The sequence below is a fragment of the Euphorbia lathyris genome, chromosome 2, assembly GCF_963576675.1.
Source record: "Euphorbia lathyris chromosome 2, ddEupLath1.1, whole genome shotgun sequence".
Taxonomy (NCBI): domain Eukaryota; kingdom Viridiplantae; phylum Streptophyta; class Magnoliopsida; order Malpighiales; family Euphorbiaceae; genus Euphorbia; species Euphorbia lathyris.
The window spans coordinates 18,225,388-18,297,476 of NC_088911.1; the positions used below are offsets into that span (position 1 = coordinate 18,225,388).

The window sequence follows — 72,089 nt, forward strand, 5'->3', positions numbered from 1 at the left end:
TGGGGGACTCCAAATTTCCAAGTTGATTTTTCAATTTACACTCCTTTCTACATCCTCTCAAAACAATCTCTAAAATTTTATATGTGGTTCCTTAAATATTAGGGACCGTTTCTTTTACCTACTAATATGGAGCAAAGGTTCAAACACAACAATGGAATTCCTGCTCCTAATAATCAAGAACACAAACACAAGGAAAAGGAAGAGGAAAAGCGAAGAGTCAAGAAGAAAATGGAAGAATTTTTGGTTCAACTGAACCTTTTCGATAAACTAAAGTACATAAGACTTTAAGTCTTCTTCCAACATCACACGTTTAAGTCACTTGAATGTCTTAGGGTATTTCAGACATTTTACCAGTAATAAAGGATTCTAGAAGAGGTACACATGCACTAGCTGCACCACACCATAGAAGAGTGAAGCTTCTCTCATCACCACCATTGATCATAGTACTACTTGATCAAGGGTCCTCCTTATGCCACTTAGGGCTGTAAATGAGCCGAGCCGCTCATGAGCAGCTCGGCGTTCGGCTCGATAAAAGCTCGGCTCGGCTCGATTTGTAAACGAGCCGTTCGTGAACACGATTCTCAAGCTCGGTTTATAAACGAGCCGAGCTTGAACAGGCCAAAGCTCGGCTCGAAAGCTCGCGAGCAAGCTCGATTAGAGGCTCGTGAACAAGCTCGATAAAAGCTCGTGAATAATATAAATTATATTTAAATACAATGAAAATGATAATTTAAATATAATAAAAATTATAACTTAAGGCCCATATAGAATTAATTAGAAACATCAGCCTTGGCCCATAATAATTAGAAAGATATGCCCATAATAATTAGAAAGATAGGGTTCAATTTTCATTCCATCTCTACTCTATGCTGCCGCCTCCCCTTCTTTTCCTCTTATCTAAAGACTAAACCCCAGCCAGCCACCTCTTCCTCTTCTCTTTCTTCTTCGCGAATCACAGTTCGTATCACAATCGCTTTTCGTCGGACTGTCTTCTTAATACTCAGTCCACCATTCTCTATATCTCGTTCTCCGTCTCTAATTTCACAGTCACACTCCGTGTGTTGTCATTCTCTTACCGACTAACTTCGCGATCTCTATTTCCGTCGGACTGTACCCTCCGATTCAGTGCTCTTCTCTCATCTCAGTTCTCCATTTATCGGTGATAAACAAGCTCGGCTCGTGAGCAAGCTCGTGAGCAAGTAAGTGAGCTCATTAAACGAGCTCGGCTCGTGAGCAGCTCGTGAACAATCGAGCTGCTAAACGAGCCGAGCTCGAACAGAAATTTGAGCTCGAACCGAGCTCGAAGCTCGGCTCGAGCTCGATAAGAAACTGCCGAGCCGAGCTCGAGCAGGCCAAAGCTCGGCTCGGCTCGGCTCGTTTACAGCCTTAATGCCACTTGGCTTCTGTCCTTTTATTTGTTTTTCTTGTTGAGCACACCTACAAACAATATATGAATGTAAATGCTCATAATTTTAGTTATTATACCCTAATATAAGGTTATATTACATTTATTTATTGATTGGAGAGTTAATTGAATATTATGGATATAGTTTGGAAGTCAATTTCATGTTTTAATTGTAAAATTAAAAAATTAGGATAAGTTTTAAAAGAAGTTAAAATTTAGAGGGATCAAAATGGAGATTTTCCCTCATTGGGAAAAAAAATCCCACAAAACTAGACATGGGTATTAGTGATTTGGAGGAGCAAATTTCGAGCTCCACATCACATGAACCCATATTCATCTCCATCATCTCCTTTATTGTTCTTCATTTACCCAATTTCACCTAGCTTTGATCAAACCTTGATATCTAGAGATTGAACCGTCGGATCGAGCTTATTTTTTTTACAGTAGCTTCTAGACATCCTAATACACATTGTGGTCGGTGTGATTTTGATTTGGAGATTCCTACGTAGGGTTCGACCTAGGCAGATTATGGTGGTGGATTTGTTTTTCTCTCAATTAGGGCTAAAGTAAGTAACTATCAACTACCCTTTTGAGTTTTTATGTATATATATATGTATATATAACTCTATATTTTCTAGAAAATTGAATTTTTGTGGTAATTTTTGACATGCATTTGATAAATTGGAGTTTCTATGAATTAGTTTTTAACATGAGCTTAAAGCTAAGTTCAAAGTAATGATATATGTATTTGCATGTTAATTTTAACCTATAATATATATTAATGTATACATGATTTGGGTTTTGTTTTGATGAACTTGGTATATTTGATTAATATTTGTGTAAGATTTGATAATTTGAAAAATAGATTTAAAGAAAAGTGTATTGGAAAAAATTATTGAACTTGATTTATGAATAAAGGTATATGTATATATTAAGTGATTTCTATAATTTATTTCTCAAAGTAAATTTTAGTTTTAATTAAAGATTGTTAAACTAGTTATTTTGATGAACCTATGATTTATTGAAATAAAGTTTATATATGATGATTTATGTGTATTTTTAAGAAATTGAAGTTATTGATAAATATATTTTTAAATTATGTATTGGTGATTTTAGTACCATAATGATTTATGATTGAATATTTTAGAAATTGATTGAGTACTTGAGAAATTTTATGATGTTGATTTATGAGTTATATATATATTTATATATATATATATATATATATATATATATATATATATATTTCTGATTTTAGTTATATTAAAGGAGTATTGGATTTTAAATGATTTTGTATTTTGAGCAATTTTTAGAGAATATTTGAATAATTGTGGTTCTTTTGTAGAGGCCAAATGGTTTATGGTTTATGGTTATGAAATTTGATTGTGAAAAGAGATTTGAGCATGTTATAATTTTATGATATAATATTTTTAGTATCCATCAAGAGTAATCCGGATAGGTGGTTTTTATTAAAGTCCGTATTTAGTGAGAAATACGGCCTGTGTACACAGTTGAAAGACCTATCGGGTATGGTAAAGAAGTGTTGAGTAAGACCATGCGGGATAGGCAAATTATGAGATATCTCGATTTATTATATTGTGGGGGATTGATATATATGGGGATTATCTCTCGGATGGATACGATCTATAAAGTATTTAATGATATACGATTTATGAGGTATTTATTCATATATGGTTTATGAAGTATTTATGGATACGAGTTGCAAAGTATTTATTGAGATAGGTTTATGAAGTATTTATTGATTTACAGTTGATTTGAGTAAATGGTTAATTGCAAACCTATTTATTTTGTATAGTTGAGGTTTTAAACATATAAATATATATAGTTATTTTGGACATGAGTTTTATATCAAGTGTTTTAATACAGTGATTTACGTTTTGACTATGTGTGGTATTTTGAGAAATGATAGCAAGATTATGATATTTTAAAGTGCATATTTGGTTAAAAGTACTATTTTGAGTATTTTATTATAGTTTAATCCATAAAGTGTTCATTTGTAAGAATGTGCATTTTGAAAATTAAACTATATATATAGCTATTTTGAGTATAAGTACTTTATGTAGTTGATAATTACTTACTGAGATTTTTGTCTCACGTTTTAAATGTTTTAATGTTTTAGGTGAGAAAGAGCAAGGTATATGAGAAGTTATTGGTTGATAGACAAGGTTGAAGTGTCAAGTCATTGACTTTGTCCTTAGTTAGGACATTTGCCTTTCATTTAGAGATTTGATTGTATTGGGTAATAATTTGGGATTTGAATGTAGTAGAAATATGAGTTTATTTATAATATATCTAAGAGGAATTCTTGAAAAGTATGATATATATGATATTTGGATAATTTGGAGACTACTAAGTGTTGATTGTGGTCATTCTATTTCACGCCCGATGCCGATTGGGGTCATCTAGGGTCGGGTGTGACAGACATGATGTGCGGGTTGGAGCTTCAATAGTCCATATGACGTGTTGCAAGAGTGACTGCGTGAAGCATTTGAAAGTGGTGTTGGATTTGTTGAGTTGTATGCTAATGCCAAGAAGTGTGATGTTGCTATGGAGAGATTAGTATTTCTTAGGTATATGGTGGCAGAGATGGTATCCGAGTTGATGAAGAGAAAGTGAGAGTTGTTCGGAAGGGCCGACTCCGAGGAATGTGGGTGATATTAGGAGCTTTCATGGATTGGCTACCTTCTATAGGCAATTCATACGAAACTCTAGTGCCATTGTGACACCTCTGACCGAAATTTTGAAGAAGGGTAAAGGCTTCAAATGGGGAGATGAACAAGAGGGTAGTTTTGCATTGATAAAAGAAAAGCTAAGCATGCTTCCTGTGTTTGCTTTTCCGAATTTTGATAAGTTATTTGAAGTGGAGTGTGATGCAAGTGGAGTAGGAGTTGGAGGTGTGTTGATGCAAGAAAAGAGGCTCATTGCATATTTCAACGAGAAATTGTGTGAGTCGAGACAAAAATAGGCCACCTATGATAAAGAGTTCTATGCGATAGTCCGAGATTTGAGGACGTGGGAGCACTACCTCGTGGGCAATGAGTTTATGCTCTATACCGACCATCAAGCTCTCAAATATTTGGGAAGCCAAAAACAGATCCAAAGTTCTATGCATGCTAAATGGTTCGCTTTCATGGACAAGTACCCTTATAAACTTCTCCACAACGCGGGGCAACAAAATAAGTTGGCAGACGGTTTAAGTCGACGAGTAGCATTCCTCAAAGCAGTGGATCTTAAGCTAGATCGCTTTGAGCATATCAAAGGGGATTATCAGGAGGATCCGAATTTTGGGGTTATTTAGTAGAAGTGCAAAGATTAGTCCAGGCATGGTGAATATCAGTTGTGTGATGGGTATCTCATGAAGGGAAATCAGTGTGTCTATCGTGCATGTCTATCTGAGAGTGAGTAATCATGGAGGAACCTTGGGGTGTCATTTTGGGAGAGATAAGACTTTTGGAGCCGTGAATTTCCGCTACTATTAGCCGAGGCTAAGGAGAGATGTAGCTTACATTGTGTAGCGATATAGGGATTGCCACTAATGCAGGTTTGCTTATGCCTCTACCGGTTCCGGAATCAACATGGGAAAACCTCTCCATGGATTTTATGTTGGGGCTACCTAAAACTCAGCGAGGTATGGATTCTTTGTTGATCGGCTTTCCAAAATGGCACACTTCATCTCGTGCTGTAAGACAAATGATACCACGACGGTTGCCAAGTTGTTCTTCCAAGAGGTCGTGAGGTTGCATGGTGTTCCTAAAAGCATAGTATCAGATAAATATATGAAGTTCATTTGCCACTTTTGGGGTACTCTATGGGCTATTCTCAGTACTACTTTGAAGTTTAGCACCACTTCCCATTTGTAAACTAATGGAAAAACAGAAGTGGTCAACCGAACCTTAGGTAATCTCTTGAGGAGTAAGTATAGGGACAAGCCGAAGATGTGGGATTATATGTTAGTATAAATGGAGTTTGCATATAACGCAGCCGTAAGTTCAACCACGAGGAAGATGCCTTTTGAAGTTGTGTACACTAAGAGCCTGAACACCTAGCCAATGACTATAACCAAATGCACCAAGAGGTGAGGCAAAATATTGAAGACCGAAATAGCAAGTTAAAGGCTAATGTGTATGAACATCGGAGAGATCTCCAATTTGAAGTTGGAGATGAAGTCATAGTACATCCAAGTAAAGAGAGGCTTGCAAGTTCCCCGAGTAGTAAGCTCAAATCGAGGAAGTACATCCTATACAAGATAACTAAGAAGGTGAATGCCAACACATATCATATAGCCCCCCCCCCCCCCCCCCCCCCCCAATTGGCTCGGAAAGATGTCAACTTCTTTCAATGTGTGGGATTTAAGTCCATGGAAGTCGGATGGTCCTCTTGCAACCACTAAAAGTGAGTTGGAGTCCAACTCTATTAAAGAAGGGGAGAATGATGCTAACATCTCTAATATAAGACACAGAGTGAGAGCAAAGAAGGACATTGGGGTGAAAAAACCCCTCACTCGGCATGTGACACTGCCCACACGCCGAGTGAGGCTGCAACTAGAAGTGGGAAATATTGATTGTTATCCCACACGACATGTCAAGGGACCACACGTCGTGTGAGGATCCAAGGAAGCTCAAGCTTGGAGCGGAATGAAGGCCACACACTGTGTGTCATGAGTTTTCAGCAATTTGAACCAAGAGACACTACCGTCAGTTTTTCTGTTCCTTTCCGTAACTTACTATTTTTCCGCTTATGTAATTACTGTCTTGCCATTTAGGGATAATAACCTAAATGTCATTTTCCCTTTTATCCCCTCTTTACCCCTATCATTTGTCTTGTGCATTGTAACCCTAGTTGGAGTATCTAGGTCTTTTGCTTGAATTAGGAGAGGTATATAAACCTCCTTATTTGTATTGAAACACAACTTTTATGAATCAATAAAAAATCAGCCTCCATTGGAGTTTGAGTTACTATTCTATTAGGATTAACTCCTTCAAACTAGATTTGAGAAGAAACTCTTTGTTGGTTTAAAATCAAAACCATCTAGTTTGACTTTAATCTGTATCATGTATCCAAGTAAAATATTAAAGATTTAATGTACCAAAAATTGAAAGATCAGGGACCTCATAATGTTTCTTACCTACATTTTATTAAGTTGACATTATACTTTTTTTAAAGCGAGGACTAGCCTAAACGGATGAAGGACATCTTAACTAAATTGGCACCCCTTTTACACCGAACCAGCTAGACCCGAATATTATTAAAAGAGAAGGAAAAAAAAGACAAGAAGAGAGGAAACAAAGCAAAGCAAAGTAGTTAAATCTATTCTGATCCATATTACAAGATTCGTCTTGAATAAAAGCATTGCAAAAAGTGGGCGTCGAATTCCACTAAACAATAGAATTGGCAGCAGCTCCGAACCTACTGAAAGCGTCCCCAGCACGGTTTCCTTCATGTAAGATTTAAAAAACAGTGATGTGCACGACCGAGATGTGTTGAAGGCAAACCAAACCAGTCCTGTCTCATTAAATAGGAACCTTAGTTGAACGGTGGTTGATAAGATTAACCACATAAATCGGATCAAAAGATAGGACCATCCCTTTTCCCAAGCAAGCTCAATAGCAAAACATGAAAACACATAGGTTTATTTTTTGACTTTACCCTAATATTATTATGAGAAATTAAAGCTTTCTGTGTATGCTATAATTCCAACTCGAGATCTAGTTTAAGAGACTTGAAGTGCTTAACCATTGAAGTTAACCTTAATTGGTATCACTACAACAAATATCATTTATTGCCACGGGTAAAATTGTGGCTAAAGTGAAAAAGTTCCGTAACAAAATGATTTAGCTATGATAAAATATTTCGTAGCTAGAAGTGGCGTAGCTAAAGGTTTAGCTACGTAATTTAGGTTACCCGTAACTAATAACATAGACATATAGCTACAAAATAAAAAAATGTAACTATAATAATATTATTTATTGCAATGAAAATATTTAACTTATAGCTAAATATTAATGTAATTAGCTACGAGAAGTTAAGTTTAGGATAAATTTTACTTTAGCTACTTGTAATAATATTTGTAGCTGAAAATTCAACTTTTCTGCCACAAGTATTTAACTTGTAGCACAATGTTAATATAAACAGCCATAAAAATACTAAAGACATAGCTAAAAACTTAATATTAAGACAAATAGTTAGGTAAGAAAAATTCTACCATAAATTTGTATCTGTTGATTTTCTAATTCTATATATTATATGTATATATTGCTAACAAATCTTCAAAAATTGAAATGATCATATTCAAAGTAAATAAGAAATTCCAAAAACTCATTCTCATCAACCAAAGAAACTTCAAAACATCCAACAAGCTAAGGATTGAAAGGTCTAAATTCATGATATAAGAACAAAGACCCTTTTATAATATTTCAATAACAAAAACAACAACAACAACAAAAACTATACATATTTAAGGTTAAAATTCATGTTGATTGTTTGCACATTGAGATTTCTCGATCCATTTCTAATTTTTCGTGTGACAAACTAGTCCATCTCTACATGTTGGTGCTTTCCTCAAGGCCAATAACACCCCTTCAACCTATCTTTCTTTCCACCCTGCAATATAAAAAAGTTCAAATTAAAGCTAGAAAGCATGGTTCAATCTTGACTTCCTTTAAAATCTTACCATGTTCAAATAATGCATATTGGACAACAAGAGTGTGTGTTTGAAGCATCTCGTAGGTTATATATCCCATTCACGTATCACTGGAATTGTATAACAAGATAAATATGAGTCTTAAATAAAATGGTAACTAACATTAAGCAAAGATTGTCAAATATTCCATTCACCTATTATCACTGGAATTGTATACGAGTATGAGCACACATTGTAAACAATAAAATAACAGTTCTAGGACCATAACAAAACAAAGGGGCGAAACTATATAAACAATGATGAAGGATAATACTGACAAAGCCAATTATTTCTGATGTATTTTTTTTTCCATGAATGTATAAGTCTCCCATTTTTACTCATAATACAACAAATAATATATAAATTGAACATTCCTCTGTTTTATCACCTGAAATCACCTTAGCAAAATGTTGTCTCATTCCATGCATTGTAAGCCACATGCTTTTGACAATTGCTCTGCTTCCTTGTTGGCTATACACGGATTGAGAAGAGTGGCTCTACTAAGGTGCTCCTTTTGAAACTATTTGTGGATAAAAAGTAACACACGCAAGTGAACAACAGATGCATTTGATCGGCTAAAGCAGACTATCATATGGAATTCACATGGTGAAATGCAGTAACTATTATTCTAGCGTGTGATGCAAACAGAAAAGCAGTAACTAAATATAGAACATAAATGAATTAACTAAGAGAAGCTAGATTTATATATACATATTATGAATGAAAATGAACCTTTGTGTCCAAAACTTGAGAGCAAATATTAGCCATCATATGGTTGAAAGACAAGAGATCAAATAACTGTTATACTGACATTTTGGCCATCATAGAAGTTGCTAATTTATCCCTTTCCTCATTCAACTTCAATTTCTGAAAGTAGGAACCTCCATTCCTCACTGTTGCTCCCATCTGCTTCAGCCTATTTTATTTTTCAGATGGGCCTGGGTGCATCTCTTGACCATTACTATACATATTTCTTGCAAGAGAGAAGCTTCCAATTATAACTTCTCTTTTCTTCTCCATAACTTGCTTACTTCTATTCTATTCACCTTCTTCTGATAGGCAATTAGAGCCTTGACAAATTCCTGATAGGCTCTTAGGCATCCTGCATAATCAAATTCATCACTATCAGGATGTCTCATTCTCTCCGGATGGAATTGTAAACCCATTATAAACCTCCCATCTTGAGGATTATAAGCATCAGGATCATAAAACCCTTCAATCAATCCATCAACCGCAAACGCCATAGGAGCTAATCTCTCAGCCAATCTTTTCACACCATGATGATGATAACAATTAACACAAATCTCCATTTTTTCTTCTTCCAGAGATTCCTTAAACCAAGGATTCAAAAGATTACTCTCAACCACATGTCTATGCCCATCATAATTCTCATAATCAATATGCTTAACTCTTTCAGAATCATCACAATCCTTATATAATTCCTTTTCTATATCCTGATCAAGGCTACCTCCGCAGACAACATTCAAAACCTGTGATCCTCTGCATATCCCTAAATAAGGTATATTCCTTTCTAGGCAAAGTTTCACCAGCCTTAATTCGATTGGACCTTTCTCTCTATTGGTGCTTGTATGGCTTGCGTTAACCCTCCTGATTTCTTCTAATTCATGTTGTGAGAGATTGGTTGATTCACCTTCGTATAATGATGGATCAATATCTTGACTCCCCAAGTTGAATATGAACATTAGAAACAAGCACATTTCATAACAATTAGCCATTTGTAAACACAATATTCTTATTCCCCTAGAAAACAAACAAGTCATCTCAGCCATAATCATATATTTTATCCCATTTTCCATTACCATTAATGTGCCAAAGGTCATTGTACACAGATTCAAGTTTCACTTTGAAGATCAAAAATAAAGTCCACTTCAGTAATTGTATTGTATAATAGTCCACTAAAAGGGAAAAGTCGAGGTAATTCAGTTAAACTAAGCAGTGATTCCAGAAATCGAATTACATAAACAAAAGAAAAAACAGACTTAAGAATTAAGAAAAGGAAGAAACCTTGAACACGGCCTCAGCTATAAGCTTCTCGGTCTCGATATCATCCATTTGACCATCTCGAACCGCCATACAATCCCTCGACTTCTCAATCGAATGAAAGTGAGAACTGTTTGAAACAACCATAACATCAAAATAGGTCGATAAGCCATGAACCCTCTTTTGAATAAATTTTTGATGTAGATATACCTGAATCCTCTTGTGAATAATGTTTTTGATGTGGATCCGATCACCATCCACGTTCCCCTTACATTCTCAACCTTCAAGTTTTCGACCTTCTCTTTACACATCAAACAACAGAAAAGAATTAGTTAGGGTTTTCCAATTTAAAATAACCACAAACCCATCCCTCCACATTAGAAGATTAGATCAAAAATTAAATATGAAACAATAGCAAATAAAAAATAAAATAGAGATAAACATGAGATCCCAAAAGATTAGTGGTTGTAAAGAGAAAGAAGGAACAACACGACTGTTAGCACTAAGAAGCGATAAACATGAAGAGTTAGAGGGAAGAGTGAGTCGGTTAGGCGGGCAACTTAAAATTTTACACGGAAGCTTTCCCCCTCTTTATTATTTTCATCATTTTAATATTTGATATTTTATTTTAAAAAATAATAACTAACTTATGTTTTACTACCATTTAAATTCATACACCATTAATTATCAAATGATAATCACTTCCTTGCTAAATTAATTGTTTTAATTATAATTTTTGATACTTAAATAATGTCCATGTTTTAATTAATTGTTTTAATTATAATTTTTGATACTTAAATTAATTAATGTTTTAATTATTGAATACTTTCGTTATTATATAAATTTTACTTAGTTGATACATTTTCCTTTTCATCATCAAAATATATTAAATTTTACTTATTTGATAAATTTTCCTTTTCGTTTTAATTATTAAAATACTTACGTTACGATACGTTACATTAAATTATGTTAAGTTACGTTATATTAAATTACATTACATTAAATCACATTACGGTACATTACGTTAAGTTATGATACGTTATGTTAAGTTACATTAGTACATTACGTTAAGTTACATTAGTACATTACGTTAAGTTACATTAGTACGTTACGTTACGTGTGGCCTAGCCAAAGCCCCGTGTGGCACCGAGGTTTTCCCGAGACTCGACCAGCCAACACCATCCAAAGGGATCTATCCCATTTAAACATCAGGCATCCCGTCAATTCATATATCCGTAATCCGTCCCAGAGGGGTTTACCGGGGTTAAACCTCGATCCATATAACCCACACTATAGGCCCACCCAAGTGTCCGTTAGGATTCCACCCGAACAGAGACATTCGCCTCCCTTCCCGAAGGCCGGATGCCCGACTCTCTTAGTCCCTAGTGGACTAGGGTGGATCGCTTAAACTAGTCTCGACAACTGGTCCAGGAGTTAGTGGAGATCCGACGCCTGAGACCTTGTCCCCCCTATAGTGTTTCTTACGCCGAGTCTAAGCCCACATCTAGTGGACATTCATATGTTCCATTCACCACTCGCCTATATTTTCCCCCAGTCGACATAGTCGATGGGCCCGATCTTCCTATCGCTGCCGCAACTTGTCATCGATGGCTTGGCCTTCCACAATTCAACCGCAAATCTTCCCCAATGCCTTTCCCACGCTAACACCAACGCCTTGACCCATGCCACGGGCTGAGATTTGCCTACGGCCAATTGACTTTGCCTACATCCAAATCTACATTATGTTACGTTAAGTTACGTAATGTTACGATACGTTACGTTAAGTTATGTTACGTTACATTACGTGATGTGATGTTACATTACGTTACTGTTGGTCCCTTATAACGTGACAAGTTAGTTCCAAGGGAGGGGGATAGGAACTATTTAAAATTTTGTCCGTTAAGGCTGACTTCTTTTCTTATGAAAAGATTTACACAGCGTCACTAAGTAGATTCGAGATACAAGCTTAGTCAACTTGTGACTAAGTCTGCTTCTTTACTTGAGTCAGGAAATAGCACTTAGAGTCTATTCCTGAACTCAGCTTCTTAGTAGACTTAACTCAGCGTGAGTTCTTTACTTAGTCAGTTTTATAGCAAGCAATATATATTAAAGGAGTTTAAGGGTTAGAAAGATATTACTCAGCAGACTTATCCTGGTTCGGCCTCTCCGCCTACGTCCAGTCCCCGGAACTCATTCCGAGCTTTTTGAATTCTCTACTGAGCTCTTTAAAGGTAGAGCACGAAACCTTTTACAGATAAAAGCTGAGTATAACAAGAGTACCTTTCTCTATACCTCTACTCACTCCTATATCTACCGCTGAGTACTATAACCGAGTACTCAGCCTCTCCTTTCTATTCTTCTAGAAATGATAAAGTGTTTGTCCTAAACAACAATTACTAAGACACTTTAGATGATTGAAAATCACTCTAGACTTTTACACAATAATATGGAAATTGGTGTAAGTTATTTGCTTTGCTTTTCTCACAGAAACTTCAAGTATGAATTTGGTCAGCGTTTCGACTAATTGAAGATCTGCATCGATTGAAGCAAATGGATGGCCTTTATATAGTGACACTTGAGGCACCTGGTCATTTCGAATTTCGAAATAACCGTTGGAGGGAAACGGCTTCCTGTCGTTATCACTCTAGGCGTGCTCAGCGTCGTTGGCCAATAGGATTCACGCATCTTCTGTCTTCATCAGTCTTCGGGAGAATGTTTCGACATTTAAGGAAAAGTCCACGAGACAGCTTCCTGCGCCTTCTGAACTTTTCCCAAAGTAGAAATACTTTGTCTGGAAGTTGAACATTGTCTGCCGCTGTCCAGACTGCATTGCCGTCCAACTCAGCAGCTTCCACTTGAAGCTTTTGCCTTGAAGGCTTCTCGATCCTTCTCTTGCTGAGTCGTCGTTTTACTTGATACGGCTTCGTTTTGAACTCTTGAGCCGAATGGTCTTGAAATGTTGATTTAGGCTTGACTTCCACTTTATGGGCCTTTGGGCTTTTTAATCTCAATGTCTTATAAACAATTAAACTCAACATTGAACAAACACATTAATGTAATAAATCAAAGCATTTAAATTTAATGTGTTAGAATATTTTTATCATCACTTAAATAATTTTATCAGATCAAAATCATGTGGAAAGGTGTTTCAACAGTTACGTCATATCACGTCATGACACGACACTTTACGTCACGTCACGTCACATCATGTCATGTCATGTCACGTCACATCACGTTACGTTACGTTATGTCACGTCACGTTACGTTACGTTATGTTACGTTATGTTACGTCACGTCACGTCACGTCACGTCACGTTACATTACATTACATTACGTTATGCTACGCTACAGTACATTAAGTTAAGTTACCTTAGTACATTATGTTAAGTTACATTACGATACATTTCGTTTAATTATGATACGTTACGCTAAGTTCTGTTACATTACGTTACTTGAAGTTACGGTATGTTATGTTACGTTACATTACGTTACGTTACGTTACGTTACGTTACGTTACGTCACGCTACGTTACGTTACGTCACGTTACGTTACGTTACGTTACGTTACGTCACGTTACGTTACGTTACGTTACGTTACGTTACGTTACGTTACGTTACGTTACGTTACATTACGTTACGTTACGTGTGGCCTGACCAAAGCCCCGTGTGGCACCAAGGTTTCCCCGAGACTCGGCTAGCTAACACCATCCGAAGGGGTCTATCTCCTTTAAACATCAGGCATCCCGTCAATTCATATATCCGTAATCCATCCCGGAGGGGTTTACCGCCTCGATATATATATATAACCCGCACTATGGGCCAACCCAAAGTGTTCGTTGGGATTCCTCCCGAACGGAGACATTCGCCTCCCTTCCCGAAGGCTGGATGCCCAACTCTCATAGTCTCTAGTGGACTAGGGTGGATCGCTTAAAACAGTCCCGACAACTGGCCCAGGAGTTGGCGGAGATCTGACGGTTGAGACCTTGTCCCCCCTATAGTGTTTTTTACGCTGAGTCCAAGCCCACAGCCAGTGGACATTCATATGTTCCATTCACCACTCGCCTATATATTCCCCCAGTCGACATAGTCGACGTGCCTGATCTTCATGTCGCTGCCGCAACTTCTCATCGATGGCTTGGCCTTCCATAATTCAGCCGCAAATCTTCCCCAATGCCTTTCCCACGCTAACACCCACGCCTTGGCCCATGCCACGGGCTGAGATTTGCCTACGGCCCAATTGACTTTGCCTACATCCAAATCTATGTTATGTTACGTTAAGTTAAGTTACATTACATTACGTTACGATACGATACAATATGATACGTTGCGTTACCTTACGTTGCGTTACATTACGTTACGTTACGTTATGTTAATTTAAGTTACATTAGTACATTACATTAAGTTACATTACGGTACATTTTGTTTAATTTTAATATGTTACGCTAAGTTCTGTTACATTATGTTACTTGAAGTTATGGTATGTTAAGTTATGTTACGTAACGTCATATTACGTTACGTTATGTTACATTACGTTACGTAATTGAATTTTTTTTTTTAGTAACGGTGTCTGATTTGAAGAGAATTATATTGACTCTATGTAGTACTATTTCAATGTTTAAAGGTAGATGAGATGGTTAAAGATGCTTACTTTTATTTGAGAGGTCTTATGTTCAACTCCCTCCAACCTCATTTTCTTTTAAAAAGTTTTTATTTATTTTACTTTTATTTTTCAATAATTATAAAAACATGTTACCATTATTAATTAATTTAAATGGACTCTTTATTTTTATTTTGATTACACTATTGAATTCATTTTAATATGTCTTTACCATTAAAAAAGGTAAACATATTTAATATTCATTTTTATTATGTCTTTACCATTAAAAAAAGTAAACATGTTTAATTTTCTATTAGTTCAATACTAATTTCTAAAAAATGATAACATTTTTACAGTTTTAACGCGTTGGAGGCTGGACTTTGAAAATTTACCGTCAACCGCACGGTTAAAATTAGTCCCCCAAATTATTATGTTAAAAATTATTGAATTTTACGTGATATAATTTTTTTAATGTTATAAAAATTTATTATTAAATATTTAAGCTCTGGTTCCGCCACTATATATATATATATATATAGAGTAGTGGGTGTGGGATTAAAATGATTTAATTTTATTGTTCCATTCTTTTATACACGGTGTTGGGCTTAATTAGTTTAATTTTAGTGTTTTGATATAAAAATTACAAATGATAATAATATTTTGGCTTTCATTGAATTGATAATTTTTATTTGTATTATATCAGTTAGATTTATTTTTATTTTAGAAAATATCATAAAGTAAAAGGTAACCACCATTTTTTAACCTTTTTCAAAATAATTAATTTTTGATAACTTTTCAAATAACAAAATTCAAAATAAGATTTGACATAACCATAAATTTTCATGGCATGTGGCTTTTTCCTCTAATTTTAATAAGGTTAATTTTACTTTTTTTTTTTACTTGGCTTTTATTAAAAGTTGCGTAAAAAATAGAGTAATTCAATGTTTGGTATTGTTCGGTTTATACTCAAACCAAACCAAATTTTGAAATTGTTGAGAAATCTGAACCGAACCAAATTACATATTTGTTCGGGTTTTTTCGGTTCTGTTTTTTTAATTTTTATTTTTTGTTTGCTCAGTCCTATATGCAATAATAGAAATAATTAATAATTAATTTAAGGCTAAACACACAATTAAGCTCCTCAAGTTTTAGGATTTTAAAGATTGATTTCCTAATTATTAGTTTTTTCAAATTGGGTCTTTAAACTATAATTTCATACACATTGAACTTCTCAATGTGTGTGAAAATTAAAAATTAGAGGCTTAATTTGAAAAATCTTAAAAGTTCAAGAGGTTAATCATGTGTTTTGATATACTTTTTTTTTCTAATGATGTATTTTGACTTAACATATTTTTTTTTACTTTTAAGAAAATCATTCATTACTTTCTCCGGGTTTTATTTATTTATAATATTGTAATAAATAAGTATATTTTGTAGCTAAATAATTCAATTTGTTATATTATTTTTTATCATAGTAAAGCGGTTGTAGCTAATACATTACATACGGCTATAAAATACACTTATTGAAGTAAAAACTAGTAAATAGCTATGAAAGTGTTATAACTGTAGCTATTTGTATATATTAGCTATAAAGATTAATTCATAACTAACTTTCGTAGCTGCTAATTATTAATATTGCTATAGCTGAACAAAATTTGTAGCTAAATATTAATTAGCTACAACATTGTTATCATAGTTGAATGTTTGTAGCTGATGCATTACGTATTGTTACAAAAATATATTTACCAAAGCAAAAATTTGTTAATAGCTACAAAATTGATATATCTGTAGCTATTAGTATACATTAGCTACAAAATTATTTTTAATAGCTAACTTTTATAGCTATAGATAACATTTGTTGTTGTGTATTTCATAATCATAGTTTAATATCAAATTATAATATTTTTAATATAAATTTATTAATTAAGCAAGCTTGATTGGATTTAGAAATTAGTTTTCTTAACCTGATTTATTCCGACTTGACTCGATGCAAATATTGTACAAGAGCTGAATTAAAGGCCCGTTTGTTTTACTTACTGTTTGTTGTTCCTGCTTGTTGTTGCTAGTTGCTGTTTGCCGTTGGAAAAAGTTGCTTTTCCAAAAAGCAGAGATTCTCTGCTTTTGTGAAATGCTGCTTTTCAGGTGTAAAAAGCAAAAAGGAAGTAACCAAACACCTAATGCTGCTTTCCAAGTGTAAAATGTTGGATTAAAATCCAACATTATGAGCTTTAAATGTATAATTGTAATTATGGGCTATCATATGTATGAGCCCGATTAAGTGATCTAAATTAGTTTATGGGCCTGTGCCATATATAATGGGTATGGGCTTAAATATGTGTAGATACCCAATTGTAATTTACTAATACTATGATGGGCAGATTAGTAATTGCGACAATTAGGTTTTCAGTATAAATATAGGGTTGTGGTCCCTAGGGCATTAGCATTCTAAATCTACAAACTCCCCCATCAAGTGTAGATGTGCTAGTTGCTTTTAGCCCTAGAAGACCAATCAACCTAAGGTGTCTCTGATTCTCTTCAATCTCTGCGCTATGGATTCAGGTACGCTTCCGCTTTAGATCTTAATGGGTTAACATGAGTTTATGATCTTGTGGTTTGTGGATCTAATTCCAATAAGTATTTCCAACAAGTGGTATCAGAGCTACTCATGGTAGATTCATTGAGATTTTATTTTACTTCGATGAAAGGTTTTTCTTTTGGTTTTCGCCAATCTTATAACGATTTAGGAATCAATATTAATTGATTCAGAGACATTCAATTGAATATCAATATTCTTTTAAATTTGGTTTTCTTATGTTTTAGTTTATCAATGTTTTCAGTACATCGTTTTTTTTCCTTTGTTTCTAAACATGAAAAAATCTTATGGTCTTGCTTTTGGATCAAGTTTTTTTTTACTTGTATGTTATGGATTGAGAATCGCTTATGATATCTATTTTTATTTTTGAGGTTTTAAACATTGATTCAAAGATTTTAATTTGATGAACTCTTCAAACTTTTCAGTTGATTTGTTTTATTACAAATCAAAAATTTTAGATATTAATGTCTTTTATATTGTTTTTAATTCATAAAAACTTCATAATTTTAGACTTTTGAAGTTTTTGTGTTTTAATATTTCGGTTACAAAAAATATTTGTACCAACTTTGGTATTTTGATCAAATTAAAGTTTTGGTTACAATTGTTTTTGTAACAACTTTGGTATTTCGGTTACATTAATAGTTATAAATTTTTGTAACAATTTTGGTATTTATTTCCTCATATTAATGTGTTGGTTACAAATTTTAATAATAACTTCAGTTTTCCTTACATTAATGTTTCGGTTATAACATTGCTTTGTAATAACTTTTGTATTTATTAAACATTAATGGTTTGGTTTTGAAATTGATTTATGATTCGGTTTTAAGTTCTAAAAAATTTCAAATCATGGTATAGATGTCAATTAAATATGTAACAACTATTTGAGTTTTCATGTAAATATTAAACTTATCCAAAGATATGTTTATTATTTGATATGATTTATTGTTAATATTTGATTGATACAATAAGATTACCACTTACAAGTTAATATTTATGTCCAAAGACAAAATATTAATGTTGTGCTAGGTGTCTTATAATGAGATTAACTTTGATTTGATTTTTTTTTATTTGCCCAATTTTCTGATAATAAACTTTTGTGATTTTATTTGAGACAAATATATAATATTGGGCGATTATGTGAATTAAAGAAAAAATATTTTGGGCATAATCATTTTATGCAGTTATTTAGTTTCGATGACCATACTTTTGTTATGACTAAATATTTATATATTGTCAAAAATATTTTTGGTTTTTAAGTTATATATGACAATATATAAATATTAAAGTTTTTTTTATGGTCAATTATGTATACTTGTCTCATCTGTATTCAAGTCATGGTTATAGACGTTTTATATAAATTAGTTTAAGCAACATCCCGCCAAAGTGGGATCTCTTGTGGAGATTAATTTGATATATAACATCTATTCGGTTTTGTGTGTCTATTAATTCATGCGGATATTACCCGGCCCAAAGGAAGGCTAATATTTGGCCGAATTACATGCACACCTGTGGGAATAAATATGTAACAATTATCTAGTTTTCCATGTGAATAATAAATTTGTCCAAAGATGATTTATTATTTGACAGGACTTATTGTTAATATTTGATTGCTACAACAAGATGACCACTTACGAGTTAGTATTTTTTGTCCAAAGATAAAATATTAATGTCGTGCTAGGTATCTTGTGATGGGATTTGCCATGATTTGATTTTTCTGTCCGCCCAAATTCAAATATATATAACTTATGCGAGCTTGTTAACTTCTTTGTTATTGAATTTGCTGCCATTATATTTGCTCATAATTCATTCAATTTGCATATTGAACGATGTTATTTAAGGTTTGAAAGAGAACATTATGTTAGTTCTCAATATGAAGTTTTGAAAGAGAACATTATGCTAGTTCTCAATATTGTTGATCTGGGCATTGTATTAGGAATTGATTAACTCACCGTCGTAATGACATTCGGTACTGATAATGATAAAATTCATCATTGGAAGTGAGAAGATCAAATTGCATGAGTCTAATGATCATGAAATGTTTCATTCTATAAGTTTTAAGGGTATTATATTGACTTATGAGGTATCTACAGATAAGGTTTCTTTGCTGAAATTGAGAAAAGATTTGCAAAGAATGAACATGATGATACCATTAAGGATAAGGAAAATGAAACATTATGGAGCACATTATAGAGATGTCTCATCTTGCTTTTAAGTTAAATACACTTTAAGTTGCAGTTGTCTAATGACATGCTCGTGTATAAGGTTGTAATTTATCTTATTGCACAATTTGATAAATTTAAGATGAGCTATAATTGTCATAAGGTCAAAAGGATATAAGATGGGCTCATTTTTTAAAGTTAATTTATCTCCAGTACCTGGACATACTTTGTGGGTAGATTCTGGTGCTACTACTCACATTAGCGCGTCCATGCAGGGTTGCCTAAGCTGCCGAAAGCCAAATGATGGTGAAAGACACATCTATGGCAAGGCAGTAGAAGTAGAGGCAATAGGCATATTTAAATTACTTTTGAAAACTAGTGCTTATTTAGATTTGAATGAGACTTTTATTGTGTCGTCTTTTAGACGGAATTTGGTTTCTATTTCTACTTTGGACAAGTTTGGTTATTGTTCATTTGGAAATAGGAAATTGAGTCTTTTTCAAAATTCAGTTACCATTGGCACTGGTTCTTTATCTATTTATGATTATCTTTATATGCTTGGTGCTGTTTCTTCTTATAATGAAACCTAGTACACGTGGTGTGGTATGAAGAGAAAATTAAATTATGAGAATTCTACTATTGTGGTACAAAAGATTAGGACACATTTCTCAAGAGAGAATTGAAAGGCTTTTGTCTTATGGAATTCTCAATTCCCTTGATTTCTCAAAATTTTAATATATGTGTCAGTTGCAAGAAGAGGATATACTTCAGCAAGAGAGATATGAATGTGTTTATAAGGCATCCACTTCAAATGATGAAGTTAAGAAAAGTATTAAAGATGCATGTATTGTGTCATTAAAGTGCAAAAGAGACAAAATTCAGAAACTACTTGTTTCTTATGCAATAAAGTTGGACATAATAAAAAGAATCATGTCAAAAACTGTGCTTGGCGTATAAAGAAAGGTACACTTTTTTTGTTTGTTCTAAGGTTAATTTTTATGCTTGAACACACTTGATGAATTATATTTTTGGTATTATTATTCATATTGATGTGTTTGTGCGAGGTTGTCTAACCTAACATTCATTTGATGGTGAAAGATACATCTATATGAGAATGTTAAGGTAGAAAGTATTGACAATATACATATTAATATTACATTTGAGGACCGGTGTATATTCATATTTAAAGAAGACTTATTGCACCACCCTGTTAGGTGGATTTTGGTTTCTATTTTAAACAAATTCAAATATGTTTGTTTAAGAATAGGAAATTGTCTTTATCAAAATTTAGTTATGATGAACACTATACATTTATTCTTTAAGGATGTTGAGCTTGCAGGGGGAAATATGGTTAAATGATTCCTCATCCAGAAGAACAATCTCAACAACCTCAAGAATAAATGTCAGTAAAGTGAAATTCACTAGAGAAATGAGAAATACAATGTTTGATCATTATTTTGTATATCTCTAAGAACATAAAGATGGTATTGAGTTATCAATGCCTTAAGGAGTTCCAATTCTCGATTGTGGGTTGATGCCATTAATTTAGAGTTTTCAAATCTTGTCAATTTTCTCAAAGACAATTATGAAAAGATATAAGGTATTTATTGTTGTCAAAGACTTCAGACGAAAAGAAGACATTATTTGTGAAAAACTTTCTTTCTAGCTTCATTAAAAGATTCTTTAAAGTTATAATGGCATTGCTAACTGGTTATGATCACAAATTTCATTAAGTTATTGTCTCATTGATTTTGAGATGAATTTGTTTGATAATTATGTATATTTTGGATTCAGTGGGAGGAAATTTATTTTTCTATTTGAGAACTCCAAATCAGGTGATACCCTTATAATTAAAGGAGACGATTTTAGTCTCAAATAGTGCCCAAACAGTTATACATTATTTTTGTGTGCTCAAGTACGTATGCATTCTGATATGTATTCATATTTGAGGTAATGAGCATATATGCAAATATTTTAGTTTTGAAGTTTTAGAAAAGCAGCTAATAAGGTCATGCGCTATTCACATAGAATAAAGCTCACATATAATATGTTAGAGTCAAATCAAGTAGAGATCATTATGTATACTGATTCTGATTATATCGGATGCTCATTTTGTTTAAAGTTCATTTCAGTTTATTAGATGGGTGAATCATTTCTTCCATCATGGCAGCTATATCTGTAGCACATTATGAGGCATCTAGTTTTTTGGTTAACTGTGAAATTGTCATTAGGCTGCAATTCAGATATAGAAAGATAATATATTATGACAATAAGTCAACACTTATGTTCTACTAGTAATTAAATATCTAGTAGAGATTTCAGAATGGACCGGTGTCTAATGAGCATATTAGGACAAACTCTATGGATCCGCTCAGTTAATGATTATTGCCCATTATCTTTCATGAGCATATTGCTCATTTGGGTCTTGAATTGCTTAAGAAAATTTGAGTTTAGTGGGAGTTTGTATTTTGGATGCTCTTTAGTTTTAGACATGTTTGTTTATTCGGTACTGATTCCAGTTAATAAAGTTTTAAGTTTATTCCATTCTGGAAGTGTTATAGTCTTGATCTCACTAAAGTAGGACCAGTTGGAAATAGGCATGTTAAGGTCACATTACATGTAATTTCCATGCTACACATCCATACTTAATTCATGTCATTTGATTATGCTAACATATGTGATCATTGTTGGTAAGGTTACACTAAAGGTGATTGATTCTGCTTTGGTTCTATGTTAGTATGATTAATGGACGGAATTGTTGGTATATGCCTATAGTAAATATGATAGCATATTTTGACGTCATAAAGGATTCATAATTTACAGGAATATACATGTTTCGCCCAGTGGGAGATTGTTGGATTAAAATCCAACATTATGGGCTTTACATGTATAATTGTAATTATGGGCTATCATATGTATGAGCCCGATTAAGTGATCTAAATTAGTTTATGGGCCTGTGGCATATATAATGGGTATGAGCTTAAATATGTGTAGATACCCAGTTGTAATTTACTAATACTATGATGGGCAGATTAGTAATTGCGACAATTAGGTTTTCAGTATAAATATAGGGTTATGGTCCCTAGGGCATTAGCATTCTAAATCTACAACCTCCCCCATCAAGTGTAGATGTGCTAGTTGCTTTTAGCCCTAGAAGACCAATCAACCTAAGGTGTCTCTGATTCTCTTCAATCTCTGCGCTATGGATTCAGGTACGCTTCCGCTTTAGATCTTAATGGGTTAACATGAGTTTATGATCTTGTGGTTTGTGGATCTAATCACTACACCATAGATTGCCTATTGCAACCACTTTTAAGAAAGTGTTGTTTTAATGTGTTGCATTTGTTAAATTGATTTGATTCGTACTATTGATATATGTCTAATGCAACTATTCTTAAACAAGTGTTACTTTTGATATATTTTAGGTGTTTTATTTGAGCTAAAGCAACATTTATAATTCAATGTTGCTTTATTTGATTGATAATTAGCTAAAGCAATACTATAAAATGTTGCATTTAACAAATATTATACTTAAATAATATAAAATGTTTTTTATATTACTATAAGTAGCTCCACACCAGCTGAATGTACAATGGGTGTAGTATTTTAAACATATTACTCGTGATTAAATTCACACAAAAAAATATATTAATATGTAATTCTCATTTAATACATAATTCTGTGCATCAAAATTTTTAATTTATTATAAAGTATATTATCATTTAAGGTGTAAAGCCAGGAGCAATTTTACCCCTAACGTCTAAAATGGTGCAATTTTACCAATAACGTTGGTAGCCAAGAGCAATTTTACCACTGACGTTGACAATTTGGGTCAATTTTATCCCTATTATAAAACACAAATATTTTTGTTCCTTATTCTGCATCAATTCCATATCAATTTGTTCTAAAAAAAATGGATTTCATGTTTTTTTATAATTTAATCATAGAATTTGAAATTAATATTTATAAATTCGGTGAATTTTTTGAATTTTTGTTGTCCAATTTGTACAAAAGACAGTATATATTTTTTATTTTTTTTCACATCCCAACATATGTTTGTGATTTGTTATTGATAAAATGACGCACGTGTGAAGTGTAGATTACCAGATTCATGATCGAAAAGACAGTTTGATGAATTAATTCTCAAATTAACCCAATTAATCAACGTTAGGGGTAAAATTGCTCCTGAGCGAAAACGTTAGGGATATTTTTGCACATTAACCCTCTATTAAAATATAAATTTAGTAAGAGTTATAATAAAATATAATCTATATAATCATTTAGTAAGATGTTAATTTAGTAAACTTTCTAATTTAATATAATTATCATAAAGTAAAATATTAATTTTGTAAAAATTATAATTTAATATAAGATATATTATAATATAACCTATTAGTTTGTATTTTATTTACTACTTGCTTTTGAATATCAACTTTATTCCCACTCACTTTTAGTCGTGGTTCATTTCCCCCCAAAATATTTGGCTTCTAGGTTCTATGCTTTCCCCCCAAAATATTTGCAATACAGTCCCAATTCAAACCATCCTCGATGGTTTGTTCCCCAAATTTATTGGTTTACTGTTTACCAAATTGGAGTTGCGTCCTTTTTGCCCCTAAATTCCCCTAAAAGAAAAGAAAAAAAACCTAATCTCTTACCCGATCAAAGAATCCCGCCTACTGATAACATCGAGTAAAGCTGGGGAGAGCAATAGAGGCAAGATGAAGGCCATCAGGAAGCAATTGGATGTTCTCATGGGAGGTAATCAGAACGGGGACATCAAAGAAGTTAATCACAGGTATGAGGATCATGTACCGTGTTTTCCTCTCCAATCTACTGCACGCCTCTATTTACTTCCAGAAACCTGCTTTCTCTCTTGTCAGCTTCTATCATTAACTATCATGGCCATCAGTGTCGCAGCAAAATCTGAGTTATCACATAGTTTTGGTGCGTCCACCACACCTTCTTTTAAACCTATATTGAGTCGACCTCATCCACCAAATTTTGCATTCAACCACTTATCTCATAGATTTCCTCTTCTATCTGTTGTTGTAAAGAGCAGTGTATTTTCAATGTTAAGTAAACATGAAGGTGCTTTAGGTGCAGATGCAGTTAGAGGGCTTACTTGTAAAGATCTCGGTGTGATATTGATACCAGTTCTTAGCTTGTTAGGAGAATTGCAAAGATGTCATCTGGAATTGGAGGATTTGGGGGGTCTTTTCCTCTGGGTAATTATTTTCTGTTGTCTTTTCATGTTTTCTTTTACTTCAGTTTTGTTAATTTAGGTTCATTGAATTATTGTTTTTGTGCCTTTATGTCCGAATTATGTATTAATTGTTGCAAGGCTTTTATGGATCTGATTACTAAATTTGCCAAAGCTATAGAGATTAACTCTCAGGAAAAGTGTATTTGAAATTTGCCAAGATTTTTATTAGATTGTTACTATTAATATCTTTATTTAGTTTGCAATAATATATTGACAAGTGTAATAGGGGTAGTTTGTGCTAAGTTTGTTTGGCTTGCTAACTATATCTTAACATGTCAAATTTAGGTGGTTGGATGTTTCTACTATTGGTATGCACTTTGATATATGTTTGTTTCACATATTTAGGTAGCTTGAGTGCTGGAAAGGACATGCTCTATTTATTTGGTTATAAATGTTGTCAGGACATTAATGTATGATGATGTTTAAAATCAAATGATAGAAGTTTGAGATTAGAGCTATAAGGCTCAAAACCCCATTAACCTTGTACAAGAAAATAAATTTTGAATGGCATATTGGACCTGATTTCTTTAGCCCATTATCGTTTAGAGATATTGAATTTGTTTATCAATTTGATACATGACAATAAAGCATTAAGTTGATAGCATTTGGGAAAGCAATAAGGTTTAAATTGTATTGGCTACTAGATGGGATAGACTTTGGCTCGCTTGCAGTATAGTTATGAGGGTCAAAACCGCATTAACCTTGTATAGACTTTGAATCAACATATATGAGGCATTTGGCTCGCTTGTAAATATGATAAACTGTTTACAATCCTTACCCTCTTGAAATTGAGAATTGGAATTGGAATTGGTTTTGAGATTGATAGACTTACCGTGCAGGATAGAGTCTTAGTCTAAGAAGTGGAGTTGCTAGTTCAATATTATTATTATAAGAAGAAGAAGCATGTGTGAAAATGGAGACTACTCTGATTTTATCATAATACCTTTCCTAATTATTATATGTGATCTTATTGAATAGGTAATGTATTGGCATCACATCTTCTCTCGACAAAAGAACAGTGGAGAAAGACCATAAAGATAAGTTTTCCCTTTCTATTTCAGGCAATGATGTTAATCTATTTCCATATGGAATGTTAGTTGGAACTGCCGAGTTTCACTATTGCTAGTTGGGGGACTTCATATTTCAGTTTTTCCTCAATGCATCAAATAGATTAGCTAATTACTCTTAGTGATTGACATTCTATCTTTGGTGCTGATGCTCAAATTATCCTTTTTAACCTTTTAGAATGGATCTCTAATGGACAGTAATGTCCACAACATGGTTTCGCCTCTAATGTGGCCAGAATTCCATGTTAATGGAAATGACAACAACATTATCAACAGGATGGTTTCACTATGTTTGAATAAGCTTGTACAAGTCCATTGAAATATAGAAAAAAACATGAAGGTGCTTATCTATAAAGTTTTAGGAACCTTCTGCTATCCTCAGTGCCTAATAGAAGTATATCAACATACCATGATATTGATGGTAAAAAGATAGTTTGGAGCTATAGAGCAAGTAAAACTGCATATTAGGATGATGAGTTGGGGTCGTTCCACTTGATCATACATGACCAAACTGACGACCTTAACCAAAGGACACTTATGGATTAACTAGATTATTGACTAATAAACCACTAAAAGCTGAGATAGAATTCTCAAATGGATATATATTATGCACAGTTTCAGCAAAAAAAAAAAAAGAGGAATATATCATTCATGCAACATTCTTATCAACTAGTTCACAACAGTAAAGGAAGTAGTCCAACATACAACAACAACAACAACAACAACAACAAAGCCTTAGTCCCAAAATGATTCGGGGTCGGCTAACATGAACCATATATTTTGGTTCATGTCATAATATGTGGCTAAGTAGTCCAACATACATCTAGCAAAAATAGAAGATTGCTACAAAGATTGAATAGTTGGTGAAGGTAACAGCTGAACTCCTGAAATATTTAATCTACATCAAAACATGCCTCAAACCCTAGTTTGAATCTGTTAAAAATGGAGTGCAAAAGATAAACAAACACAAATTCCTCATATCTATAAGCCAACTACAAGTAGAAAAATCTGAAGACCAAATAAACATTAACGAATATTCTATAAGAACCACCCTTGACCTATGAAAGGGTGACTTTAGGTTCATGTATCTTAACAAACTTCCAAATGATGTAAGCTTTATCCATTTGAAGTTGTGTAAAGCATCCTTTTCCTTCATCTTGTCCCTCATATACTGAGGAAAAACTCGCATCTGCATCTGCATCTGCTGACATAAAAGATGCTATCCTGGGTTCGGTCGATATTATCCACCTCAATTTTCCTTTGATTATTCATCATGTTCTTCTTGTCCTTCATCAGGCATTGTCATATGAGAACTGATCTATGTACTCCAAATTCCTGAAAAAATAAGATGTTTCCTATGGCTTGCGGCCCGCAACATCGTCCTCTGTAATTTGAACAGAGTGAAACGGAAGCTGTCTGATAGTGTGATTTGCCTGTTTTGCCCAACTGCGGAATCTGAGCCGCACCTGCTCTGCGACTGCTACATGGTAAAGGTGACCTGGTGCAAATTTATCCTAGTTACAAAACAAGCCTATTTCTTCTTGTTAGATCTTCATAACTGGCTTTTCTGAATTTGAGTTTCAATAGTTATTGCGGTATAGTCAAATGGACGGTTCTTTTCCCAACTATTGTCTACTGGATTTAGAAATGGAGAAATGAACTTATATTTGAGAATAAATGATTTAACAGAGATTGCTTCACTTTTCTTATTTCAACAGTGGAAGGAGTGCCAGGAAGCTTTTCAGTTGACAAGTCAGCTCCCTCGTACTTCATGTGTTTCTTGGACAAAATAATTCTGCTTTTATTTAATCTTTTTGTTTCCTAAGTCACTGAAACTGTATCAAGACCAATTGTATGATTCAAATTGCTTGTTTCAAACTGAAATTGCTACACTTATTACTCTACTGATTAGACAAAATTATTGCTTAGATTATGTTATTATCATTATTTTACCTTAATTTTTCAGTTCATATAAATTAAATGTGTTTAAATGTATCTTTCTTTAGCTGCTTTAATTCAAATTATTTCCAAATTTTTTAGGTTAAGATGACAATATGGATTGAGGATCTAACCCAAGAGAAGTTGCACGCAGGTAGCTACTTAGGATTGAAAATTTGGTTGAAGCTCTATAGAAAGTAAGTGTCTCTTTCCATTGTTTAACAAGTTAGCAATTATATCTTTTTTGCTACCATCTGTTTGTGGGCCTTTCTATTCAATAACAAATTTTTTTTTTTTTTTTGTATTTGGTTGGTTATATAGGCAAGGATTGAAGAAAAGTTGTCATCTGGAGGCGAAAACATGGAGATAGTTGATGAAATACTTGGAGAAGCACCATCTCATGGTCGTTCATGGCTTATTGGTAAAATAGGACACATCAAGACAAAGAAAGAGAGCAACAAATTTTCAGTTGCTACAAGTAAGAAAAACTTTTCTATGGAGGAAATCGAACAAATAAAAGTGGTAGTCAAAGAGGAAATGAGAAATGAAGTTAGAGAAGAAATAAAAAAGACCATGCAAGCTCATGTTGCAACTATTAGATAGCATCGACTCTTTTCCTTCAAATTCATGTTGATGAATGAAAACAGTTTATTTATGCTTTAGATGATTAAATACTTATTGTACTCTTGAGTTAGAATATTAGGTGCTTTATTTGAATTATAATATTAGGTACTTTTGACGGACAGTTTCCGCTTTTTTGTACAGTTTCCTTTTTATAAAACAGATGTTATATTGCATTTTATTTAAACAGTTGCCGTTTGGATTATTAATGTTGCTTATCAAATTTGAAATCGTTGCTTTTGAAAGCAAACAATGTTGCTTTAACGTTACAAAATATTGCCTTTTTTAGTAAAAAAGTGTTGCTACAGATTAAAAAATGTTGTCAATAGTGTAAAATATCGTTGCTTTGGTTAGCATATAAGTGTTGCTTTAAAAACAACTGTTGCCTTTGCTTAAAAATAATACTGTATTTGTCAAATAAAAAGTGCTGCTATTGGTTGTAAAATATTGCCTTTGTATAGAAACATTGTGTTGCTTATTGCTCGGAAAGGCATTTACTTTAAAAGCATGTTGCATTTGTTTGATATAAGTGTTGCCTTACACTATAAAAGGCAACATATTGCTAATATTAAAAGTGTTGTTTCACGATGAAAAATGTTGCTTTTATTATTTTGTGATATAATGTTGCCTTTGCTATAAAAAATGGCAACACGTTTCTTGATGTTGCAGTTGAAAACATAATGTTGTCTTTGACAGCAAAGGCAATGGTGAATATACCAACACTTTAAATATGGCCTATTGTGTTGCCTTATCCAAGTTTTTGACCTATTGTTACATTTTTAGGGTCACTTGCAACTCATTTATGATGTTGCAATAGGCCATCTATGGTGTAGTGAATTCCAATAAGTATTTCCAACATAAAAGGCAAATATGAATGTCACTAACCAAACACCTAAAACTCTCCATTTCGAACTGAAAAGGCAAACATGAGCACGAAAAGGAGCACCCAAACGCCCCCTAAGACAATTAAGTTTCATCAGAATGTACAAACTTTATAACTGGTGCATATTTACAGTAGAACAAGTAAAACTTTCTTCACATTTTTATATTTCTTATGTTATTATGAGAACGAACAAAAAATAGAAATTACTAAAAATGTAGCAAGAATTAATATCACCAACTAAAGCTGATGGATTCAAAGTGCAGATTATGAGCCAATCTAGATGAACATATAGTTGCAACCTCTTGTCTCATCTTCTTTGGACCACAAACAACAACTCCCACACTTGATCCTTTGCACTCCAACAACATTCCTACAAAATAAATTAAGCAACCAGAGTTATTTAATAATTAGTGTTTATATTTGTCGATGTTATGTACTAAATACATCTAATAGTTATTAATTAGTATTTCAGGATAGGTAAAGAGAATAATTAACAATAATTATCTCTTTAGTAGGATTCTAATACATTAAGCTAATTAAAAAAGAGTAACTCACTCTTTAGATCAGGTCTTTGACCATAATGAACATCAGTAGCCTGGAAAAGTGACTCTTGAGGCAAACTTTCAACTTCTCTACTTGATCCTTCAACATTCCTTATCTGATTACTTGATTCCTTCTTAATTTCCTTCTTGTTCCATAAAACTGCTACACTTGCTGTTAACCCTATGCTGAAACAAATCACCAACATATTGAGAAAATTCCGTATAGGGTACGAGAAAATCTCCCAGGTGTTGTGATCGATTGGATAAATATAGTAACTAGTTATAATTCCAATTACGACGAGGAAGATGATGAAGGAAGATGAAATTATAATGGCTAGCCATAGCCAGCTATTGGGGCCTAAGATGGCTGAAATAGGTTGGTCTGTTGTGTGAGGGTTGAACCATATGGTTCGTATGAGTTTGGGGTTGTTTGGAATGGGGGGTTGTTTTTCTCTTGTGATAAAAGCCTCGATTTTTAGGTGTAGATTGGAAGTTGTGAATGGGGTTGGAGAAATTGGGAGTAGGAGGTTGAGTATGGTGAGATCTGAGGAGGTTTTGAATGAAGAGATTAGGATTATTTGGGGTGTTTTGGATTTGGGTGTTGTAGTTGTGAAGATAAGTTGTCGGATTATGGATATGAAAGGTGTAATTCCACTGCCTCCGCTTACCATTACAAGAGTTTCATGCCTACAAATAAGTAAGTTCCAGTTAGAGAGAGATTTAATTTCATAAACAGTTGTTATCTGAAAACCTATGTTAAGAGAAAGTTTCCCGTTACTTTTGAATACACGATGAAGATAGATAGAAACGAAGTATAGAGATATATTGTTTAATGAATTACGATAAGGTTGAGCATAAAGCTTTATATATATAATGGGGATAAGATATAAAAATACCCCTAACGTTTCCAGCTAGGAGCAATTTTACTCACAACGTTGTCAAATTAGGTCAATTTGAGAAATAATTCATCAAACTGTCTTCTCGGTTATGAATCTTATTGTATACACTTCACATGTGAATCATTTTATCACTAATTAGTAACAATTCATAAACATATGACTAGTCGTGATATTTTTAAAAAAAAATTAAAAAACTATACTATTTTTTGTACGAGTTGGACAAAATATTTCACCAAATTAATAAATATTAATCTCCAATTTTATTATTAAATTAAAGAAAATATGAAATCTTTTTTTAAAAAAACAAACTGATATGCAATTGGTGGATAGTAAGGAACAAAATATATGCGTTTTATAATAATAAGGAACAAAATATTGCTCCTGACTGTAAGGTATTTTTATATTTTATCCCTATGTAATGGAATGCATAAGTTAGAGTTTAACTAAAAGTGACAATATTGATAAATATAATAACTCTAAATAAATCTAATAGTTATCTATTAGTATTTGAGGATTGGTAAAGAGATAATTAACAATAATTATCTCCAACAATCGTTACTAACTGAGATTTCGAAAAAAATCACCAATAAGAAACACGTCATACGAGAACTTGGGTGCAATATATGATAAATACTAATTCATGAGAGAGGATTGAGGTTAAGAAATTAACACGTGTCATTATTTGATTAGACGAGAATGGGAGTATCGTAACTCGACGGGTGTATTGCACAAGGAATATAGTAGAATTTCTCGTTAGTTGGATATGTTACCTTAGAAAGTGAGTTGAAGCGGGGCCATAGGGGCCTTCAACCGAGACTTGAAGACGATCAATTGAAGAAGAAGATGAAAGCGTTTGATATAGCTTCGAAGACCAACTTCCTTCACTTTTAATCACAACACTCAGATTCTCCGTTTCCAAATTGCTATTAGAAGTTATAGTAAAAGGATGCCATTGTAACTTTGAAATTGCAGGCACATTTATGAACATAATGCTCGTTGGATTATAACTCAAACCTGCACAAATTAGAACACAATTAAGACAAAATTAAGGCATTAGATTAATAATCTCAAGAGATTAATGTAACTAACTAACTCACTTGGAGCCTTGGAGAAGTTGAGTTCCAGAGTTTGACAAGGTAAAATTCGAGCTGAAATTAAACGAACACTTGTTCTTGATTGTAAAAATCGGAGGAATCGATCGACCATAAAGAGGTAAAAACCGGGGAGCATAATGCAGGAGAAAGAGATGGCAACATGAAATACGAAGAAAATGATGAAGAGAATATAGAGATGATGTGTGTAAAAGAAAAGCTCGAATGTTTTACGCCTTATGGTAGGAAAAGTTGTAGCCCAAAGTCCTAAACCAGCTAAGAGTGATAGCTCTCCTGCTATGTTTGATATATTAGCCTTTCTCCATTTTATCATCTGCATTAAGAAATTTAGATGAATCAACATTTTATTAATTTTAGATGGAATTCATATTAGACATTTAGATGGAATATTTGTTACTACTGTTTTGAGAATGGCAAAGTAAAATTAATTTTGTTCCCCGTTAATAGATAATTTGAATGTATTAATTTGACGGTTATTTAAGTGCCACGTTAGATTTTTCAAATAAGTTTATCCATGAATTAAAACAATTTCATATGTTGTTTATAACTATTAATACCACAATAAACTAATTAGCTAACTAATAATCAAAATATACCCTTTCCATAATTACAATACACTTTGATAATATCAAATTTTTATGATTATATGACGGGATTTAGTTATTATCACTTTAACTGGTTGCTTATAAATGTGTTAATAACGTAATAAATATTTTATGCAATTTTTTTTGCGATTAATCTATACATTGTAGACTTAATTTTTTAGGCTTAAAGTCTTATTGAGCCCCTAACCTATTCAAAGTTTTGTCATTTGACCTCTGATCTATTATTCGGTCACATTTGGCCCCTGAACTATTCCAATTGGTGAAATTTAACCCAATTTAAATGGAGACTTAATAAAACTATTATCCTCCCTCATATGTAATGATATTTTGACATATGAACTTGACACATCACTTGTCTTGAAGTTTAATTATCACATAAACTCTCTTATGTCTAAATAGATAATTAGATTAAAAAAGAAAAACAAATAAAAACAAATCTCTAAACGAAAATTTATCAAATTTAAGTGTCAAAATATCGCCGCGTGCTAATAGAATAACAATTATATCAAGTCTCCATTTAAATTTGGTGAAATTGCACTAATTGAGATATGCCAGGGACCAAATGTGATCAAATAATAGGTCAGAGACCAAATAACAAAATTTTAGATAGGTCGGAGGCCAAATAGTGATTTAAGCTAATTTTTTATTTGTTGGCAGTTTTTTTTTTGTAACTATTTACAACACACTAAACATTTTAGATACATTAAAATTTAGAATACTTGATGTAACAATTAAATATATAGTGAGCTAAACTACTGTAAACCAGTCTGTTCAAAAGTACTTCTTGCAGGAAGAATGTATTCACTTGAGAATGAATTACATAGCTACATGAGTACTTTTAATAGACTCACCTATATGAATGTGGAAGTGAGGCCTCTTCCTATGAGTTTAGCGCAAAACTCTAGAGCATTCATTAAACCGGGATAGACGTGCATGGCCATAAACGCACTGGCTACTAGAACTACACTCTGAAAAGGTTATGGCGTGATATACACAGAGATAGAGTTCAAGACTACGAGTCACTCTAGTAAAATCTGAACTATACTCACTACGCAAAAGTTCAAATCGAAAGATACCTCTGTTTATGTCTGACCTTATGTAACTGCTCAGTAAAACGATTTCAAAAATTCTAGTGGGGGATTGTTGGGCTTGGCCCAATTAGAATTTATGAAATAAGCCCACCCATGTGTCTTTAAGCTTTTTCAAGTGAAAAACATCCCACATTGCTTTCAAAGCACTTGGTGGAGATGTTTATAAGGAAGGTCCTCACATGCTTGGGGTGTGCCCTAAGGGGTACCCACTTTTGTGAAAGGGTGAGGACCTACCACCTTGGTTGACCACCACACGCGCGCGCCGTCCGACCGACCGACCGACCGGGTTGGTGTGGTGTGAACAATATAATTTTTTTTATTGAAAAAAACAAAATTAATTATTAATAATATTTTTATTAAATTCGGAAATCAATTTTTTATTTAATTATTTACATTCCGATTGAGTCTTTGTGAACGTTATTCATAACGTCCATTTTTTCTGAACGTGTCTTCTGTAAATGCTCAGTCTCATCCACCTTCCTGATTTTCCTCCTTCATCTTCTCCATGAAATCAGAGCTCAACAGCTCTTTTTTCCCTGTATAAATAGGTGAGACTGGCATACAGAAATATATACAATTGAATTCTTCCTCTCTTTTTCGATTCCAAAAAAAACTGAGCAAGTTACAGAGTGTATACAGAAACGATTTTTGAACGGAGCAATACAAAATCGTATTTAAGAGGACTGTTTTATCCTGGAGGCGACTGGAGTTCATACTGTTTACTAATTTCTGGCAGTTCCGCGAACGTCTTAAAGAAAGCGACATTGTCCGCGACTCTGCCCATTTGTTATTTGTTCGGTCTGTTCCTGTTTTCTGAGTTCGAGTGACAATAGTAATAATAGACAATGCTTGAAAAAAAAAATGCACAACAACGGGAAAAACACTTCATCCAAAATTGACTTCAGAGTCTTTTTCTCCAATAATGACTTCATGGTCTTTCAATAGGTCGAATTTATGTGATAGTAGATAAAACTCTTTTATTTTCTTATGAATGAAAACATAGTAACTTTTGTTGGAGGCTATTTTTAATTTTTATGTAAATAAAGTATAAATTTGATTTTAATATAAAAATTTGATAAAATAAAATGAAATGAAAAAAATAAAATCAGAAAAGCAATTAAAAAATAAAAGAAAAAGGAAAAAATAGAAAAAAAGTAAGAATTAATGCTATTTTTTTAACAATAGCATGTATCCTTTTTCAACGAATTTTTTGAAGCATCAAACGATGGAATTTTGGCATGACGATAGGGGATTATGAAACTAGAGATGTCAAAGAATTCAGAGACTATTCATGGAGCTCAACATGTATCGATCGATGGAGATATAATTTTTTGAAGTTGGCTCAAAAAACAAAAAAGTTAAAACAAAAAATCGTGGATAAGTATTTCCATTGCACTTTGGTGACCATTTTCTTCAACCTACAACCACATTTTTTCCCTCTAATATGCACCTCGAAGTAGTCAGATGTTGGAGAGTAAAAATAGGAAGTGGTGGAGTTAATGGAAGTTCAATCTTAATTCTCAAATCATCAAAGTCAGAGAAGAAAATATTAGTTTATAACTCAACCGAACTCAATAAAAATCCAACAAGACCCAACATCAATACATATTTTCATCGACTTCCCAACCCTTGTTTTGCTTAATTTCGATATCTAAATAGCCTCCACTAACCCATCTCGAGTCTGAAATTTTCCGTTTCCCAAATCCGACTCCAAATAAAAGCTTTTTTTTAGCACAAGAATAGAAGCTTTTAATTACTCCAAATAAATCAATTTTGTCCTCAAAAATTAGATTCAACTAGTCATGTTCAACCATTTTTTCTGACCATCTGGAGCTCATTAATTCCATAATAGTATTTTCCATTTTAATCCCTAACATACCAACTTCAACCTCAAATTTTCTTTTCGTCCAAAAGTGTGCCCGAAATCAAACTTTTTTATCCATTTCTCACCCCAAAAACATCTTTTTTTTTGTTGATTCTCTACTCTAAAATTTCTGATTCGATCACCCTTTTTCCAATATTTTTTCCAATCCTCTCGAGTCCATTAAATACAAAAAATTTTACACTGATTCAATCCCTAACATACTAACTTCGATCCGAAACCTTTGTTTCACCCAAAATCCTACCTGAAACCCGACACTTTTAAGTCGTTTTAACCCCTGAGACACCATTTTTGGTGCCATTTGTTTGCATTTTTGTTCAATTTGTTTAAATGCAATATTTCCCAACATCAATTCGATCTCTCCCGAGCTAGGAAACTATTATTTTTGCTGACTCATGGCCATGACATTGAGGAAACTTCCGCAATTTATTCCCGTTCATCAAAGTCAAGTTTGTTCTTTTAATTAATTTTTCTTAGCAAACTTTCTTGACATTAATTTATTTCATTTTGCAATTTTCATTCCGTCATGAGATTTACGTTATAATTTCTTGCTTTCCTGCATTATAAAAAAATCAGTAAAAATATAAGAATTTAAAATCTTAAAGAGTAATGCAAATTTCACAAATCCTCCGGACACTCCACAGAGAACTGCTATCAGCTGTAGAAGGAAATTGAGCGGATCACGGAGCAGGGCGCGCCACCAAAGGCGATCAAACAGAGGGAGCAGAGCCCGAAGCAGTGAAAAGCAGGCCGAGCAGATGAGCCAAAGCGTCCGAGGTACCACGGGGAAATCCACGTCATAAGGGAAGGGGCACCAGCACTCTATGCGCCTCCGGAGAGCTCCCGTAAAAGGAAAGCAATCGGACAGACCCTGACGGTGAAACCGTCGCTCCGGACCAGCCACTCGGAGGCTCTTGTTGTCACCATCAACATCGCCGACTTTAAAACGCACCGAGTGCTAGTAGACACAGGAAGTTCGGTGAACTTGCTCACCTGGACGGCACTCCGCGCAATGAGGAATACTCACACTGCCCTCCGAGCCGGGACTTCCCCCCTGGTTGGCCTGTCGGAAATTGAAGTCCCAGTGAAGGGAATTATCACACTGTCGACTATCTTCGCTGAAGGTGTCGAGGAGATCGAGGACACCGCAGAATGGGTGGTGGTCGATATCCCCCTGGCCTACAATGTTATCATCGGAAGGCCACGGTTGACATCTCCGGATTATGCTTGACCTTGCCGCTTCAGCACGGGAGGATCACCATCCAAGGAGATCGCATGCTGGCCAAGAGATTGCAGTGGGAGGCGACTCAGCCTCGGACAGCGCTTTACCTGGAAGATGGCCTGATGGATATGAGGGGTTATAATCCCATACCCATCGAGCCGGTCAGCGACTGTGAAACAAGACAGTGAAAATTGGGACCAGGCTCGCGTCCCCGTTGGCCGATGAAATCAAAGCTGTCCTATCAGAGCATTCGGATGTGTTCGCTTGGTGCACCGAAGACATCACGGGGGTCTCACCTGATCAAGCAGTGCACAAACTGAGCATCGACCCCTCTGTCGAGCCATTGAAACAGAAGATGCGAGTACAGGCGAAGGACAAGCAAGCCGCAGTAAAGGCAGAGGTTGACAAGCTCCTAGCTGTAAAATTTATTCGCGAGGTCCACTATCCGGATTGGCTTTCTAACGTTGTACTTGTAAAGAAAGCCAGCGGAAAGTACCGCATGTGTGTAGATTTTACAAATGTTAATAAAGCTTTCCCCAAGGATTCTTACCCACTGCCTAATATAGATCAGCTCCTTGACCAAACGGCTGGTCGCAAGATCTTCTCTCAGTTTGATGCCATCGTTGGATTCCAGCAAATCCCTCTAGACCCGGCCGACGCCGAAAAAACCTCCTTCATTACTCATGAAGGCACTTACTATTACAATGTCATGCCTTTCGGGATAAAGAATGCGGGGGCCACCTACCAGCGGTTAGTAGATAAGATGTTCGCCCATCTCATCGGCAAGACAGTACAGGTGTACATCGATGATATGGTGGTCCTAAGCACCGAAGAAGGCGACCACCCGCGAGATTTGGTGGAGGTGTTTACAATTTTCAGAGACTACAACCTTAAGCTGAATCCGGAAAAATGTTTCTTCGGAATTCGCAGCGGCAAATTCCTGGGTTGCGTGGTGTCGGAGAAAGGCATCGAACCAAACCTCGCGAAGATCGAGGCAATCTTGGCAATGGAACCACCGCGCGACTTGCAGGGGGTGCAAAGACTCAACGGAAGGATCATCGCCTTGGGACGCTTCATCTCTTGCTCGGCACAGCGGTGCTTGCCCTTTTACAAAGCAATCAAGAAGGAGCATCCCTTTAAGTGGTCTACGGACTGCCAGGCCGCGTTCAACGCCATCAAAATCTTCCTCGCCTCACCCCCACTGCTGTCGGTGTCAGTGCCAGGGCGGGACATTCACTTGTACTTCACCATCGCCGATGAAACAATAGGAGTCGTTTTAACTCAGGAAGAGGGGACGGAGCTTTACCCCATCTACTTTCTGAGCAAAGTTCTGAAGGGAGCCGAAATCCGATATTCCGAGGTTGAGAAGGCTCTGTTCGCCATAACTCAAGCATCCGAGCGTCTGAGACCATACTTCCAATCACATACGATTGTGGTCAGAACCAATTACCCGCGGAAAAAGGCCGTCCAGAAATCAGAGGTCTCCGGTCGAATCACCAACTGGTCCGTTCGACTATCCCAGTTTGACGTACGGTTTGAGCCCCGCACGATGATCAATGCTCAGGTATTGTCTGATTTCATCGTAGAATTCACCGGATCGTCTATCACCAACCTCACGATAACAAAAGCTCGCACCAGCGACGTCTGGACTATGAGTATAGATGGGTCCTGCGCTCCAGGACGGGCTGGCGCAGGCATAGCCATTCAGGGACCCGACAATCTCTACATACGGTACGCCGTCCGACTCGATTTCCCAACCACAAATAATCAGGCAGAGTTTGAGGCCTTGATCACAGCTCTTCGACTATCGAAAACAATAGTGAATGGACAGCTGATGATATACTCGGACTCAAAGCTCGTCGTCAGCCACGTCAGCGGTACCTATAAGGCAAAAGATCCGACGATGTGCCAGTACTTGGCCCTCGCCACATCCTTACTCAATGACCTCAAAACAAAAGGAGTAATCCTCAACCTCATACTGGTGCCACGAGAGGAGAACGAAGAGGCGGATGCTATCGCCGCTGCGAGAGCAGGCGAACAATCCAATGACCCGCATACCCTCATCGAAATCGTTGGGGCCCCGGCCATCCGTGTAGAGAGCTCGCTACAGATCGACTCGGTGGACGCTGCGGCTGGCGGGTGGAGAAGTCCAATTATCAGATATCTTTAAGATGGAACACTCCCCACAGATCGGACACAGGCGTCCCTCCTGGTTCGGTGTTCTTAGCGTTATGTATTGCATGGTGGTTTACTGTATCAGAAGTCCGCCACGCATCCCTGGTTGCGCTGTATATCCGAGGAGGAAGGGGATCACTGTCTTAAAGAGATACACCAGGGTGTCTGTAGCTCGCATCAGGGCGCCCGGACAATTGCGAAGAAGGCTCGGCTCTAGGGGCTCTACTGGCAGACCATGGATTCGGATGCTATGCGTCTGGTTCGCAGTTGTCAAGCATGTCAGCTACACGCCAATACTCATCACGTCCCAGCGGCTCCGTTCAAGGGCATTGTCACACCTTGGCCATTCACGGTATGGGGCATCGATCTGCTCGGCCCTTTCCCGATGGCTTTAGCACAAAAGCGTTTCGTCGTAGTAGCAGTCGATCACTTTACCAAATGGATCGAGGTTGAAGCAATTGCCAAGATAACCGCTGATAACGTAATCAGTTTCCTTAAGCGAACAATCATATACCGTTTTGGGGTCCCTCACTCCTTCATCACTAATAATGGGAGGCAGTTCGACTGCAGTCAATTCTGCGAGTTTTGCGCAGAGTGGGGCATCAAAGGGCGATACACCTCGGTGGCACACCCTCAGAGCAACGGCCTCACTGAAGTAAGCAACCGAACACTCCTGTGAGGAATTAAAGCGCGCCTATCCGATCAAGGTCGAGCATGGCCTGACCATATTGCGGCAATATTATGGTCATACCGCACTACCCCTCACTCGGGTACAGGACGCACTCCTTTTTTCCTCGCTTACGGGGCAGAAGCGATGGCACCATCTGAGGTCATCCTTCGCTCCCCTCGACAGGCCACTTTCGAAGAAATCGACAATAGCGCGGAACTTGCGGAAGCTAGTGACCGACTAGAAGAGGAGCGCCTTAATGCTTTATTGCACATCGCGGCCCATAAGCAGAACATAGCGCGTTACCACGATAGGAGAGTTCGTCCCCGTAATTTTCAAGTCGGAGACCTTGTGCTCAGAGACGCCGCAGCTGCACAGTCCCCGTTAGCTCAAGGCAAACTCGGCCAATCATGGGAGGGACCATACAAGATCGACACTGTCCTCCACAATGGAGCTTACAAAATCGCCTTTTTAGACGGCTTGGTCTACGACAATAGCTGGAATATCCAGACGTTGAAGAAGTATTATCAATAGCTTCTTGTAAAGAAAATCATCAATAAAGGGTTTTCGTTCTTTGTTTGCTTTTTGTCAAAAAACCCCATCTTGATGACAATCAGAAGCGAGCTACCTGATCCGGTCCTCGCAGCACTTTAATCCATGCATGCTATCCAAAGGCTCATCGAGCATCTCGATGCCTTCGCAATCGCCCAACAATCCCATATTGTTATCGATTGCTTAAAAGCGGGCACCACAATGCGTTTTCCGCTACAAGAGCATCTATATGCTATCCAAAGGCTTATCGAGCATCTCGATCACCTTCGCAATCGCCCAACAATCCCATATTGTTATCAATTGCTTAAAAGCGGGCACCACAATGCGTTTTCCGCTACAAGAGCATCTATAGGCTTATCGAGCATCTCGATCGCCTTCGCAATCGCCCAACAATCCCATATTGTTATCAATTGCTTAAAAGCGGGCACCACAATGCGTTTTCCGCTACAAGAGCATCTATATGCTATCCAAAGGCTTATCGAGCATCTCGATCGCCTTCGCAATCGCCCAACAATCCCATATTGTTATCAATTGCTTAAAAGCGGGCACCACAATGCGTTTTCCGCTACAAGAGCATCTATATGCTATCCAAAGGCTTATCGAGCATCTCGATCGCCTTCGCAATCGCCCAACAATCCTATATTGTTATCGATTGCTTAAAAGCGGGCACCACAATGCGTTTTCCGCTACAAGAGCATCTATATGCTATCCAAAGGCTTATCGAGCATCTCGATCGCCTTCGCAATCGCCCAACAATCCTATATTATTATCGATTGCTTAAAAGCGGGCACCACAATGCGTTTTCCGCTACAAGAGCATCTATATGCTATCCAAAGGCTTATTGAGCATCTCGATCGCCTTCGCAATCGCCCAACAATCCCATATTTATATGCTATCCAAAGGCTTATCGAGCATCTCGATCGCCTTCGCAATCGCACAACAATCCCATATTGTTATCGATTGCTTAAAAGCGGGCACCGCAATGCGTTTTCCACTACAAGAGCATCAAAATGCTATCCGCAGGCTAGCCGAGCACCTACGGTGGTTTCTTAGTCACCAAAACAATCTCGTGTTATGACCAATTGATCGTGAATAAGTACTTCGATTCACGCTTCGCTAAGCAGCACTAGACAAACATATTAAACGCGCGCTGAGGAAGGAATTTCAGAGTATACACTAACAAGCAAAGCTGCATAAGTACATAAATTTTATAGCAGCAAACATTTCACATATTCATTACATAAGAAGAGCCACAACCACGGACAAAACACAAAAAACTACAAATCAAACACGTCACGATCACTCGAGAGTAGCACGGACACTGTCAGGGTTCGGGATAGCCTCCGCATCCATAAGGGCCTGATGCATTGCTCGCCAATCAATACATTCATCGGTGTTATCCCCGTTCTGCCTATGGTATAAGCATGCTTTCCCCACATGAGTCACTCAATGTGCCAGATCGGCCAGAATAGGCCCCAGAAATCCTTGTCTCGAAAATTCAAGGAAAACCACGCTACGAGGTTTCAACGGATCGACGAACGTCGCCCCGTGTGGATGGCTCAGCGAAGCATGGCGCCCAGGACGGCGGTTCTCCAGCACAGGAGGAAGGTTCATAACCTTGTCTAATTCATCGGCCAGCAGCCGCCTTACCCAAGCAGGATGAGGATTTGTCACGGGTACCACTGACTCGTCAAGATTCAAGAACCCAATCCCATCATGCGACCAGACTTTCTTCTCAGTTGAAGAAAAGGCGCTGATAACAACTTCGCATGAGTCCGTCGCAGATCCAGTATAGGGCGCGGAACTCTCACTCTCCCCATTTCGACTTCTCCGTGAAAGACTCCGGTTCATCCATACAGGAGAAGCATATCGGACTTTCTTATCCAGCTCGTAATCATCCCTCGGGGGACAATACACATAAGGATGAGGCATCGCTGAAATAGCTTTTTGGACCTCAAGCACCTTAGCAGAATCCACGACATCCCGAAGCGACATCGCACAAAACTAGGAGTAAAAAGACGACTAGAAATACGAGCACTCGAAGCAAGAACGCCACATGAACGAAAACCACAAGCAAAAACCGACTCCTATTTATAGCAAAACAGGACAAGACTTGACAAACACATCATACAAGCTCAAATCAAATCAAAGTGCAAAATGATGATCACATTAAACTGCCAAAAGATCCACAAAGATACCAACCGTACAGAAATTATTACATCTTTGAAAAACAAAAACACTGGATAATAGTCTCAATCACTTCTTTTTAAATCGACCGCAGAACTCTACGGCTTTCACCTGGGCCGCCTTATCATACACATTCGGAGAGAATATGACCTCCGGAGGCACATCATACCCGGCGGAGTGAGCATCCTCGATAAGCATCATCCTATCCATTTTGATCAGCTTCTCCTCGCGCTGACCCGCAAGGGCACGCAGCTCGCTAGCCTCCTTCTCGTTCTCCTCGGACAGCGCGTCGGCTTGCTTGGCTCTCTCGTCAAGTTTCTCCTTCATTCGGTGAGTCCATAGGGTGGAAAACTTGAGCATAACTCTATAAGAGCGAATTTTCTCCACATCAAGTTTCTGTTTTTTCGCCAGCTCCACCCTGCCTCCCGTCTCCACTTTTAGCTTCTCGGCCAGTACAGAAATCTCGCCCTCTCGGCGCTCCAACAGCTCCCCGGCGGCGGCTCCTTCACCGCGTTCCGCAGGCCTTGCTCCATATCCCGAAACAGGCTCTCGTCATTCACACACATGTCAAAGACAGTGTTAGCATTTTGAATAGCCTGCATACAAATCGCACAACTCAGTGCACAGTTGTTAGAAACAAATTTAGGCGAGAAAATCGAGAGAGCTTACCACACCAAGCGCCGATAGGGTCTCCACGCCAAGGTTCATCTTGGACACACCGTCCATTCGGACAACTTCCCCGGGCACCTTAGCTACGCGAGCCATCGCCCGAGCAAGGTCAGATGTCACCATATCAGAGTGGACCGACAAGCCCATAACATATTCTCGGAACTTGGCAATCTTAACATCCATTCTCTTCATCATCTCCGAATGATCGCCTACACGATCCATCATCCCCTCTCCAAGATCGGACCCACCTTCGGTACACGCTCGTTTAGAGCTGTCGCTTTCTCCACCAATATCAACTCCAGCACGTACTTTGTCGCTCTTCATCCCAGCAACGGCCTTACCCTTGTCTTTCTTGCGTTTCTGGGTAAGGGGCCCCTGAAGCTGCTTTTCAACCTGTTCCTCTTCAACAGCCATCACCTCCGCAGTTTGCTCGGTTTCCTTCTCCACCACGGGCATCCCTTGCGGAATGTCACCAGCAACATCAAGGTCCTCATGCGTGGAGAGCACGCCCCCCATGCTCTGAACCACCTGGTTCGCATCTTCAAGCGAAGAAAACGACGCCAGGGATCCGGAAGCAACAGCAAAAGCTTCCTCCGCAGTATCGAGGCCTACACCAAACTCATTTAGATCAAAATCCATGCTGACATGGGGATCTCCTGGACCTGCACGACAAGAAAGAACGAAAAATTTAGACCACATAGAGTCCATAGTAACAACAGTACATCGAACGAAATGAACAAAACCTACAACCCCGGCCCCTCACCTACAACAGCGACGTTCACGGAAATCGCTTCTAGTTCTGCCAACTCTCCAGCCTTGAAGTTGTATCCACGTTTCCACTTTTCAAAGTCCACTGCCGTCCATCCGGATAACTGAGCCATTCGCCATTGGTTCCAAATATAGTACCCAACAGCTAGGAAGTGACGCACAAGCTCGTCGACGTCTTGCTTACGATCTTTATCTGTCGGAAGCCCCTTTAAGTATGACACGAGCCGCTCCTCAAAAGGCAACTTTTCGCGAGACTTCAGCCAATGACTGGAATCCATGGGCTCCTCGTTCCACACTACTCGAAAAGGGAAGTCGCCGTCCAGCTTTCGCACCAAAAAGTAACGGTGCCTATACTCATGAACTTTGTCCTTCAACCCGCCAATCACCTTGAACTTTTGGTGCGAGAAGGTAACATGTTGAGATCGGGGCCCCTTATTTGGCCGAAAGAACTCGCGGAATACCAACCCAGTTGCCCGATATCCATCCGATCGACATAACGAGTAGAAGGCCACCATCATCCTCCACCCGTTCGGATGGATCTGACCAGGGCACAGATCGTACTCCTTTAGAACCTCCACGAAAAAAGGAAGTAGGGGCAACCGCATCCCCGATTCAAATTGCTCCTCGTAAACGGTAAGCTCGTTCGCGCCACCCGCATGATGAGCACGGATGTCTTCTCCGAGCGCAACTAACTCATAGGGCTTCCCCAATCGATAGACCGTGAAAATAGCGGCCAAATCCGCAGCGACAATAATGCTGTGCGCATCTTCGACCGAAAAAGATTCTGGCCTTTTTGGCCGCTCCACTCCCTCAAACCGCCGACCATCAATACTAGTGACCCCCGCGGCACGCGTCCATACCCTCTGGCGCATTTCCTCATAAATCGAGGCCAGGGGACGCTCTTCGGTAATCAAGCCCTCTGGTACTACAACCACTACCTCAAGAACTCCGGCGGCAACTCCTCCTAACGGCAGCTCGACACTCGGCGGCGCACGCTCTACGATTTTCTTCCTCTTTCTCGCAGCAGAAGCACTCTCCTCTCCCGCGATTGCCCGCCTTTTTCATTTTACGTCCCGCGTTCGCGAGGCGTCACGCAGCGTAAAATCACCCGGGGTCACTGGCGGCAATCTTCTTAGGGCTCCCCGTGAAGAACCCTCTGACATACTCCCCCTCCCCAGAAAAAACAACTAAACAAAAGAGCGAAAGATAGGAGAAATGAGAGGTACGACTGACCTCACAAAGGTTACGACAAACGTCGTAAAGAATGTTCAGCAAAGCTCCGTCAACTAATCTGCCCGGTACCCAGCAAGCGCGACTAAAATGGCAGAGCACCGACGGAATGATCGGCAAGAAACAGCGGCTTCAAAAGTGAAACGAGACGGTACAAAAGCACAAATGGAAGAAACTCTGGCGAAATAAACCAAAAAAGAGGGTTTCCCCCCCTGCATTTTATAGACAGCCAAAAACGGAGGCGCCGGCAACGCACGATATCAAGGTGTTTTTTACGGCGCATGTAGGGGCATTTAATGAAGGGGCAATAAATTACGCACTAAAACCCACAAGCGCATGCATAGTTCTGAAAGGTCTCAATGAGGAAATCGAGCACCAACCATCCAGCTGTCCACCACTCGTTAAGAAAGGAATAAAACCTACTAAATCCATGTCTCCTCGCATGCAATACTCGGCTAACCTCGCCGGGGGGACTACTTGATTCGGAATATCACTTAGGCCCAAGAGGCCCAACAATGTCCGACCAGCGAATGGGCCAGGACGGCAGGAGGCCCGCAGGCCCAAGTCAATCCGCTATTAATAGGCCAATAAAGGAAGAAGAAGGGATCGGGTAACTAAGTTCCTACCTCATTTACATTTTATTACTAAGCTCTCTAGAACCACTAACTGTCTTGATCTTCGGAGTGTCCGCAGGGACCGATCCCCTCGCAGAGCCGACCCCTAAAGAAGCCAGACCTACCCGACGGAGATCCAGATCATTTTTCCGCATTCCCAGATTCACTAAGATTTTATTACTACTAATTTTTATAAATATTTCCAAGCGTTTTATAGGAGTTTGACACGTGGTTAATAACTATTAATTTTGATAGATAGAGACAAATTCTCAAGAATTCCACTAAAATCACATAAGAGTTTCGTATGAATTTCATTAATTTGCGTATAAATTTCACTCACCTTTAATGACTACCAATTTTGATGTTGATTCTCAAAAATGAATTGAATGTACAATCACATCTATGTTAGGTCTACTAATTTTGACTTGCTATTCTACCATCCTTTTCTCCTCCACACATTAATACGTTATTCTATAATCTTCGTCGGACCACTTAATCAAACACATTTTGTCAAGAAAATTATTAATTTATAAAAGACAAAAACTATAACAAAAATAAATTTCAAGGCAAAGAAAAGGAGATTCGTTAATATATTATTAATTTGTTCTTTGTACCTAATTATGTCTTTTTCCATGTTGGATTTTAATCTTCGAGCTCTAATTAATTAACTAATCAAGCATCGGGCCAGATATTGTCGTCAAAATTTCGTCACTAATATTAAATTCATTATATATAATTAATTCACATTTAGCGACAGCAATTTCTGTTGCTAATTATACTTTTCTTTATTCCTCATGTTAGCATACTCTCTTTGACTTTGACCCTCTGTATTACACCCCTATTCTCAGATATCGAACTTAAGTCAACTCATTATTTGTTTTCATCCAATAGGACGAAATGAAATTAATTAGCAGAATCAAAAATTAATTAGTGATAATTAATTACCTCGGATATGCGATTGGTGACGATCCAATAAATAATGTAACAAATTCCATGGGCAGTGAAAAAGGCCATCACTGTATGACCAACCCATATATGGTACTTGACGCTTGCCTCGGAGGTCAGGCCAAATAGAGGCAGTACCGACGACCCACGAGTCACCGGAAAAAAGAGTAACGACAGACACAAGATTCCAATCAGGCTCAACCTATAGCCCGCGCTCTCCAATTTAGCTTCCCATCTAAAAAAAAATTAGCCATGGACGTTTTAGTCACAATGTTATCGTAGATATTAACTGCTTTTCTTTTCGGTTCTAAAAAAGAATTAACCACATGAACTACTTACACTTTCACCCCTTCTGCGGGAGCTAATGGAGGATTAATAGTGACGAAGTTGCTGCGCAAATAAGCCGATAAAGACCAAACTAATAGTGCTACAAACATGAACAAGAACCCCAATTCTATGCCCGAAACTATTCCCAATGGACCTTTCACTACCATCGGCTTCTTCCATGCTGCGAAACGATGTTTCCTGCCATTAACAACATTTCAAAAGTGTACCCAGAAATGAATTCAAAAGGGTACTCCGAAATGAATTTATAATTAACTAATTAATTACCTTTTATCTAGATTTGACGATCGCTTTCCCAGATGAAGATAAACACAACCCAAAACCGCGACAAGAAGAACAGGGATAACGTATAACAAAAACGTTGCACCTGAAATAGTGCGGTAATTTTTGGGGCGAGTTACGAACAAATTTATATGAGTCATTTATAAGTACGAGACAATTTATCGGAAAAGCGGAACAAAACCTTGAATGCTAAAATAAGAAGAATCAACGGTTTTTCTGATAGTGGGCAACCATTTATGCCAGTATATGTTGGTAGGCACCATGCTCCATATCAGGATATAACCGAGCAATACAACTGCCGAGAAGAGTTTAATGGCTGATCGGACAATTTCAGATTCTCTCTGATAAGCCATCTCCGGCGGAGGATCAAACAGTAGAGAAAGTGAAATGTCCAGATTCAGTCAATAGCTACATTTATTTATATATATTATCTGTTTCTGTATATAGAAAAATAATTCTGGACATGCACCCTTTTATACAGTATTAATTAGGGATTTTTAATTCCGACTTTTGTTTGTCTTTGTCTTATAAGGAATAATAAAATAAAACAAAATAAAATGACAACTATATACTTGCCTGAATTTGTTAGTAGGCGTAACGATTCACACAATAACATATCCTATTACCATTAAGGCTAGCAGTTTTAATAGGTTCAAACAAACAATTACATTACTTAACTGATAAAATCAACGACTTCATTGATCTTTAATTTTAATTATGTATTAGTTTTGTTCTTAATCTTATAATTATGTTCTTACTTCAAATGATATAGTCTTATAATTCTGTTCTTACTTCATTAAGAGATTCAGATTTATTTAGAAGTGATTTCCATTGATAAATTGTATTAATAACATTTTTTTTTCAAGAATTGGTTGATATTTTCAATTGAAAAAATCTGATGAAAATAGAAGAGACATAGACAACTGAAATCGAAAAAAGAAAATGTGTCAAAAATTACAGGAAATCGTTATGTTTCCGAATGTAATTTTTCGATATTTTTTTATATGTAATATTTATTTTTGATGACTTGTGGAGAAATTCCGATCAGCTTCCGTCCCTGTGGGGGCGTCGTTGGGTTCGACGGGGGGAAGCTCCGATGCCAAAGTCAGTAAGGAAGAACAAGAGAGCAAACTGAATTGACAAAGGATAAGTGAATGTGTACCTTGATAGCCTGAGACGCAGGCTATATATAGCTATGAAGTTGTAACTTCCAGTAACTAGAAAGTCTCCATTAATGTCCCATTAATGGCGGTTACAGGGTACCCTTAAGTTGGCGGTTAGCTAATTGATAGCTCATTAATGGTCTTTATTGTCGGATTGGCCCAGCCGTTCGAATGGCGGATTGAGAGCTTATGGAGATTCGTCTCACAGGTTCGCCCGCGGGTCTCTCTTGGCGAGTCCTTGGTGATCCGCCCGTCGGATCTCTTTACTTCGATACGCCGCGGAATTCCTGTATCAGGCGACCAACACGTGGCGTTCTTTAGGCGAATATCCCTTTTGATCCTTGGGATAATATCACAATGTTATCAGAAGCCCCCCCAAAGTTCCCTTAAAGTCCTTTAGGGCTTTTGAGCTTCTTTGCGCGCCGTCATGATTACCTGCATTAATGAGCACTCTGTTCGATGCCAATCACGGCGTGACACGTGTTGCAGGCGCACCGCCCGAGGAGAGAGAAAACGTCTTCTTCCTTCTTCTCTTTCTCTTTCTTCCTCATTTGTTCTTCTTCTCCATTTTCCTTTGCGCTTTCGTTGCCCAGAGCTTTTCCTGGAGTTTCAGAGTTCTTCGAAGCTTTTACTTTCATGTAAGTTCATCTTTTTCATTCTATTTTTTCTGAATGTTTAGGAGCTCTTCTTCATCCTCCGAATCAACCTCTGAATTTTTTAATTTAACTTCTTCCTCTGAGCTTGTATTTAGTTGGACTACTTCGTCATCGGAAAATTCCTCTTCCTTCAAAGGTACGGGCAGCTCCGTTTTAGTTGAGTTACACAACTCGGCGTGTAATCGTGATCGAACTCGTCTACGTAGGAGTCAAAACCTTTCCACTCCGATCACCGGTACTGCTCCGGCCATAGTTCTTAGGCGTTTTTCTGGGGTGATGGCCTCTTCTTCTGCCTTACCTAGGAAAAAGAAACCTCGAGCGGAGTCCACTCCGTCTCGTATGAGTGTCGCGGATCTAGCGGATCTGGCGAGTCGCTTCCCATGGATAAATAATTATGAGACTCAGTTGGCGGCGGCTCACCAACGACCCTCCTGTCCGCCAAGCGGATTCTTGTCGGTGTACTGTAGTCATGTTGAGAGAGGGTTCCGGCTTCCTCTTCCAAAGATGATGGCGGACATCCTTTCTTACTTTGATATCACTGTCAACCAATTACATCCTAATGGCTGGTTAGACATAGCTTTAGACTGCTATCTGGCCTCGAACTTAGGAGTAGTGTACACCCCCCGTATCTTCAGAGCTTTTCATAAACCGTCGAAGCGAAAGTCTGAGTCTTTCCTTACCTTTGCAAAATTTGGAGTCTATTCGCCGTTTAGTGGCAAAATGTCCAACGTCCATTGTTGGGATGAGAAATTCTTCTACGTGAAGATAAACGAGGGCGAATCTCTAGGCTTCCCAACATTCTGGAATCCCAGACCTTTGCACATGGCGGGAGATATGCGTATACTAACGAATAGTGATGAGGTAGTGGCAGAGCTCATGAAGAGTTTCAAGGCGGAGGCCTGGACATACGCTGATGCCTTAGATTTCATGATTAGTGACATTCCCCTGATTCGCCGGGAAGGGGACAAGTTTATTTACTCAAAGATTGCCCAGTTTGATCAAGGTAACTTTGTGTTTTCTTTCTTTGAACCTTGATCGCTTTATTGTTCTCTTTGGCAGGGGTTTATCTAAGGCCAATCACGCTCTTGTAGAGAAGCGTAGGAAGTTGATGGAGGATGAGGCTCGCAAGAAAAATCAGATGGCGAATCTCCAAAAGGGTGCGGGGAAACGTCTAGCGGATACAGCGGCCGATCCGCCTCTAAAAAGGAGGAAGCCTGCAACTTCTGGTGGTCCAAAGTTTATGGCGGATGCCATGAAATCCGCCATGCCCGTGGTGGAGATGGAACAAGTAGGTTGTTTTTATCTTTTTATCTGTTCGCTATGTTTGCAATCTAAGTTTTGATCCTTACATCTTGGTGCAGACGGTGAAGCCTGACCTAGGCAGATACTGGTTCGCCAAGTATGGTGTCCAGGGATCCTTTGAGAATGAGTCTGTTATCAATGACCTAGATGAGGCTCTGGGTCAGTTGGGCGAGGTACAGAGGAATCAGAACCAAATTCCAGGATCAATCCATGCTCAAAGGGGAAAGACGGAGCTTCTTACGGTAGGTCCCCCTGCTAGAAAGGATCTCTTTTTAGAAAAAGTTGTACCTTTGTTCTTTCATTTTGACAAAACTGTTTGTTTTTTGACAGATGTATACTCGCATACGCGCTATGGAAGCTGAGCTCCTTCAAGGTGTGGCGGACAAGGCTACCATAGAAAGGTTGGAGAAAGAAATCGCTGATGCCAACGCGAATGTCGCATCCGCCGCGTCCGCCATTGCCCTCAAGGATGCCGAGATTAAAAAGCTAAAGGAGAAGATTGAGGCAGATGCCAAGGAGCATGAGAACGCTTTTAGGAGAAGCAGAGTACATGGCTGGAGAGCAAGCTTTCTTCTACAGCGAACTGATCATGGCGTATGTCACGCTGGCGTATCCCGAGATCGATTTTACAGATCTGCAGTTCGCCGTTCCGGACCAAGAGGATGTTCTCAAATTTAACAAAATCCCGGACATCAAGGACTACCTCCGTGACTATGTTCGGAAATGGATGAAGGGGCCCGTCGAAGAAAGCAAACCTTCCACCAACGTCAAGCTAGTGGACCTCGAGGAAGTGCCTCCGAAGGCGGGTGAGGAGCTGATAACCGATGGCACCCTTCTTCCCGGGGGAACACCTTCCGCGGAAAAGGAGGCCTCCTTGGTGGGCGCATCAGGAGCTATTGAGAAGGAAGCTTCTCAAGCAGGTGCCTCAAGCGAGAAGAATGCTAAGGAGAATGCTCCTGTTGATGTTTAATGGTTTATTGTTTGTAAAACTTAAGTACAATTTTTTAATCCTTATGGTTGCTATTTATTTTACCTTTACGTTTGCGTAAGTAAATATATAAGCATTTAGGATTTATTTTGGAGTAGGTGGCCAGCCATAATCCACTGTGTGAACCTTTGCGAAGGTTTGAAGCTGTTTTATTCCTTTAGAGGAAGTAAAGCTGCCTTTAGGGATCAACTTGCTACCTATCTTTGAGGTGAAGCGATCCGCCCTTAGGACTTGTGAACCCTTCTTTGGGAAGGGAGTAAGAGAGTGTAAAGACCTTGCGTCCAAGGAACGTTTTAACTCTATCTCGAATGGGGATCATCTACAGATGGATCCGCCCATGAGATTGTTCTCCTATCTTTAAGGAGAAAAAGTAGCTATGAGATAGCAGTACTTTTTAATGTGGAAAGCGTTGATGCCCCCCTTCTTTTTGAGACTGGAATATTTATATTGCTGCAAGAAAATACTTAAAAAGAATATTGACAATAGAACAATTCCTTTTTATTGATTGAAGATACGCTTTATTACAGTAAGCGGGTCTTATATATGAGCCTCATTAAAACCTTTAACAAGAAAAACCACATGGGAAAAAAGCTTATTAAAGGAAAAAGAGTACTCAAGACCTTGTTTACATTTTATTTTCTGGCGAAGTAGATTTTGGAGATTCCAAGTGCGTGGCAATGTATTTCCGTCCATGTCCTGTATTTTAAATGTGGCGAACCCAATCTTGTCCACTATGCGATATGGACCCGTCCAGGTGAGCCCTAGCTTGCCTTTCCCTTCTTTTGATTGGATTTTTTCGGCCTTGCGGAGCACGAGATCTCCCATATTCAATTCTACAAGTCTGGCGTTTTTGTCATGATAAGATGCGATCCGCTGCTTGTAAGCCGCCATATGCACATATGCCTTGTCTCTCCTATCTTCCACTTGATCAAGACTTTCTTTCAACCTCTGACTGTTGTCCTCCTGGCAATAGAAGGCGACTCTATCACTCGGGACCAATATCTCGACTGGGATTACAACTTCCACGCCATGAGAAAGGGCGAATGGGGTTTTGCCTATGGCCGTGCGAGGAGTAGTACGATACGCCCATAAGACGCTTGTTAACTGATCCGCCCATTTCTTATCATGCTCCCCCAGCCTTTTCTTTATTCCTTTTACGATTGTCCGATTCGTGACTTCAGTCATACCGTTGGATTGTGGGTAATATACGGAGGCGAATCTGTTTAAAATGCCCAATTTTTCACAGAAAGCTTTGAACTCACCACAGTTGAATTGCGTTCCATTATCGGTGATGATTGTGTGAGGAACGCCATATCTTCCCACGATATTATCTTTGACGAACTCTACCATTCGTTCAGTAGTGATGGAGGAGACAACTTCAGCCTCTACCCACTTGGTGAAGTGATCTACTGCCACTACTACATACTTCCTTTGTCTACAAGTAGGAGGAAACGGTCCAATGATGTCAATTCCCCAGAGGGCAAAGGGTCGACCTTCAATGATGGGCCTTTGGAGATGTTTGGCAGTATGAGATTCATTCGCATGAATCTGACAACTATGGCAAGATTCCACCAGTTTCTATGCATCAAGTTCTGCTGTGGGCCAATAAAATCCTGCTAGCCTGGACTTTTTTAGGATGGAGGCGAATGCCTCATGGGCTCCACATGCTCCTTCGTGCAGCTCCTTGAGGACCTGTTGTCCCTCTTCTGGCAAAATGCATTTTAACCAAGGATGGCTAAAAGATTTTCTATAGAGGCAGTCATTTATCATGGAGAAATAAGCCGCTTTCCTCACTATCCGTCGAGCTTCCTCTTTGTCCATAGGTAGTGCTCCATCTAACAGATACTGGCGGATGGCAGCCCTCCAATCACCTTCTACTGTCGTGAGTACGGATACCTCTTCCGAGGCGAAGGCCAGAGCTCCTTTAACTTCGAATGGACATTGTGGATCAGCCCAGTTCTCCTTGCTGGAAGCCATTTTAGCTAGATGATCCGCTTCAGTGTTTGATCCACGAGGTACATGGATCAACTCCCATTTAGTTTCTTTGGCTTCAAGGTGATCTAGCAATTTTTTGACTTCAGCGACATATTTGGCCAAAACATCATCCTTTACCTCATAATTTTTTATCACTTGGTTGACCATCAACTTGGAGTCACTATAGATCACGATCCGCTCAGGAGTGATTTCTTTTAGCAGGCGCAATCCCAATATTAGAGCCTCATATTCCGCGGCATTGTTAGTTGCAAGGAAATCCAATTTTGCTGCGTACCGTAGCTTTATATATTGGGGGCCTTTGATCACGATGCCGATACCAGCTCCATCGGCTGAGGAGGCTCCATCTGTATACATCGTCCATTCTTCGACTTGAGAATTAGGGAGATTCATCCCTTCTTCAGTGAATTCATTCACAAAGTCTGTCAAGACTTGACTCTTTAAGGCTGACCTGCTCTCATATCGTACATCAAATTTGTCATATCCGGGTCTAAATTTCTAGAATTTATACCTTGATAGTAATATATATTATTATTATTAGGTGGATGATTTTTATTTGGTGTTATAGGAAAAGTTTGGAGTTAATTTGAGGGTTTTATGTGTAAATGAAAAGTTAAGATAATTTTTAAAAGATTATATAAAGATGGAGGATCAAACTTGATTTTTTCCATTTGGATATATATATATATATGACGAGAAACGGTGATGATCATCATCTTTATTCCTTTTTTTGTTTTTGTTCATTTTCTTTCTGCCTCTTCATCTTCTTCGTCATTTTTATCGTTCTTCGACCGTTTCTCCACCGTTTCTTCGATTTACGGAGATTCGACCGTCCAAATCACTCGAAATTGAAACCATAGCATCCTTATGTATAGATCTAAGTCATAGCCGAAGAGTTTTTAAGTTTCGGCAGTGTTTGGAGGCAAATGTCTTAGACAGAGTTTAGAGGCGAATTGAACGGGTTTGTGGTCTTTAATTAGTAGCCAAGGTAAGTAACTATCAACTATATTTTGAGTTTTATATATACAGATATATATATAATCAAAGAAGTTTCAGAAATTGATATTTTAGGGTTATGCAGGAATTTTGTAAAATTTGGATTTTACACGATTTTATTTTTTATTGTGAAATTACGGTTCAAATGAAGCTATTGATTATGCTTCTATGTGAATTTCATATTTTACTTGATTATGTTGATTTAAGGTTTAATTTGGTTGATTTACATATATACATATATGTTTTTGGTTTCAACATATATCCATATTGAACAAAATGAATTTGATGATTTCTTACGAATTGGTTTTGGATTGAGAAATCTGTTGCGGTTATTGTTGTTATTATTTCGGATTGAAGTCCAAACATAACTTTTATGATATAAAAGGGCTAATTGAAGCCAAATGATTTATGGTATAAAATAGTTTTGAATTTGATTGTGAACGGAATTTTGAGCACGTTATGATTTTATGATTTTATATCTATCGAGAGTTATCCGGATCGGTGGTTCCATATTTGAAGACCATGTTCAGTGAGGGACATGGCCTGTGTACACAGTCTGAAGACCTATTGGGTATGGCAGTGAAGTGTTGGGTAAGACCATATGGGATAGGCAATGTTAAGAGACGTCTCGACTATATATGTGGTTATGGATTGATACTTAAGGGGAGAAACTCGAGGATGGATACAATGTTTTAAGTTCATTTGGATTATGTTTTCGGTTATGATTGATTTTGATATAAGGTTCCGGATCGGTGGTTCCATATTTGAAGACCATGTTCAGTGAGGGACATGGCCTGTGTACACAGTCTGAAGACCTATTGGGTATGGCAGTGAAGTGTTGGGTAAGACCATATGGGATAGGCAATGTTAAGAGACGTCTCGACTATATATGTGGTTATGGATTGATACTTAAGGGGAGAAACTCGAGGATGGATACAATGTTTTAAGTTCATTTGGATTATGTTTTCGGTTATGATTGATTTTGATATAAGGTTTTACGTTTGATTAAATACGAGTTGGTTTGATAAAACACTTATTTGATTACCATATTTTATAAGGTTTTGAACTCAAGAATGAATACAAGATTATATATATTTTTGGATTTTGGTTTAATCCTTTGACTATATTATGACTTTACGTTTTGAGTATATTTTATAAGGTTTTTTATTAAATCCCTTTATAAATGTATATATGTAGCTATGTTAAATAAAGTTGGTTTTTATAGCTGATAGTTTCTTACTGAGATTTTTGTCTCACCCTTTTCAAATGTTTTAATGTTTTTAGGTGAGAAAGTACAGGATATTGAGAAGGTTACCGACCGTTTAGGCGGGGTTTGGAAGTTAGCTGCTTATTGTGAGAATTATGGTTAGAACTTTGGTAGTTCAATTGTAATATAATGATATTTGGGTTAAATTGGAGACTCCTAAGTATTGATTATGATCTTTCTATTTCATGCCCGATGCCGATTGAGGTCATCTAGGGTCGGGTGTGACAAAATTCTCCAAGGCGGATTGCCCACTCCATCAATCTCCCTGAAGTTTTCGGCTTTTGCAATACCTTCCTCATTGGTATATTCGTTCGAACTATAACAGTATGAGCCTGGAAGTAAGGCCTAAGGCGGATTGTCGTGGTGACAACTGCCAACGCCATTTTATCAAGCTTGGAATATCTGGTTTCAGCATCCTTTAGTACTTTGCTCACGTAATAAATTGGATACTGCTGGCCATCCTCTTCCCTTATCATGACCGTGCAAACAGCTTTATCTGTAACTGAGGGGTCGGCTCATCATGGGCGGTTCTGTGAGAAACCGTTTGATTCCCTCGAAAGCCTTTTCCCAATCCTCATTCCACTCAAATGCCTTTTGCTTCTTGATCACCTCGTAAAAGGGTTGACATCTACGGGCTGAACAGGAGATAAACCTGCCCAAGGCTACGATCCGCCCGTTAAGGCGTTGCACTTCCCTGATGTTCCGTGGCGCTTGCATCTCCAGAACGGCCTTAATCTTGTCAGGATTTGGGCTCACGCCTTTCTCGCTAATCATGAATCCCAAGAACTTTCCATATGTTGCACCAAAGGTACATTTCTCCGGGTTCAGTTTAATATTATGACGTCGGAGTATGCCCAGTACCTCCCTTACATCATCTGCATGTTTTTCCACAGTGGTGCTCTTGATGATCATATCATCCACATAGACGGAGTAGTTATCACCTTTGCTTTCCGCGAATATCTTGTTCATCATCCGTTGATAGGTTGGACCTGCGTTCTTAAGCCCAAAGGGCATGACTTTGAAGCAATAAGTGGCTTGGTGAGTCACGAACGAGGTCTTGATTCTATCTGAAGGCTCCATTGGGATTTGGTGATAGCTGGACTTTACGTCAGTGAAGGAGTACATAGCATGTCCCGCGGTTCCATCTAGGAGGATATCGATACACGGCAAAGGATAGTTGTCTTTTGGACAAGCTTTGTTGAGATCTGTAAAGTCAATACACATGCGGTACCATCCGCCTGCTTTCTTCACTAGAACGACATTCGCCAGCCATTGTGTATAAAGTACCTCTTCAATGGCATCCACCCGCTGGAGCTTGGTGATTTCCTCCTCTATCACCTTCTGCCTTTCTAGGTCATGGTTTCTCCGCTTTTGGGCAACCGGAACTGCATCTTTGTCGATATTGAGTTTGTGAGTGATCACATCTGGACTAATCCCGGGGAGGATCTCATCCTTCCATGCAAAGACATCTTCTGCCTCATGGAGAACCTTGGTGATTGCTTCTTTAATTTCTCCCTTGAGCCCTTTAGCCATTCGTACCTATTTTTCATCCGCCATGAGGTACATCTCCATTTCGCTCAAGGCCATTGTGACCAGTTCTTCCTCGTCTTCATCTTTAGACTGTGGGCGAATCATTAGTGATCCTGAGTACGTCTCCTGAGCCACTTTTTGACTTCCTCTGATCATTACACCTCCCTTGGCCGTGGGGATGTAAAGAGTTAAGTGGCGTATGGAGATAAGGGCCGCTGCTTCGGAGATAAAGGGTCGCCCAAGGATAATATTATAGGCTAACTGGCCATCCAGGATGGAGAATTCTAGATCGCCTTTCCAGACTTGTTCTTCATCTGCTAACTCACAATCTAATGTTACCTGGCATTTTGTTCGAATGGTATGTCCTGTCACTCCCAGGATGTCCACTATGGTGGTTTCCACCTGGATTGGGTCTACCATTAGTTTGGCAAATGCTCCCCTTGTGATGACATTGCACGAACTCCTAGTATCGATCATCACTCTTTTCATCTCCCAGCCTTCCACCATCATAGTAATGACCAAGGCATCCACATGAGGGGAGATCTCCGGACCAACATCTGCAAAAGGGCGATTAAGTGATGCCCTATCAAGAGCGGTGGTCTTTGCCTTTTTTAGTACAGGTTGGTACCCAGGTCCGCCTGCTATGACATTGATGGTCCATTTTCCTTTCTTCTTCGGGTCATCTTTGGATCTATCACCATCTCCCTTCTTGCCATCATTTTGGATGAACCGATCCAATTTTCCTCTCTCGATGAGACATTCTATTTCCCGGGCTAACTCCCAGCATGCATCTGTGTCATGGCCATTTTTCCTGTGATATTTACAATAATTTTTAGGATTTTTACCAGTGTTGGTGTACTCTCCCCCTTTTGGTTCGGGGTATGAAATGCTTCGTTTATGCTGGCTGTTCTCTATCCACATGAGCACTTCGCTCTTAGAGGCATTGAGAGGTGTGAAGGACGTGACAAATGCCGATTTGTTCTTGGAACCCTTTCACCGGCCTCTAGAGGAGGAGTCTTGGTGCTTGTCCTTTTCTCTATCTCGGTGGCGAGATTCGCCTTTGTCCTTTCTAGGCGAAGAAAGTGATTCGCGGCGAATGTCATCCACCTCCATAAAGTCCTTGCAGCGTTCCATCAATTCTGCCATGCTGCTGGGCTTCTTTCGAATTAGATCCTCCTGTAAACTCTTACATATTGTGTTCTTTACCAGAGATTCTACTGCCATGGAGATATCCACATCAACAATTTGTATACACAATTTGTTAAAAGTGTTTACATACTCTCGAAGGGATTCGTTCGCCTTCTGTTTTAATTCGAAAAGCTTCCGTGACTTGACCACTGGAGGGATACATCCGGCGAATTTAGCACAAAACTCTCTGCTTAGTTGATCCCAACTGTCTATCGATCCAGGAGGTAGAGATTGGAACCAGTCATAAGCGGGACCTCCTAACGTGGTGATAAACATTTTGCATAGCACTGGTTCCGTTGCACTGTTAAGGCGAAGCAGTATTTGATATTTTCTGGCGTGGGCCTCCGGGTTGTTAGCACCCGTGTATATAGGGAGATTAGGTATTTTAAAATGCCTATCCGTTTCCTTCGCCTCGATCCAAGCCGTGAAGGGCGAATCTCTATTGGCGAATGGATTATGCCTGGCATTCTCCTCATTCATGCGGAGCACCGCAGCTCGAACTCTATCGTCAAAATTCTCAGGACCCGCCCTTGGGCGTCCTCTCCGTGGAGATCTACTTGGAGAAGATGAAGAGCTGGATCCAGAAGACGGATCCGATGGTGAACGTCTGCCTCCGCTTCTACGTCCGCCTCCTCCTCCACCTCCACCTCCTCCACCCTGTCCGCCCGGGGGAGCTTGACCGTTACCCCCTTCATGGCCTCTTGAAGGAATGTGCCCATCAGCCCCTTGGTGTGGTGGTGGCGGTGGCCCATTCAAACGTGGTGCCTTTACTGGCCTTTTGCTCTGTCTACGTCCAGTAGATGGGGGTGATCTACCCTTGCGGGAGGATCTCGGTCTCCGAGGCGAAGGCGATTCGGACCGCCTACTTTTCTCCTTTCTACGCTTTTTGTGCCTTCGCCCTTCAGGGAGACTCGACCGCGGGCGACTTGGATTGCCTGATCCGCCCAGATTTATCCCTCGACTTCCACCGGCTTCAGAAAATAACTGCCGAATGAGTGGTGGCTTATTACCGGCTACAGTAGTAGTCACCATGGAATCCGTGGGTTGGAATTGGAAGAATGAGGAATCATGGGCGCCAGATCCTACAGTAACCTATTGCCATTGAGATGATGTAGGGTTGGTACGCTGAAGCTCTGGTATGATCATGAATGATCGTAGGCGTCTCTCCATTTCAAGGCCAAACTCTCTTCCTATGGCTCCAGCGCATGTTTCAACGAATGCATCTGGCGATAGACTCCCTGCTGGAGTGCTCGGATCAACGCGTCCAACGCTTGATTCAGGTTGGCTCGAGGGTGGTTCCAGGGGCGTTTCAATCCCAGAGGAAGGATTCTGGTCTCCATTAGTCATATTTTTTCCCAATATGAACGAAAACCCTTTATTTGATTAAGAGTTCCACGCTCACCGCACCAGTTGATGACTTGTGGAGAAATTTCGATCAGCTTCCGTCCCTGTGGGGGCTTCGTTGGGTTCGACGGGGGGAAGCTCCGATGCCAAAGTCAGTAAGGAAGAACAAGAGAGCAAACTGAATTGACAAAGGATAAGTGAATGTGTACCTTGATAGCCCGAGACGCGGGCTATATATAGCTACGAAGTTGTAACTTCCAGTAACTAGAAAGTCTCCATTAATGTCCCATTAATGGCGGTTACAGGTTACCCTTAAGTTGGCGGTTAGCTAATTGATAGCTCATTAATGGTCTTTATTGTCGGATTGGCCCAGTCGTTCGAATGGCGGATTGAGAGCTTATGGAGATTCGCCTCACAGGTTCGCCCGCGGGTCTCTCTTGGCGAGTCCTTGGTGATCCGCCCGTCAGATCTCTTTACTTCGATACGCCGTGGAATTCCTGTATCAGGCGACCAACACGTGGCGTTCTTTAGGCGAATATCCCTTTTGATCATTGGGATAATATCACAATGTTATCAATTTTGTTTTAAATTGTATTGTTTCACACATCTCACTACCTTATGTATGTTTTTTTTATTTTTCAAAATGAATAAATAAAGATTTTGTATATTTTCATTCTTTTTCAATATAAGTTGCTAGGTGTAATCGTTTCGATTATTAACTCTAACTAAAATTCATATTTTCGGCTTTATATGAACTCAATTGTTAGGTTTAATTGGAGTTATTATCTAACTCATGTGGATTGATTTTTTTTTATTTTTATCCATTTTTTGTATAAATAGATATAAAGTTTCACATAATAGTGGTTTATGAAGTTGAAGACATCTGGAAGAAAATAATTAAAGTGGTATTGAAACATTATACTTACAATGAAATTTATTTTAATTACAAATCACATTTTGTCATGATTACCATTCTAAGTTTTTTTTCTCATTTTTTTGTGATGAATTCTATATCTATAATATATATAATCGTGGAAGTAGAGAGAAATTAATGAGAAGAGTTTTAGAGGCATTTTTTTTAAGGTTTTAGAGGCATTTTTGATGAGTTATCAAAATAGTAATAAAGGAAAATTAAAAATATTATATCTAATTTAATATAATTTATATTTAATAGATATAATAAAATAACTTACAAAATATCCCAACTAAAAAAATTATATAACGACAAAATATATGTAAGGATCTATTAAAATTTCTTTCATTTAATTTTTAATAAATAACATTAAAATCAATATTGTTAAATTGTATTAATAACATTTTTTTTCAAGAATTGGTTGATATCTTCAATTGAAAAAATCCGATGAAAATAGAAAAAATATAGACAACTGAAATCGGAAAAAGCAAATGTGTCAAAAATTACAGGAAATCGTTATGTTTCCGAATGTAATTATTCGATATATTTTTTATACGTTGTATTTTATTTTGTTCTCAGTTGTATTGTTCCACACCTCTCGCTGCCTTATCTATGTTTTTTATTTTTCAAAATGAATAAATAATAAAGATTTTGTATATTTTCATTTTTTTTCAGTATAAGTTGCTAAGTGTAATCGTTTCGATTGTTAACTCTAACTAAAATTTAGATTTTCGGATTTATATAAACTCAATTGTTAGGTTTAATTCAAGTTAGATTATTATCTAACTCATATGGATTGAATTTTTTTATTTTTATGCATTTTTTGTACGAATAGATACAAAGTTTCACACAATAGTTGTTTATGAAGTTGCAGACATCTTGAAGAAAATAATTAAAGTGGTATTGAAACATTATACTTACAATGAAATTTATTTCAATTATAAATTACATTTTGTCATAATTACCATTCTAAGTTTTTTTTTCTCTTTTTTAGTGATGAATTCTATATATATACTATATATAATAGTGGAAGCAGAGAGAAATTCATAAATAGAGTTTTAGAGACCTTTTTGATGAGTTATCAAAATAGTAATAAAGAAAAATTAAAAATATTTTATCTAATATAATCTAATTTATATTTAATAAATATAATAAAATAACTTACAAAATATCCCAACTAAAAAAAATTATATAACGACAAAAAATATGAAGGATCCATTCAAATTCCCTTTATTTAACTTTAATAAATATCATTAAAACCAATATAATTGAAAATTTGTTTTATAACATATTAACAAAAAATATGTAATTTAACTCTAATAAATAGCATTAAAACCAATATAACTGAAAAAAAAAATTATATTTATATTTATATTTAATAGATATAATAAAATATAACAAAAAACTACTACTCTCTCTCTCTCTCTGCTATGGTTTATGGTGAAAAGAGTGAGGGACAGATCTAGGGAAAGGGGGGCGGCTGTTGGCGGTGAGGGGGTGGTGTCGGCTGTGGCTTGGGCGGATCGGGATGGGGAGATCGCGGGGATGGGGACGGCGGCCTGGAAGTTTGGAGCGTAAGGGGCGATGAGGGGAAGGAGGGTGGGGGGGCGCGCGAAGGGGATGGAGCTGGGCGGGGTGATAGGCGACGCGGCAGGGGGGTTATGGGGCGATGGGAGAGGGGATGTGTGGGAGGCGAGGGAGGCGCCGCTGGATGAGGCGCTGTGGCTGGGGGAGGGTGATCGGGAGCCTCAGGCGGCTGGTTCGGTAGCTGTGTCGGACGCTGGGGGCAAGGCGCCTCCGCTCTCGTGGGGCGAGGCTGGGCGGGTTATGCCTGGCACTAGGTTGAGCGCCGATAGTGCTGGGCACTGCGTAGGAACCGCCGGCAGCGCTGCTGGGCATTAGGTTTGGGGAGCCGGCGCGATGTCTGGCGCTGGAAGCAAGTCCCCGAGCAGTGCTGGGCAGGCTGGGGCGGCGGCAGGGGGGCAGGCTGCCTCGGGTCAGGCCCATTTTAATAGAGCGGCTAGTTTTGGTGTTGAGTGTGGAGCTCAGGGCCAGGGGAACGCGGTTTCCCCTAGGTCTAAGGTTAGTATAAACGAGATAGGGAAAAGCTCTTGGAAAGATACGGTTATGGGGGTGGTCGAGAAGGAGCCTTGTATGGAGGAAGTGTTGATGGTGGGGGAGTTTGATGATATGTACTCTGATTCTGATGAAGAGGAGGGTGTCCAAGATGATCCTCTTTGTCTTATGATTAGACTCTCCTCAACTGAGAAGCGAGAGCTCAGAGAGAAGTGGGAGGTGTCTTTAATAGTTACAGTGCTTGGGAAGAGAATTAGCTTTAACTATTTTTCCCAAAGGATACAAGCTCAGTGGGCTAGGAAAGGGAAAGTCAGTATTACTGACCTGGAAAATGACTATTATGTCATTAAATTTACCCGGGTTGAGGATTATAATTCTGTGATCAATGGGGGCCCGTATATTATTTCCAACCATGTTTTAGTCTTACGGTCTTGGGTTCCTAATTTTAATCCTTATGATTGTTCGGTTAACAGGATTTTGACTTGGGTTAGGTTCCCGGGCCTTTCCATTGAGTATTATAGTGAAAATTTTCTCAGTAAAATAGGAGGTCTAGTTGGGAAGGTCCACCACATGGACAAACTACAATTGGTGCCATTAGGGGCAAGTTTGCAAGGGTTTGTATTGATGTTGATCTTGCAAAACCTTTGTTGTCAAAATTCTGTGTTCGTAACAAGGTGTTTTTTATTGAGTATGAAGGTTTACATAACATTGTTATGATTGTGGCATGTATGGTCATCCTCAGGAGGGGTGCCCTAAAAGGGAGAAGGTTGTAAAAGAGATTGTTGAGGGTGGTGTGGGGAGAACTGAAGGGAGCCAGGGGAATGGAGGGAATTTTGGACCCTGGATGGTGGCAAAGAGGTCTGCTAGACGTAGAACACAACCTTCAGTTGTTCAAAATCATCCTCCTGACATCAACATTAATTTGAAGTCTTTCCTATCAAAGCCTATTGCTTTTCCAAGTGTCAAGGAGAAGCTTATCCCCAAAGCAAGGGAGTAGTAGCCGCTTCAGCTTTCACATCAAGATCTAGATTTGGGGCCCTGACAATTGAGGAAGTTCAAGATTCTGACCAGGGCGATGAGCATATTGATCAAAGCATGCCAGGTTTGGAGTCTGTTGAACCATCCGAGAAGGTGGTTGAATCTGTTAACCCCCTTTTTGTCTCTAAAGATGAAGCCCAGGGGGGGACCCTGGCCCTGGCTGCACGAAGGATGAAGAAGATAAATGAGGTTAGTATTCCTATTCTTTGTGGTGATCCTGGGATTGGGAAGTCTATGGGAGTTAATAAAACTAGTATGAAAAAGCTAAAGAGAAAGCAAAAAAGTGTCCAGAACACTATGGCTTTACCAGAGAAGAGGGGGCCTGCGGGTACCTCAGCGAGGCTCTCAGGAGCCCCTAATAAATACCTGGCTTAGGTGTGTTGGTGCGATCAGTTATCCTCCTTTCTATGGATTTGTTGTGTTGGAATGTTAGGGGTGCGGCTAGCAAGGCTACCCGTATCCATGTTAATGATCTAATTAAACAATTTAATCCTTCTTGTTTTGCTTTAATGGAAACTAAGATTAGTGGAGATAAAGCAGATGAGGTGGTTAAAAAGTTTAGGAACTGGAACTGTGTTAGATCGGAGGCTACTGGTCGGGCTGGTGGGATTTGGCTTTTTTGGAAGCCAGATCGGGTTCATTTCGATATTATTAGCATGGATAAGCAGTTTATTCATTGTAAAGTGAGTGTCTCCGGTAATAAACCTTTTTTAATTACCCTGGTGTATGCTGACCCTATTTTAGCCAATCGGAAATGGCTTTGGGAGGTTCTTTACTCTATGAGTGTCAGCATATCTGAGCCTTGGTTTGTGGCTGGTGACTTTAATGATATTGCTTTTATGAGTGATCAGAGAGGGGGTTCACATCATTATATTAATCGCTGCCTTCACCACAAGAATAGTATGGATTTATGTGGGCTTTCTGATCTTGGGGCCTCTGGTCATAAGTTCACTTGGAAGCGCAACAGTACCTTTGTTCGTTTGGACAAAGTTTAAGGTAATGTTTTAGCTCAGACTACTTTCCCTGAAAGTTCTGTGTTAAATCTCTCGTTCCGTCATTCGGATCACTGTCCTATTTTATTTAGGCTGATGAGAGGCAATCGTCCTAGGGGTGAGAGACTATTCCGTTATCTGTTGGCTTGGGAGTCTCATCCTAAGTTTAAAGAATTCGTTCATGATAATTGGAAACCTCACTCGAATGTCCTTCAAACTGCTGAAGGATTTAGGAATAATGTACTGGGTTGGAATAAAAATGTCTTTGGGCACATTATTAGGAGGAAGAATAAATTATTGAATAGAATGGAAGGCATTCAGCGTAGGTTGGAGGTTAGGTTTGATCACGGTTTGAATGGCCTTCTCAGAACCCTTCAGAAGGAGCTGGAAGCTGTGCTCAGGCAGGAGGAGCTTCTTTGGTTTCAAAAATCTAGGAAGTCCTGGATCAGAGATGGGGATCGAAATACTAGGTATTTTCATCTCTCTACCATTATTAGAAGGTAGAGGAATAGAATTGATGCTATTAAGAACTCTAATGGTGATTGGGTGTATGAGGATGAGGATATTCGGAGATTGGCCCTGGAGTTCTATAAGGATCTGTTTAAAGAGGAGCCTGTTGTAGACACCGAGTCGGAGGACCTGTGACGAAAACCCACGACAAACGGCTAAAGCGGTTGATTCCATTAGTTAGGAAATTTAAAAATCAAAGGCAAACTCGGAGAGCCGGCATGTGATAGCCCCGCTAACAAATTCAGTATCTCCTGAGTAAGGTCGGGCACGTTCATCGTCATATCGATAAATGAGAGAGCCCCAGAGATCGAGCGTCGGCCGATGAATGACCAACGTCGCTCCCGGCAACGATCGTCGCTCCGTAAATAACGGCGCGCGATGCGTCAAGCGCACACCCGACGAGCCGAGCGTTGAGCGTCGCCCGTCGAGCGTTGGGCGTGGCCCGACGCACGATTGACGTTGCCCAACGTTTGATGGGCGGACGACTAACGACGTCGGGCGAACGCCCAACATTCGTTGGGCGAACGCCCAACGGCTGTTGGGCGCGCGCCCAACAGAAGTTGGACGTTCGCCCAACTGATGTTGGGCGTCCGCCCAACCTGAGTTGGGCGTCGCCCAACTCCCGTCGGGCGACGCCCAAACTTTAGGATCCGTGCCTATAAAAGGCACGGATCCCCATGCATTCAAAAAGAAGGAGGATTTTGGAGCTTCTCACTCTAGAAAATTATTTTTAGAGAGAGAAAGTGAATTTTTGGGAGAAAACATTTTTTTCCTAAAAAAATCCAAATTTCCTACAAGTTTAATATTTTACCAAAACACCAAAAAACACCAAAAAATCATAACTCGTGGAATCGACCGACATCAAGCCGTCAATACCGATCTTGAGGTATTATCCGAGGACTAGACTCGTTTTATTCATTTCATCTATTTATTTTATTTATAGTTTTGATTCTTTATTTATTTATTTAGTTATTTATTTATCACGTTTATTTATTTTTCCCGTATTTATTTAATTCCCGTCTCGTATTAAATAAACGTTTTGTTTTGAAATAAAAACCTCGTTTTATAGTCCCAACACGAACCGTGACCCGATTTAAGGGGAGTTCGGGATTAAAACGTTGTAAATATAGATTTTAAAAATATTTTTTAAATAATGTTTTGAAATAAAACATCGTTTTAGGACTCTCCGTTATAGACTATGATCCAATTTGGGTAGTTCGGAGACCCAAAATGATAGAATAGATTAGATTTGAAGTATTTTAATAAATCTGGAAACTGTTGGACTGATCCTGTAATTTACCGTTTTCTGTCAGTAATAGCTGTTTAGGGACGGATTTTCCGTCGGTAATCCGCTGGAATCCGAAAATTGCTCTTTTAAACCCATTTTCTTAACTTTTTGACATTTGATCCTTGTATATATAAGTATATAATCATGTAATATATTTATGAAAGTTATTTTTGGGTCCTATAATTATTAGTTATATATTATGTACCTATTTATCTCATATTTGAAACTTAATTCATTTTGATTTAGTTTTGTAAAGTAGCATATTTGTATATATATATATGGTTTTTGGTTCATTTAAGTTATATGGTTTTTGGTTCATTTTTATTTAGGGTGATTTTCTATATGATTATTAGGTGAAACTATTTTGGGATAAATGTTACTTTCCTATTTACGAATTTTGTCCATTATTTTTACATATTTTTAATTAGAATGAAAATGTATTATACTTGGTATTTCTTTTTCATTTTCATTATTATACATATACTTAGATATATAATATAATATCTTTTACCTTTTTAATCTATAGATATATCCTTATTTTTAGATAAAAATGTATATATATATGCATATTCACCCTTCCTTTTTTGCATTTACATGTACATATTTCAAATTGGTTTTATTTGGTGAATTTTGGGATTTAAATGGTTCATTGTTGTGAATATGTTCAAGTAAAGATCAATTGAGTGAAAATGGGGAAATAAACCACAAAAAAGAGATTTCAACTTGATTATTTAAACTAAAGATTTTTAGAGATTCCAAATGTAAATAAAAGGTTTTTTGGTTTCTTATCATTTTCAAACGATTTCCAAAATATCACGTGTTGAAACCTTATTCCGTTCCAACAACGGATTAATCGAACCTTGTAATTAAAATCGTTTTTTTACTTGTAAATAATGAAGTTTTGAATTGTTTTCCTATCCAAATGGTTTTGTATAAAAACAAACGGACTTGTATGCTTAATCATGTTTTTTGTTAAAGCTTCTTATCTCACGTTTTCAAACGCTCGAACCGTTCCAACGGCGATTCGAGTAGAAATCATGTAAATCAATGGGGTTTTGAAACGTACCTGTAGACACCGAGTCGGAGGACCTGTGACGAAAACCTGTAACAAAACGGTTGAAGCGGTTGGTTCCGGGAGTTTTAAAGCAAAAAATATAATAAAAAAAAACAAGAGGTCAGTAGGAGTTGCGGTCGTCGAGTGGATGGCTCGCGAGTGCTCAGCGACGTGGTGTGAGCGTCTAGCGGCAGTCGGCGCGCGCCCGACGACAGTTGGACGCGCGCCCGACAGCGCGGGGCGCACGCCCGACGGCCACTGGGTACGCACGCCCGACAGCCGTTGGGCGAGCGCCCAACGTAGGTGGGGCGAGCGCCTTACGTCCGTTGGGCGGACGCCCAACGACGTTGGGCGAACGCCCAACCTGCATTGGGCGAACGCCCAACGCCTGTTGGGCGCGCGCCCAACAAAAGTTGGGCGTCCGCCCAACCAAGTTGGGCGTTCGCCCAACTAATGTTGGGCGCTCGCCCAACGCATCCGTGCCTATAAAAGGTGCGGATCCCCATGCATTTGAGGAGGGGGAATTTTTGGGAAGAGCTTTCTCACTCTAGACATTTTTAGAGAGAGAAAGTGAATTTTTTTGAGGAAAATATTTTTTTTCCTCAAAAAGTCTGAATTTCCTAAAAGTTAAATTTTTACTAAAAAACCCGAAAAACACAAAAAACGCAACTAGTGGAATCAACCGACTTCAGCCGTCAAATACCGATCTTGAGGTATTATCCGAGGACTAGACTCGTTTTATTTATTTTATTTATTTATTCTTTTATTTTATTTTCTTATTTTATCTTTTAGGATATAGTTTTTATTTATTTAGTTATTTATTTATCACGTCTTATTTTCCGTATTTATTTATTTTTGTCTCGTATTAAATAAACGTTCGTTTTTATTTTGAAATAAAAAAACCTCGTTTTAATATCCCAATACGAACCGTGATCCGATTCAAAGGTAGTTCGGGATTAAAAAACGTTGTAATTATAAGTTTTGAAAATATTTCTAAATAACGTTTTAAAATAAAACATCGTTTTAGGATTCTCCGTTATAGACTATGATCCAATTTTGGTAGTTCGGGGACCCGAAATGATAGAATAGATCTAATCTAAAGCTTTTGAATAAATCTGGAAACTGTTGGACTGATTTTGTAAATTTCTATTTCTGTCTGTTTACCGACGGATTTTCCGTCGGTAAAGCTGCTGAAAGGTAAAAAATATTGTTTTGGTCCTTCTTTCTCAACTTTTAGACTTTAGGTCCTTTATATATATATGTATAATTATGTAACATATACTTTCAAGCTATTTTTAAATATTTTATATATATATTTATTTAATGTGTTTAGATATTATTTTTCATTAATTTGGTTTAATAAAAGTATATGTATATGTACATATTTTTCTATTCCTTTAAACTATGCACATTTTGACATTTTGGGGGTTATTAGAAGGTTATTTTCTATATACACTTATCATAATAGTTTTGGGGTTAAAAAGCTAATTTCTTATTATTTGTGAATATAATTATCATTTCTATCCATTGATTATGGTATTTATTATTTACCCTTTCTTTTAAGTATATATGTATAGTATCATTTCTATCAAAAATATGTATATATATACTTTTCTTCTTTTCTTTTCAAATTTCTTATATGTATATATTATTTGGGAAAATGTTTTGATTGGGTGAATTTGGATTCAATTCATTACTTGTTGTCATTTTATTCACATGAAGGATAATTGAGCGAAAAAGGGGAAAATAAACCACAAAAAATGGAGTTTAACTTGTTTGTGTAAATTAAAGCTTTTCTAGATATTTCCAAAGTGTAAATAATGTTTTCTTGTTGTTTTTAAATCGTTTCTAAAATATCACGTGTTGAAACCTTAATTCGTTCCAACGACGGATTAAGCGAACCTTGTAATTAAAATTGCTTTTGCGAACAATGAAGTTTTGAATTGTTTTCCTAACTAAATGGTTTTTGTACCAAATAAATTGACTTGTATGCTTAACCACGCTTTTAGGTTAAAAACGTTTGCTCAACGTTTTCAAACGCTCGAGTCGTTCCAACGGCAATTCGAGTGAACGTCATTAACGGGGTTTTGAAACGTGCCTAAATCGTTCCAACGGCGATTAAGGTACGAACCATGTAAATAAACTCGTTTTTGGGGAATGAGATTAGCTTAGAGTTAGTGTATAGTCTAAAGCATAAAATCACACTGTGAATAAATCAATTCTTTCTTCTCCCCCTCTCTCTCCTATATACTTTAAATTTATGCAAAATGGATGATTCTTTACTAAAATGGCTTTCGAATAACATGCTCAAAACGGTATTCAAAGCGAGAAAGAAAAGGTTTCAAATGAATTTTAAACTTAAAGAAATATGCGATTAGTCCGTTATCGCCTAACACGCTGAGTAGGAGGCCGGTGGTTCATAACCGGGCGATGTCGGGGTGCCTAGTAGCCTTTCTCCGGAAAGGAGCTAGCCTTCTCGGCTCACGTTTTCAAACGCTCGAACCGTTCCAACGGCGATTCGAGTAGAAATCATGTAAATCAACGGGGTTTTGAAACGTACCTAAATCGTTCCAATGGCGATTAAGGTACGAGCAATAAATAAAAACTTGTTTTTGGGAATGAGGTTAGCTTAGAATTAACATATAAATTGAAGCATAAAACCACACTGTAAATAAATCAATTCTTACTTCTATCTCCCTCTCTCTCCTATATATTTTAAATTCATGCAAAAATGGGCGATTCTTTACTAAAATGGCTTTCAATGACATGCTCAAAACGGTTTTCAAAGCGAGAAAGAAAAGGTTTCAAATGAATTTTAAACTTAAAGAAATATGCGATTAGTCCGTTATCGCCTAACACGCTAAGTAGGAGGCCGGTGGTTCATAACCGGACGATATCGGGGTGTCTAGTAGCCTTTCTCCGGAAAGGAGCTAGCCTTCTCGGCTCGTACCTAAGTTTTCCGAACCCTCACCGGTCTCCTGCAAGGGATCGGTGTTCATTTCCCATTCGTGGGTGGCGACTCTTCCATACTCCGACCTCCGGCCCTACCGAGCAGCTTGATTCCGTGATTGGTTGCTTTCGGCGCCAATCACAGCATCTGTCGTCAACGGTGTCCACCCCTCGGTCCGCCCGGGCGAGGCCGCGGCACCTACAAGTGGCGACTCTAGAGACCATTTTGCCTGCGGTCGATCTAGAGACCAAGGTTGCTAGAGAGAGCCATTTTACCCGCGGTCGATTTAGAGACCAGGGTTGCTAGAAAGAGCCATTTTACCTGCGTTCAATTTAGAGACTAGGGTCCCCAGAAGGAGCGTCAGCCGGCAGCCGATTCAGAGGCAAGGACGGGACAGCCAAAGTGAAGATTGAAGACAAGGCAGGAGCGTGCGACATGGAGATCATGTATTTCTCCTCCCACTCTATATGTGTCTTTTACTTTAATATGTTTCACATTGCATGTGTTGTATTTACGAAAATAGTTTTCGAAATAGCACACACGTCACTGTCAAAAATAGAAAAGTAGGGGCAACTGTAGACACCGGGGTCGGAGGACCGATGAAGAAAAATTATAAAAAGGGATCCGAATCAGTCGATTAAAATAAATGATGAGTCAATAAAAATAATAAATAAAAAACGTTGTTCAAAGGAACCGTGGAGACCGGTTTGATCGAATTCGAAAATCGAATCGAGATGACGGGCGAATCGGTTCCGCGAATGAAATCTTAAATCATTTCGCCAAATTCGGAGTATTTCATTATTAATAAAATCTCGGGTCGATAGGGGTTTTGTTTTAGAATTCGAACAATAAAAAATTAGTTTTGTAAAAAGATCGATTTTATAAAAGCTAATTTTATAAAATCGGCTTGGACGAAAATCATTTTTGATAAAAATCGTTTTTGGATTTTGGTTAATTTTAAGAGTATTTTATATTTATTTTCCAATATAGGTATAAACGCGGCCCCTGACGGGGCCAGTATTTACGTCACGGGCCGTCAACGGCCCGTGACGGGGACTGGGCCGCCGAGGCCCAGCCCCTGCACTTAGCATTCGGCCAAGTGCATTTTGGTGCACTTGGCCAATGCCAAGTGCAATGTTACATAGAATTTATTAAAAAAAATAATAATAATAAATAATAATAATAATAATAATAATAATAATAAGTATAATTATAATGATATATCATTAAGCCAAATTAGCTTACCTTTGGCTCCAAGTCAAGAGTAAGCTAATTTAGCTTTGCTTGGAGCCTACCCTTAGGTTCCAAGCCAAAGCAATCTTAATTGTTAAGGCTCCATGCCTATAAATAGGATGGAGCCTAATGCATTTGGGAGGGAGGAAATTGGACCCGAACCCCTGGCAAATTTCACCGAGACCCGAATTCTCTCAAAAACCCACCAAAAACGACTCTAAAACACTAATCAATTGACTTGATTTGGATTCCCATTACCGATTGAAGAGGTAATAATCCGAGGAACTAGACCCGTTTACTCTTTTATTGCATTTTTGTTGTGTAGATCTCTTTATCTATTTATTTTTGCACTTTTTCTGTTTAGATTGGTTAGATTAATTTTCTATTTGGTTGCTTTTATCATTTGCTAAATATTTGTCTTGGAGATCCAAAATAAAAACCTCGTTTTAAGTCCCAATACGAACCGTGACCCGGTTTATGGGTAGTTCGGGACTAAAACGTTGTATATCTAAGTTTTTAAATGTTTTAAATTAACGTTTTGAAATAAAACATCGTTTTTAGAATCCTCCGTTACAAACCATGACCCGATTTGGGGT

At 38.0% G+C, this 72,089-nt stretch overlaps 1 protein-coding gene, 1 long non-coding RNA gene and 1 pseudogene across 2 annotated transcripts; 1 reads left to right on the forward strand and 2 right to left on the reverse strand.

Annotated features, from left to right (window-relative positions):
- Positions 1-7,731: 7,731 nt before the first annotated feature.
- Positions 7,732-10,678, reverse strand: LOC136217039 (putative glutamine amidotransferase GAT1_2.1; annotated as a pseudogene).
- Positions 10,679-23,915: 13,237 nt separating this feature from the next.
- Positions 23,916-28,456, forward strand: LOC136217568 (uncharacterized). Its single transcript, XR_010683498.1, has 4 exons — positions 23,916-24,249; positions 24,552-24,679; positions 25,696-27,919; positions 28,044-28,456. It is a non-coding gene; the product is annotated as an uncharacterized lncRNA (long non-coding RNA).
- A 799-nt stretch (positions 28,457-29,255) lies between these two features.
- LOC136220327 (ferric reduction oxidase 2-like) lies at positions 29,256-47,430 on the reverse strand. The gene is made up of 8 exons (XM_066008137.1): positions 47,195-47,430; positions 46,999-47,098; positions 46,726-46,911; positions 46,387-46,621; positions 31,765-32,092; positions 31,438-31,681; positions 29,782-30,455; positions 29,256-29,596 (listed from the first exon to the last, which is right to left on the reverse strand). The coding sequence occupies exons 1-8, from the start codon at positions 47,364-47,366 to the stop codon at positions 29,457-29,459; spliced, it is 2,079 nt and encodes a 692-aa protein (XP_065864209.1). The 5' UTR covers positions 47,367-47,430; the 3' UTR covers positions 29,256-29,456.
- Positions 47,431-72,089: the final 24,659 nt, after the last annotated feature.

Excerpts from the sequence above, each read along its gene's own strand:
- LOC136220327 (XM_066008137.1), bottom strand. The coding sequence starts at position 47,366 with ATGGCTTATCAGAGAGAATCTGAAATTGTCCGATCAGCCATTAAACTC. Across the intron at positions 32,093-46,386 it reads TCACCAATCGCATATCCGAG|ATGATAAAATGGAGAAAGGC; the intron begins GTAATTAATTAT and ends TTCTTAATGCAG. Across the intron at positions 29,597-29,781 it reads TCAAAGACCTGATCTAAAGA|GAATGTTGTTGGAGTGCAAA; the intron begins GTGAGTTACTCT and ends TTTATTTTGTAG.